The sequence below is a fragment of the Argentina silus genome (genome assembly GCF_951799395.1).
Source record: "Argentina silus genome assembly, chromosome: 13".
Classification (NCBI taxonomy): domain Eukaryota; kingdom Metazoa; phylum Chordata; class Actinopteri; order Argentiniformes; family Argentinidae; genus Argentina; species Argentina silus.
The window spans coordinates 7,363,264-7,431,015 of NC_139667.1; the positions used below are offsets into that span (position 1 = coordinate 7,363,264).

At 41.5% G+C, this 67,752-nt stretch overlaps 10 protein-coding genes across 22 annotated transcripts; 3 read left to right on the forward strand and 7 right to left on the reverse strand.

The window, feature by feature from the left end:
- Positions 1-2,842: 2,842 nt before the first annotated feature.
- Positions 2,843-7,564, reverse strand: txlnbb (taxilin beta b). The gene is made up of 10 exons (XM_083684065.1): positions 7,549-7,564; positions 5,712-5,961; positions 5,484-5,575; positions 5,053-5,223; positions 4,660-4,854; positions 4,204-4,323; positions 4,021-4,095; positions 3,811-3,903; positions 3,533-3,628; positions 2,843-3,408 (listed from the first exon to the last, which is right to left on the reverse strand). Exons 2-10 carry the CDS (start codon positions 5,944-5,946, stop codon positions 2,851-2,853), a joined length of 1,635 nt encoding a protein of 544 aa, XP_083540191.1. The 5' UTR covers positions 5,947-5,961; positions 7,549-7,564; the 3' UTR covers positions 2,843-2,850.
- A 961-nt stretch (positions 7,565-8,525) lies between these two features.
- On the reverse strand, positions 8,526-19,676 carry LOC310814026 (transcription factor HIVEP2-like). Its single transcript, XM_083683248.1, has 7 exons — positions 19,558-19,676; positions 13,319-17,367; positions 13,009-13,166; positions 12,561-12,736; positions 12,354-12,452; positions 11,338-12,173; positions 8,526-11,131 (listed from the first exon to the last, which is right to left on the reverse strand). The coding sequence occupies exons 2-7, from the start codon at positions 17,261-17,263 to the stop codon at positions 10,694-10,696; spliced, it is 5,652 nt and encodes a 1,883-aa protein (XP_083539374.1). The 5' UTR covers positions 17,264-17,367; positions 19,558-19,676; the 3' UTR covers positions 8,526-10,693.
- Positions 19,677-23,228: 3,552 nt separating this feature from the next.
- On the reverse strand, positions 23,229-26,619 carry fuca2 (alpha-L-fucosidase 2). Its single transcript, XM_083683898.1, has 7 exons — positions 26,291-26,619; positions 26,017-26,201; positions 25,465-25,804; positions 25,117-25,327; positions 24,446-24,636; positions 24,166-24,274; positions 23,229-23,844 (listed from the first exon to the last, which is right to left on the reverse strand). The coding sequence occupies exons 1-7, from the start codon at positions 26,488-26,490 to the stop codon at positions 23,707-23,709; spliced, it is 1,374 nt and encodes a 457-aa protein (XP_083540024.1). The 5' UTR covers positions 26,491-26,619; the 3' UTR covers positions 23,229-23,706.
- A 24-nt stretch (positions 26,620-26,643) lies between these two features.
- On the forward strand, positions 26,644-29,174 carry LOC310814473 (putative deoxyribonuclease TATDN3). Of its 7 annotated transcripts, none has more exons than XM_083683901.1 (10): positions 26,644-26,837; positions 26,933-26,965; positions 27,049-27,122; positions 27,209-27,290; positions 27,372-27,434; positions 27,534-27,643; positions 27,746-27,801; positions 27,902-28,014; positions 28,225-28,305; positions 28,599-29,174. In XM_083683901.1, exons 1-10 carry the CDS (start codon positions 26,784-26,786, stop codon positions 28,740-28,742), a joined length of 810 nt encoding a protein of 269 aa, XP_083540027.1. In that variant the 5' UTR covers positions 26,644-26,783; the 3' UTR covers positions 28,743-29,174. The 7 variants fall into 7 exon arrangements, with proteins under 7 accessions (XP_083540027.1, XP_083540028.1, XP_083540025.1 ...); XM_083683902.1 differs by having other exon boundaries at positions 28,228-28,305; XM_083683899.1 differs by having other exon boundaries at positions 27,209-27,434.
- A 531-nt stretch (positions 29,175-29,705) lies between these two features.
- coq8ab (coenzyme Q8A-b) lies at positions 29,706-35,950 on the forward strand (the record flags this gene model as incomplete). 2 transcript variants are annotated; one of them, XM_083683366.1, is made up of 15 exons in its annotated part: positions 29,706-29,842; positions 30,281-30,392; positions 30,753-31,037; positions 31,162-31,228; positions 32,555-32,629; positions 32,712-32,837; positions 33,426-33,511; positions 33,607-33,747; positions 33,862-33,943; positions 34,081-34,174; positions 34,626-34,767; positions 35,051-35,158; positions 35,263-35,328; positions 35,425-35,511; positions 35,657-35,950. In XM_083683366.1, exons 2-15 carry the CDS (start codon positions 30,309-30,311, stop codon positions 35,948-35,950), a joined length of 1,737 nt encoding a protein of 578 aa, XP_083539492.1. In that variant the 5' UTR covers positions 29,706-29,842; positions 30,281-30,308. The 2 variants fall into 2 exon arrangements, with proteins under 2 accessions (XP_083539492.1, XP_083539491.1); XM_083683365.1 differs by having other exon boundaries at positions 35,263-35,511.
- Positions 35,951-37,307: 1,357 nt separating this feature from the next.
- LOC310814103 (proton-coupled zinc antiporter SLC30A2-like) lies at positions 37,308-39,766 on the reverse strand. The gene is made up of 8 exons (XM_083683370.1): positions 39,585-39,766; positions 39,134-39,339; positions 38,790-38,936; positions 38,535-38,688; positions 38,188-38,410; positions 37,967-38,072; positions 37,707-37,841; positions 37,308-37,463 (listed from the first exon to the last, which is right to left on the reverse strand). Exons 1-8 carry the CDS (start codon positions 39,665-39,667, stop codon positions 37,318-37,320), a joined length of 1,200 nt encoding a protein of 399 aa, XP_083539496.1. The 5' UTR covers positions 39,668-39,766; the 3' UTR covers positions 37,308-37,317.
- A 182-nt stretch (positions 39,767-39,948) lies between these two features.
- Positions 39,949-45,133, reverse strand: dnajc5gb (DnaJ (Hsp40) homolog, subfamily C, member 5 gamma b). 4 transcript variants are annotated; one of them, XM_083683926.1, is made up of 6 exons: positions 45,056-45,133; positions 44,317-44,438; positions 43,979-44,192; positions 43,586-43,742; positions 43,292-43,345; positions 39,949-42,812 (listed from the first exon to the last, which is right to left on the reverse strand). In XM_083683926.1, the coding sequence occupies exons 2-6, from the start codon at positions 44,427-44,429 to the stop codon at positions 42,706-42,708; spliced, it is 645 nt and encodes a 214-aa protein (XP_083540052.1). In that variant the 5' UTR covers positions 44,430-44,438; positions 45,056-45,133; the 3' UTR covers positions 39,949-42,705. The 4 variants fall into 4 exon arrangements, with proteins under 4 accessions (XP_083540052.1, XP_083540053.1, XP_083540051.1 ...); XM_083683927.1 differs by lacking the exon at positions 45,056-45,133 and adding an exon at positions 44,895-45,025; XM_083683925.1 differs by lacking the exon at positions 45,056-45,133 and adding an exon at positions 44,878-45,025.
- A 395-nt stretch (positions 45,134-45,528) lies between these two features.
- tp53i3 (tumor protein p53 inducible protein 3) lies at positions 45,529-47,243 on the reverse strand (the record flags this gene model as incomplete). The annotated part of the gene is made up of 5 exons (XM_083683022.1): positions 45,529-45,854; positions 45,930-46,126; positions 46,334-46,546; positions 46,636-46,903; positions 47,106-47,243. 5 exons carry the CDS (start codon positions 47,241-47,243, stop codon positions 45,657-45,659), a joined length of 1,014 nt encoding a protein of 337 aa, XP_083539148.1. The 3' UTR covers positions 45,529-45,656.
- Positions 47,244-48,648: 1,405 nt separating this feature from the next.
- On the reverse strand, positions 48,649-52,503 carry cenpo (centromere protein O). Of its 3 annotated transcripts, none has more exons than XM_083682916.1 (6): positions 52,231-52,503; positions 51,027-51,169; positions 50,660-50,816; positions 50,096-50,367; positions 49,618-49,780; positions 48,649-49,418 (listed from the first exon to the last, which is right to left on the reverse strand). In XM_083682916.1, the coding sequence occupies exons 2-6, from the start codon at positions 51,147-51,149 to the stop codon at positions 49,309-49,311; spliced, it is 825 nt and encodes a 274-aa protein (XP_083539042.1). In that variant the 5' UTR covers positions 51,150-51,169; positions 52,231-52,503; the 3' UTR covers positions 48,649-49,308. The 3 variants fall into 3 exon arrangements, with proteins under 3 accessions (XP_083539042.1, XP_083539041.1, XP_083539040.1); XM_083682915.1 differs by having other exon boundaries at positions 52,226-52,503; XM_083682914.1 differs by lacking the exon at positions 52,231-52,503 and adding an exon at positions 51,323-51,489.
- slc5a6b (solute carrier family 5 member 6) lies at positions 51,710-58,792 on the forward strand. Its single transcript, XM_083682918.1, has 17 exons — positions 51,710-51,960; positions 52,728-52,816; positions 52,996-53,479; positions 53,646-53,711; positions 54,261-54,312; positions 54,530-54,597; positions 55,085-55,239; positions 55,409-55,549; positions 55,800-55,929; positions 56,044-56,132; positions 56,400-56,512; positions 56,642-56,712; positions 56,861-56,947; positions 57,035-57,219; positions 57,357-57,463; positions 57,557-57,678; positions 57,885-58,792. The coding sequence occupies exons 3-17, from the start codon at positions 53,132-53,134 to the stop codon at positions 58,020-58,022; spliced, it is 1,872 nt and encodes a 623-aa protein (XP_083539044.1). The 5' UTR covers positions 51,710-51,960; positions 52,728-52,816; positions 52,996-53,131; the 3' UTR covers positions 58,023-58,792.
- The last annotated feature ends 8,960 nt before the right edge of the window (positions 58,793-67,752 follow it).

Genomic DNA, 67,752 nt, shown 5'->3' on the forward strand with positions numbered 1-67,752 from the left:
GTTTTCCAGTCCTAGGTCAAGAGCTGCCAAGATTAAGCCGTGCTGCTTCAAATATGCGGGCTTATAGCTCCTCCTGAGAGCCCCACGTTGGGCGCCAAAAATGTCTCCCGGCAAAAGTTGAGTTTCAGTTTAAAAATATAAAATTCACAAACAGAACTCAAAGCCCTTTACAGGGCTCCGGTACCAACCCTCTAGTAACAGGTTTGGACCTCGGGTCCGGTGTAGGTTGGTGGTGGTTAGATTCACTCCGCTGTTAACAGCCTAAAAATCCCATAGTTCCCCCATATAAGCTTTTTCTCTTTCTCGCAGTGTCGTGGTGATTCACCAAGGTTGCTCTCAAACCTCGGGCCAATCCTGCTGTGCTTAACTGGGTAACGTTGGGAATGATGTTTAGGCCGGAGAAAGGCCATACTAGACTCGCGCTCAGCGACACACAAACAGAACCTTTTCACCTTTCCTGTTACAACGTTCCTGCCACGCAGGGCAGTCTGCAACAAGAGGAACTGTGGAACAGTGCTCTGCATACCTATTAAGCTCATATATACACAGTACATATTGGATCATGTCTGTCCCTGTTATTTGAAAACTGTTAACATATGGCCTACCTGTTTGGCCTCCAAATCTTTCAGGTGGAGTCGGCAGAGGAGGCAGGCAAATTGACGAATTAACACAAACAGAACCTTTTCACCTTTCCCAAGGTATTTCCCCAGTTTCAGAGTTCTGAACAACACACACAAAGGCCAACATGTACTGTAGACACAGAAACAAGTTAAACTTGGTCTGGGGTACTTACTGTATTATAATGATTCCAACACATAACTGAATATAAATCACAATAAATCATTGTTCTGATTGTTAATCATTTACTGTATCAACAAAGCAGGGGAGGCTGGTGGAGATAGAAATCAGAGGACAGGGTCAGTGCATTCCTCATTTCGTTCCATTCATTACAATGAGCCTGTCCTCTGATTTCTACCTCAACCAGCCTCCCCTGCAACAAAGATGTTACATGACCATGCAGACCGTATCAAACTCACACTCCAGTCTTGGCATCAATGAGGGGTGTATCAGCAGACAGACATTTAGCTTGTTGCACTTGACCAACAATCCTGTCACTCAGGTGTAGTTCATTGTCCAGGTACTCCAGAAAGGCATCCCATTGCATCTGTTACGAAGCACATCCAGCAACTGTTCAAGTTCAAGTTCAGTAGTCTATATCTTAGTACTAAAGAGTTTTTTTTTTTAGCTGTTTAGTAAAATCTTAGAATCAATATCCATGTGTAGTAACAGTCATGTCAGCTTACTCCCAGCTGCAGAAAGTCCTCCACAGCTTCCCGCAATTCAGCACATCTAGATAATAGACAACATGTAATTGGTGCTCTGTTCAAAGGTCAGTCTTATGAGAAGAGTGAGGTAAAGAATCTGTAATTACTTATGTTTACATTCAAGTAGTTTTTAGTAGTTATGGTAAAATTACTTACTGGTAGCTTCTACTCCATAGATCCTCAGCATCCTTTTTCGTCTTCACACACAGGCTGGTGAATAATACACGTTTTTCATTAGTTGCAAAACTACTTGGCAACCAAATTCAGTGCATGGTTATTTGTGAGGGCATGGATCTACAATAAGAATACATTTGAATTTGTTGATGCTAAAATAACAATGGAATTGAGTGTAAAATGCCAGTTTGATTTAAAATTTCCAGATTGATTGCAGATATTTCTCAAAGCCAAATAGACTTGGTCAGTTTTATAGGGAAAAGCACATGATTATAAATGGATTATAAGGGGTTAATAACTACAGTAGCTAATAGAAAATGTAACCTTGTGTACAACTTTGCCCCCTCTGGTATAAGTCCCAGTAGTGATTGCTTTTGTTCAATACGTATTTTCCTCCTGACATAATCTTGCAGAGATCCTGTCAAATAAATGCAGGTATTACTGTGATTCAGAACCAGTGTTGTTAATAATTGTCGTAACCTCTAAACATGTCAGACTCAACAATCAACTAAGGTAAACATAGAGTATCTATTTTCATGAGACACATTTTATTGTTTAGCCCTTATTGCACAGGCAACAACTTACCCTCTTTACTCTCCCTTTCAGCAAGTTCCAATAGTGCTTTTCCATTTTCAATAAAAGTTGTCAAAGCTTTCACTTGAGAGAGCGCAGTTGAAATCACCTTTTCCTCAGTCATTTCTTGGCACGAATAGCCAGTATGGCAAAGATAAGAAATTCAAGATACGCAGCTCCTAATCAGTCCAATGTCAAACTCATAAGGATTAGAGACTAAATGCCATGTTGCCTTATTTTCTTTGCCAAGTTGTCATTAAAATCAGACAAGTTGTGAACAACCAAAAGAAAAATAGAAATATGTGAATTGTTGCGACCTTTATAAAGGTGGCATAGTAATAACTTTCCCACAACTCTGGTCATCTGTTATCAAATGGGTAGTTGTAAATAATGCATGTAATGAAATTTAATTTTGTACTCATGAGACGTTCTCAAATCAGTTTTTTATCGATATATATTTCAGCAAACTCCCATTCTACTATACAAGTTTACTATTCTTCCCTTTTCATGAAACCTTGTATTGACCTAACTGACAAGCTTCTTTCTGATTATAATGGAAGAATACAACATGGTTAAATTTTGTTTGCCTATTACAGTGTGGAGACTTGTGATCATTCTTTTCCAGAACTTTCCTATACAACCAGTGTGTAATTATCACACCAACTCCTCCCCTTCTCTAACACAGAGACAGTGAATTATGACAAAGACAAGTTATATTCTTTATTCTTAAAAATTCCATTAATAAGTTATGATGACTTAATTTTCCCCATTTCCTGGCCTAGTCAACTGACTCCAATTCCCTATCTCTCTGCTCTTGAGATTCCTCTCCCTCAGGTTCTTGTTCGGTGTCGTTTGATGGAGTGGAGCTTTCCACAGTTTGGACTCCATTACATCCCTCTGAGTGGTGCTCCTGTGGGGCCTCACTGGCCTCTGTATGTCCATGTGACTCTTTGTCCTCCTGACTGAGATCGATATCTTCAGCAGACTGCTCCATGACGTGAGAAATTGTGAATGAGGTTGCAATCTCCTGCAGACGGGCATGTTCAGCCTTCAGGTTGACCAGTTCCTTAGTCAGAGGAGTGGGAGCTGCAGAGGGAGCCACAGAAGGGGTCTCAGAGGGGCCTGCAGAGGAGGTCTCTTTGGGCTTCTCAGCTGGAGTCTCCACCACTTCAGCGGTTTCCTTCTCTTTGGTCTCAACCGCATCAGTACCTGGTTGATGGGTTTCCTGTAACTTTTGATAAAGACCCTTCCTCTCGTCTTGCAACGCCCTGCATAGCTTCTCCAGCTTCTGGTTCTTAAGGGTGAACAGTTCGAACTCTTTCTCCTTCAGTGTTTTCTGGATGGGATTAGAATATTGTACAAATCAGTTCATCCTCTCATATTATTCATCAACACTGATAATCTCCATATATACTCATATTTTGAAGTTTTGGGGTTTGGGGATGACATTTTTTTCTTACATCAGCAACCATATCCACAAGAGACTTGTTGCAGTCGTCAAAGCGGGATTTCCATGCTATGGACTCCTTCTCCAGCTTCTTCATCTTCTTAGACATCTAGAAGACACAATAGCATTCATAGCATTCATAGCAATTTCTCAAAATGTCAGTCTTTTTCAAGTGAAAAAAAAGTAATTATAAAAAAATCTCTATTGGTTCCATGTCCACAAAATTGTACATACAGATAGATGAAGTAATGACACTGGATGGTAATATGTACAGTAGACAGCGATACTGACCTTTTCCATGTCCTGTTTGAAGCTAGCATAGACACCATTACTCTTTGACACAGTGCCCTGAAATTCGTCAAACTTCTCAGAATACATAGAGAGCTGGAGAGAGAGATAGGAGAGAGTCAGGTCTATACAGGAGAAGCCTATGTAGGCTACAGTAAAAGAAATAAACACTTGAAAGGAAACCTTCAAAATGTGTGCATGATCTCCACTTACCTGGGCCTTCATTCCATTTTCTTGCTCTCTCATAAGCTTTACCTGCAGTTTCCACTCTGCAGCCTTCTTCAGCAACTTTAGGAAAATTAAAGAAATGCGTTGATATGTGCCATTTCTTACTGCATTACTGGCGAGAATCTCTCCAGTTTATGACATGTATGTAAGTGAACAGCTGGAACTTACATGCTCTTTCTCTAACTTGTGCTTTTCCTCTCCTTCTTTAACGAACAGGTTTGCTTGTGCAAGTTTGGTTTCTGACAACTTCTGCTGAAGGTCTCTATGCTTGAATACCTTTTCCAGGTTCTGCAAAGCAAAAGGGGAATATCCGGAGTCAATCATATGATATGACACGACCAGGGGCAAAGGCTTATATCATTGATATTATATTTTTGTTATTGTAAGGTACAGTACTATAGATCAAGTTAACTTTTTTTTGCCATAGAAAGCTAACATTGAACAAACACAAGAACTTTCTCATCCAAGAAATGCATGAATAACAAATTCAAGCTTATGAGACACCAACTTCACAGAGAGTCCACAGGACTTGCACTGAAAAGCTACAGTAAAAAGGTTTAAAGGAACATGCTCTTATAGATTATACAGTCACACTGCCACTCTGGTGTTGCATTGACCCCATACCGCCTCTCTCTGGTCATACTGGGAAATAAGGCCCTTGAGTTTCTCTGCCAGGTCACTGTTCTCTTGACACAGCTTGGTGTTGCGGCTGCTGTGCTCCTCGATCTGGGCCTGAATGTCAGAGAGGGTGCTCTGGAAATGGGTGGTGATATCCTTCCTCTTCAGGTCATCCTCCCTGCACCTTTGGAGGGTCTCCTCCTGCATTCACAGGACAGGATGCACTGTTACACTCACAAACTAAATATGTCAAAGAAATATGAACTGTCCAAACAAGCAGACGCAGGACAGTACACGGCTAACTCTTACAGTACAACACTATATTATACACAATGATGAACCGTAAACATGATAATAAACACAATTATTTGACACTTGCTTGTGAGACGAGAGCCTCACCTTGAGGGTCTTGTTGTGCCTCTGCAGCTCTCGGCACAGCCCCTCCAGTTTACTGCGTGCTAGTACAGCCCGGCTGTGTTCACTCTGGAGCTGGTCCTTCTCCTTCAACACCTGGAGTAGCTTCTTCTGCAGCATCTTCAGCTGCTTTTGGTCACCCCGGTGCTCCTCCAGCTACACACACAGACACACACACACACACACACACATGCAGACACACACACATGCAGACACACACACATGCAGACACACACAGACACACACACACACACACACACAGACACACGCACACACACACGTGAATACTGCTGAATATACTGTGAATACTACAGTACACTGTAATGTAGTGTACTGTATACTTGACAGGTACTGTTACATGTCCAGTTCCCTGCAGATCACTGAACTCTACCTCAAAGACATTAATGTACACTCACCAGTTCAGCATGCTTCTTGATAATGGCTTCCAGTTTTTGCTCTGGAGAGCCAAGTTTGTTCAAACTTTGCATCAACAGCATAGCCTCTTTCCCTGTGAATAATCAATAGAGACAATTACTAACACTAGCAACTATAGATGCATTACACTCTTATGGAGCGGAAAATAACCCACCAAGGCACACTGATACATACTGATACATACTGTATGTGCTATAGCTAAAACCCACCAAGGCTTTTGAGCATCTTCTTCTCCAGTTTCTGGTCCTTGGCGGTGCTGGCCTCCTTCATGGTTGTGGCCTCCTCCACGTCCTCTGACTCAGCAGACTCCTCTGCTGCCTGGTAGGTATTGATGATGTCCTCCAGCTGTTGGCTGAGGTCCTCTGTCAGGTCTACCTGCAGACCCTTGGCTGGGTCCCCCTGGCCACTCATCTGAATGGGGTTACCTTCCGGACAGGTCTCCATTCTTGTGGGATATCACTGAGGGAATGACAAAGGTTGTCAGGGACAACAGCTGCTGGTTACCCAATACAACACTCACAAAGCTGATACCCCAAGATTGGCTCCTCATGTGATGCTAAATCCACTCACCGAGCACGTTATTAGGAACACTATACTAATACTGGGTAGGGCCTCCCTTTGCTCTCAAAACAGCCTCAATTCTTCATGGCATTGATTCCACAAAATGTTGGAAACATTCTTTTGAGATTCTAGTCCATGATGACATGATTGCATCACGCAATTCCTGGAGATTTTTCAGGTGCACTTTCTAGCTGTGAATCTCCCGTTCTACCACATCCCAAAGGTGTTCTATTGTATTCAGATCCGGTGACTGGGAAGGCCACTGAAGAACACTGAACTCAATGTTCATGAAACCAGTTTGAGACAACTTTTGCTTTGTGACATGGTGCATTACTCAATACTCAAATAGGCTGTGGCATTCAAGCGATGACTGATTGGTATTAACAGGCTCAAAGTGTGTCAAGAAAACATTCCCCACACCATTACACCACCTCCACCATGAGAAGGTGTACAGGTGTTCCTAATGAAGTGCTCAGTCAGTGTATATTCAAGCTATTCTATTAGGCGGAGGAAATAAATATTCAAACCCATCTTTTAACCAAACAAGACCCATCTGTTTCAACATTATAGTACTGCTACCTTGATTGTGTTTTATTAAGTAGTGATAGACAAGATGTAAATAAGATTTGAAATTTAATCTACCAACATCCACTGTCTGTTTGCCTCTTGAGTTCTGTTAGCGCATGACCAGCCTGTTTATGTGCATAAAATTAGCCTGCCTTCACAGGCACCACACTCCCCCTGCCTTCACAGGCACCACACTCCCCCAGTTTTCACAGGCATAGCACATGGCACCTGTTCTGGGCCCACATGCTATTTTAGGAACTTCTTAATATGGTCAGGTTATTTATTTATTTAAAATCCATTCTAGTTGATATCAATGTTAGTATTTACATCCACAATATTTGCTGAATTACTCAATATAGAAAGAGTTTTCACTAGTTACCACTTCAAACCCTTGACTTGATACATTCAAGTACATTCAAGTAACACTGACTAGAACCACAATTCAGCGTTAAATCTTCAATGTGTAATTGCACTATACATCAAACTGATTCTTTTGTTCAATTTTTTGTTTTTTACATTTTTGTTATATGTGGCTAGAGCATTTTCCTAGGACATCAACCTGTTTTCTAAGGAGACATCTTATCTATTCCAAGAAACACTAATGAAACGGAATGCTATTTTCATACTACTACATGTGAAAACACAGTTTACTGTGACTATCTTGTTACCAAACTGGCAAACAAGTAATCTATCATGATGAACATGTTACACTTCACAAAAGTATGACAAAAGCCAGCAAATATCACCCCTTATAACAAAAGTAAGCTAACCAAAATACATACAAACTACCTCTTCAATACACAGGTGGTAGGGAAACATTGTAACCATTCATATAATTAATTTGTGATAAATATCCTACAACCATTCCAATGCAAATGTCTGCAGACAAGGCACAGAAAATATTGAAGTGTCTCTTACCAGGACCAGGAGCGAGAAGGGGAAAGGAGAAGTGAGGAGGGGGTAGGAGAGGCTCCTGCCACAGATACAACAGCTGTGATAAGCAGACCTCAAAATAAACCAGTGGGACACGACTCACACCAACACAGAGAAAGAGAGAGAGGGACAGGAGGACATAGATATGGCTTCCCTGCCCAGGTCGCCCCACAATAAAACCCCACAAACTTGGCTGAGCTTGCTCAAGGAAAGACCCGAGCTGTGTGAATATTTAGATAGAGAAAAAGGTCTGAACTGAGTACTGAAAATGTGTCTTTAGGGATTTTGACAGTCAAACATTTTAGGCAACCATTTGTACTCCCTCTGCAGGAGCAAACTAAATAATTGAGTATTTGACGTAAAACATTGTAGATGGGATGCTGTTAACTCATACAGTATGTTTACCATGGCTGAAATGGGCCTGAGAGAGCATACTAGGAGAATTACTCAATCTCTCACTGTCTGTTTTCTGATTGGCCAGAATTGGAACAAACCTCCGCCCCACCCACTTGGACAGTTCTAGAAACCTAATATGCTACATGACTACATTCTTGTCCTGCCTTACAGGGCTCCTCTCTATGTATGTGTTGTTTTAACACCATTGCACAGTAGGATTGATCAAAGTGTGCTGAATAACAGTGGTTGGAAAAACTGATGAAAGGTTTTAATATTCTACAGGCAGATGGCTATTATGAGTGTAGTGTTATGAATTTTCTCTCTTAATAATTTACAACCAGAGGATTTTAGTATTTAGATTTTAGCTCTCTCGCACTCATTTCCTGAGAGTTCTCCTTGAACAATAATTGACAGACTTCATCTGAGAGTCCCTTTTGAGCTTGTTCTTGTTCATATTCTAATAACCTAGCTTACAATAATATTATGCATATTATGCTGTATGTGGCAAAGATAGGCAGGGACAATAATTGTTATAATAAGCTGCAACACACATTCATGGGTGGGAAATATGTTCTTTTAAAACAATTTTTGAATTTAATGTTTAAAAAGAAGAGCACCAGACAATATATTCCCTATATAGCATAAAAGAGGCACTCTATCCTGACTATCCAGATGCAAATAACTAAACAAGGGAATTAGCTACTGAGCTTCAAAATCTGATCTGAGAGGTAAATGATCTGTCTCTGTGTGGAAACAGGGCATTTCATGAACATGAGAGGCACAATGCAGTTCAGCAAGTATGAAACAGAATAAAACACAGCAGTCACAAACACAATCTGAATTAAAAATGTAACAGCAAATAAAGGCTGACATTTTCTTTCACACTTTATGAGCTCCAAACACCACCATTGCCTGTCATAGCAAATAAATTGAGTCTATGAACTATCGCAACATCCAAGACATCCTGAACGCAAATAAAAGCACTGCACCTGTAATTGATAATGTAAACATGAGTGAATTAAGTGTTTGTGTATCTTAAATCAATTCACAAACTGATGTCTCAACTGTTTGAAAAATGTAAATATCATTTTTCTATAACAAGTCACACTTTTTACTGATCATTGTCTTATTCTCCATTATGTAAGCTTCACTACTTTAAATGCAGCCATTTCTCCTCCGAAAAGACATAACAATCCACATAAAAAATGATCTGAATTCAACAATGCAAAAATAGTTGAAATCATACAATTGTATCCATATACAGAGGGGAACAATGCATTTCAGTGAACAACTCATGACATTTTGAGCTGAAGCAAACTGGTCAATCCACCCATTCTCTTGATAATTATACTTCAGGGTAAAATAAGTGATCATGTTTTGTACCGTTTCTCTTAAAATGAAAGAAAAGACAACATACTCAGATAATCATCACCTGCCTGCAGTCTCACGTGCACAGTTAATGATCGCTTAAAATAACTGGAATGTTTCAACTCATAATAGAACAATGTTTTTTTTTTTATTATTCCTCCTTATCAACCATGTTAGTTAGTTATCAAAGATAGGATGAAAGTGCTTATTTAGATTCATTAAACTTCTATGGTCTTTATAAGGAACAACAATCGGTTAAGCCATTAGTCAAAGCAATGACATGAGTTCATAAGCATCTCAATGTAGCTGTCAGTGTGCAACACTGATGCATGTTAGATATACAGTATAAATAGTAGTCAAATATTTACCAGTATCAATAAGAGCTTACTTGCTAATATATAAAGACATCTTACAGTATACATATTCACTTCTCTATTTGTGCAATAGCAAAACTCATGCATTTTGTCAAGATAAACCACAACATTGAGAAAATGCAACATAAGAAACCATTTACAATAGAATATAGATGATTGTACATAAATGAAGCTGCACATAACAGCGATTTAATTTCACAAATTAAAAGCTATGTTTTAGTGCAATCTTGTTGACAATAACACTTCACGCCAGACAACTCTGAATAAAGTTCCCAAACATCATAAATCACTTTTTCCTTGCTTATGCTTTTAAAAACATTATGATAAAGCAAAGAAAAGGCACAGACCTTTGCTGCTCAATCAAAAGCACCAAACTGGACAAGAAGCAAGTCTACTCAAAATTTGGTCAGACTCGGTTTTAAAATACACACACCTTTTCCCTGTTATATACTCTTCACTTTCCAAAGAATTAAATCCTTACTTACTTGTAACTACTCGATATGAGTACATTTAAACAACAGTCTATTTTCAAAGTACATGTATACATTTGTATGTACGTTAGAGTGGGTATAGGTTATGGAGTATCTATATCAATAAATGTCATTGTGTGCAAGTGTACGCAAGCTATTATGTCAAAGGCATATTAGCATAATATCTTTCCATATTGCACCCATACCCACAACTCCACCTGCCTCCTTGCTTTCCCTCTGCTCCATGGACTGACCAAACAATTAAAAACAGTCTCTAGTCTACAGAGAGTAATGTCAGGGTTGTTCTTCACTGTAAAGGTTTGTTCTTCCCCTCAGATTTAGAGTCTGGGGCACGTGACCTCTGAGCGTGACTTCTCAGCTACCAATGTAAGGAAACCTGAATAGAGAGCACCCAATGGGATTTGGATGAAGTAATGTGCCTGGAGGAATGAGGATGATGAGGAGGAGGTTGCAGGAGACTGTAGAGGGACTGGAGGTTCAGCTGCTCCTGAAGGTCTGGCTCTATAGAGGGTCTTCTGAAGTGATCCTGAGGGATTCAATAGCTTTCATGCAGGTCTGAACACTCTCTTCTTGCTTGCTGTCCCTGCCAGTGAGGTGAAGGGTTTTCTCCTGAGAGTCCTGTGTGGTCTGATAGGAGGACAGCATGTCCTGCTGCTGCAGGACCTGCCCTGTTGAATCCTCCACCCCTTGGACATGGACAGATCCCTCCTTTCTGCTGGACTGCTGGGACTTGCTCCTCTGAGGGCTCAGCTTTGCAGAGTGGATCACATCAGTGCTGGAGGAGGGCGGAGAGTGCAGCATATGGATCCCACCAATAGGGACCATTGGGAGAAGAGTGTGTGCCTGCTGCTGGGAGTGGAGGGGGAGGTGGCTAAAGAGGCTGTGGTGAGGAGAACTGGAGGGACCAGGAGGGTTTGGGGGCACGTTCTTCCTCTGATCCTACAACAGAATGTTAGAGACCATCAGAAGACTTACTTTATTGCAGTACCATGCTATTTACAACCTATTTACACATTTGACAGTCAACTCAAATAATGATTTTCCAAAAGTAAGTGAGAACAACATTTTGATTAATAAAGGTTTCATATCAAGACTATTAATTGAGCATAGTCATTGTAAAAACATAAATGTCCACGTTTACATACCATATAAATTTCAATGGCTCCTCCCAGTGGGACCAGTTCGGCCTTTGCTTGATGCCTGGTTCTATCCCCAGAGGTTCTCTGTTGGTGAGAGCCTCTGCGTGGAGACACAGCCCTGAGCACCACCCTCTGTCTGCCCCTGGCAACGGTGTCTCTCCTCCCTGTCAGGTCTGCCCCTGGGGACAGGGGCCTCTCAATACTCCCGGGGGAGAGGTGCTGGATGGGGGTGAGGCTAGGGGAGCTAGGCCTCAATGGGGAGGTGTCCCATCTAGGTGATGAACGGCCCCGAGGGGAGAGGTCCCTCCTGGGGGACGGATAGCGCAGACGAGAGGGAGATGGCTCTCTGAGAGGGGATTCCCAACCAGGAGACAGCAGGCAGGAGGGATAGGGGTCAAATAACAAGCAGCCCTGTTCTGGAGACAGTATGGTCAGGCTGTCCTCATCCACAGGCCTCTCTCTCTGCTTGGTGTCTACTGTGGCTAGGACAGTCCTCCGGTCTGGGCCCAGCTTCTTGCTCTGGGATGGGTGATGAAGCTCAGTGCCAGGCAGGGTAGTGAGGCAGCTGGAGAAAGGTCTGAGGGAGCAGCCATGGATGTCTTGTGACACACCATGGATGACAGCTGTAGCAGTGACTGACAAAGAGGCAATGGCGCAGGGCTGAGGACTTGTGCTTCTGGAGCAGATCTTCAGAGTGGAGTCACCCTCATACTCATCATCCTCATCATCATCCTCATCGTTTTCATCAATCTCTTCATCCATGCCATCAGAGTCATCTGCGTCTGAGAACTGGTGTTTGGTTGCGTTCGACAGCCCCGTCTTTGACTCTTGCTGGATGTCATCTACATTATTTGAAAGAACAAAAAAAACAAAAGCAAAATATGAGTTGAATTCATTTTTAAAATCCATTCTATGGTACATTTGCTTTATTGAATAACTACCATGGATAAGTTGATGCAAAATTCAAAATAAATAGCTTAAAGGAACATCTACATTTAATAATCATTGAAGTAAAATCATACCAAATTCCTGTGTTTCTGCATCATCCAATGTGACTGATAACCCGAGCTCAAGACACTTCTTCATGTGAGCTTTAGATTTCATGTGTTTAGTCAGGTTTCCTGTGGTTTAAGGAAGTGAATATTGTGATCATCATCATATTATTATTACTATTTCATTTTGATCATGTATTATTTCCTTTATTTCATGTATAATGAATGAAACCCCACCTTTAGTTTTGAAAGCAAAGTTGCAGACCCTGCATACATAGGGTCTCACATCCGTGTGGGTGCGTATGTGTTTCTTCAGCATGCTCGGCTTCTTACAGCGGATGCCACACTCCTCACAGATGTACTTCCCCCTGCCGCGGCCTCTAACGTACACATACTCCTCATTGGACTTGAACCTGAGAGAGGGAGACAATTCTTATTTTGAGGCAATATAAGAAGTGTTAATAAACAAGAAACATAGCCTAGCAATAAAGTATGTACACAAAGTATACAATATATATAGTATACATATAAGTATAAAGTACACAACTCACAGTATACTATTCAAAGCATCCCTTCAAGTACATACTGTACAACTAGATAAAGCATTTACATCATATGCTAATTAAATCAGTCATATGTAATACTTATTGATAGAAAATAGACATGCAATAGTTTCATGACTGACCCTCCTTCAAAGATTTTGATACGGGTTGGAGTTGCTTGCTTCGGGGAGATCTCCCTCTCTTTCCAGTCCTCCTTTACAGATTTTCCCTTGCACCTGATGTCTTTTACTTTCCTTCCATAGGGGATGTCGACCTCTTTGAGCTCAGGTTTCCTCTGTAGCTGAATCAGATGAAAAACACTACATCAACATTCTGTGCAGGCACAGCGGTACTGACATTGCAATATGATGATTAGATGATGATGGAACATGGTGCAATGACTGTAAACATCTACTCCATGTAAACATTGTTAGGGGAGACTCATTTTCTCACCTGCTCGAGCCTCTGCCTCCATAAGAGCGTGGCAGAAACAAGTTTTCCAGTGCCAGGTTGGTACATGGCTGCCATCGTGTACATCCCGGTTTCTTTCCTCTGTTTGGATCTGAAAAGAGCCAGGGTGGCACTGGTGCTCATATTTGGTGGATTTGGGTTATGGGAACTCACGCACCAGGTGGCATACACAGAGGAGAGAGCGGTGCTGTGAGTGCTTTGGTTTGGCTTGGTGTAGTTTAGATAGCACCAGCTCACACCTGTTGTTGTGCGAAGACATGGAAACTGAGATAACAGTCTAGGGTTTTCAACATCAGTGATCAGGGTGCCTTTACTGCTACCCAACAGTGCTGATATATCCATTTGCACCTTGGTATCCATGCCAATTTCTTCTTTGATATCCCTTAGAGAGAGCATCGAATATGGGTGTGAGGTTGGTTCTGGGGCGGTATTGTCCATAGCAGATTCAGCACAACCTGTAGTTCCAGCACAACCGGTCACTTTTTGGTGAAGTGAAATGAAGCTGCTACATAGTGGGTCATCTTGGGAATAAAGTGTGGATGTACTTTGAATCTCTGACTTGAGCTTCTCCTCTGTCAGATAGCAATTCCCTAGTTCAACAGCACTCATCTCCTCCACAATCTGACCAAACATTTTTTCCTCTTTCACGCGTTTTTGCTGTTTGACCTCCATGAACAGATCTAAACTGCTGGCAGGCGACAGCATGCGCTTATTTGATCCACCACTGGAGGCATTAGTGGTTGAGATAGTCCTAGAAGTTAGGGACAGAGGGATGCCTGTTTTGAGTTTGGTTGTGGACAAATCCAGGACTTGAACTTGGAGTTGGTCGTTTGAAAGTGCTTGGGTGTGTCCTAACATATTTGACGTATCAAGGTTTGCGGAGAAATGTTTTGCATGCAAGTTCTGAGAGGTGGCTGTGATGGAACTAATATTATCATATTGATTGTCCAATATCTGTGACACGGTAGTGTATGTGATGCTACCATAGGATGGCACATGAGTATGAACTCTAACAGGAACTAGCAAGCCGGAGTGTGACTGCTGGGGACATGTGTATCCAGTGGCAAATATTGGCAGAGCCTGAGAGAACGTTGGAGTTGTTGAGAATGAAAGGGCATTGCTGAGGTACTGAGGAAACATTTGCGGGTGGACTTGTGTAAATTCTGGGTCCATATTCAATGACTCCTGTCGCACCAAGTTGCCCCGTCTTGGCTCCTTCATAGCAGCGTGACCAGTGAGCTCCCCGTGTCTAACTTTGGACGTTGGAGAGAGAGAGCCGTAGTCAAATGATATGCTCCGTACCTCTGGGAACTCTCTACGCAAGTTGCAAGGCGCCTGCTCTGAAGAGGAGCGTCTCATTTCATGTTGTTGACGCTGGTTTAGGACAGAGAGGGAGTGCCCACTCCCTGGCACAGCTAACAGCTCCAGGGGTTTGCCAAATTCATCCTGCCTAGCCGGGGAGGCTGACTTGAAGCTCTCCTCTCTGTCAAAGGAGATGCTGGAGCTATATGATAAGTTGCTGTCTTGACTGGGGCTTCGAGAGAGACTTGTGCAGGCAGACTCAAAACTAGACTCACCAGAGGAGTGCTCTATGTCAGCTAAACGCAGTCTTTTCTTCTTTGGGGGGAGCTTTTCCGGGGGGAATTGAGACAAGGTTTCACTCCTCTGAGGCCATTGAAATTCCTCAACAGGCCTCTCGGGTTCCTTCACCTTCACCTTCACCTCTGGTGCTTTCTCTGGACTGTCAGGCTCTACAGTAACCCTGATTTCTGGGACCTGTATGTTAGACTGACGGACTAGTTTGTGAGCCATTTGATATGATTGGTCTAATCTGCTGTCACTCAACTGGTGTCCAATTATTTCTGTCCTTTTTTGCATATCCAGTGTTTCACCTAGCTCCACAGTCTGCGATGAGCAAAGTTTTCCCTGTCTCTGACTATGGCAGTTGTAAGGTTCAGACTTTTCAGACTGAGACCTGCATAATGAGTTTGTGTGTTGAATGACAGAAATAACGTTCCCTAAAGGTTTCCTCCCGGTGGCTTCAGTGCTCACTGACATATCCATGTTATATCTATCTAATTGTGTATGCACACTCTGGGGATGTTCTCTTCCTGAAAGTGTGGTGTTAACAGCATGTTGACTAGATTGTTTGGAATCATAGTCCCTGGTGGAGTCAAACATTTCTTCAGAATGGTCATTGTCTATGTCATACTGAGCTGGCAAATCATCCTCTTCCCCTACACATTTCTCTTTCCGACGTTTCCTTGTTGCAAATTCCATGGCTTGCCTTTGATGAACGGTGTTAGGAGCCATTTCAGAGAAACTTTCAATTTCCACTCCTGATAGTGGAAGTGTGCTTTCTGAAATGTTTCCATAGCTGTCCGGTTCTGTGTGTCCATCATGTGGCGAGAGTTCAAATGCAGCTTGTCTCCTGAGTCTCCTCATACCCCCAGGGCTCGTCCTCTCATCAAATGAATGGCTGCCTCGTAAGCCCTGTGGCATGTTGAGACATGCTGCTGAGGACGTTGGCATTGAATTACTCCTGATCAGAGGTCCGGCATCAGAGCTTATGTCTAGTTGGCTTTCCTTAATCTCTTCCCTTGTAAATGAATGCGTGTTTATTTTGATTGATTCAACCAATTCTTTTTCTTGTGTGAATACACGGGAAACCCCTCTCTCCGGGGTCTTACCCGTATGGGACGCATAATCAGTTAAGTCTGCCACCACAGTTGTTGACTGTTTCGGGCTTGGCCTGTAACACTTCCCAAACATAATTTCTTGATAGGACTTGGCATTCGTATTGGGTGGACCGCTCTGGTGCTCCGCACTCTCAGAACGTGAGAAGTAGCCTGAGTCAGTGCTGCCTTTGCTGGACTGGCTGGGGAGGGAGAGAGATTGGTCAGTGTCACTGCTCCTTTTCTCTGAGAGCCGTAGTGCAAGTCTCTGCTTGATGGTGCAAGATTGTATTGCACGGCTGACCTGAGCAATGGCAGGAGATGCATTGATTTCTCTCAGCTGGGTTGAACCATCCTCAGCTAACATTGATGTGACTCCCTGTTTCTGGGCAATGAGATGTAGTACTTGTACAGCAGAGCTATCTGATTCGTCGACTGCAGAGTCCAAGAGCAGCGAGTCGTTGAGAGTGTCCTCGTCTGTGTCTGTGCTCTGCTCAGCATCAGAGTATAACTCTCCTTCCCCTTCAAAGGACCCCTGGTCCATGTTGGCATTGTAAGAACCAAGTTCTGAGAATGGCACTGTTCCGGCTTTGACAGAGTGAGCATGAGATTTTCTGTGTTTGTATAAATTGCTCTTTGTTTTAAATGAGAATCCACAGGGGACACAGGGGTAGGGCCGTTCCCCAGTATGTGAGCGGATGTGCTTCTTAAGCACACTGGGTTTGGCACATGCCCTTCCACAATAATCACAAACATATTTCCCAGGCTTTTGTGGTTTCTGCTCCATCTTACACATGTCCTCTGGTAGCTGATCTAACCCTAACTGGGAGGAACAGTGTTTGAGGGCTGCCGGTAAACTGGGAGATTTTCTGGTGGGCCCACAGCTGCCATGGGTTGGTGCAGAGACCAGGTGACCTAGAGTTTTCTGTCTGGCAAAGGAGAATGACTGTCCCTCCTGCTGTGGGTATGGGGATAGCACATGGTGTTGATGACTGGTGATGTGGGGATGTGAATGTTGATCTTCTAATTGTCGCAGTTTCCCTGAGTCAGACATTTCTGTTGAACCACATGTGTTTCTACTCTGATTCTCTTGGGGTGGTAGGTGCCACCCCTCCCCCTCGGAATCAGCCGAGGGGCTTCTTTTAGTGTGGGCTGTTGTTGGCTCTGATGCCCACTTTCTCTGTGCAACATTCTGCTCCAAACCTTCTTTAGTGCTTTTCCCCTCAGCAGCAGTAGTTTCAAGTGACTCCATGAATCCAATGTCACCTTCTTTGGGATCGATTTCCAATGACAATGTCTGTTATGTTACAGTTGTAATATTAGCAGACATGTAAATTGATTGCAGGAAAGGGTCATCTGAAAGAAATCACAGAAACACAGAAATCAATGTTGGTGTACATAAAGAAATATTCCTTGTATTGCCTAATGAAGTTGCTATAATTAAAAAGATTTATCAACAAAAGAAACATGTATTTTATAGACTATCATACATGACGATTTAGGGGATAGAGAGAATATGAGGAAAAAATGTGAGCACAACAATCCACAGCCACTCTTTTACGTAAGAGTGGCTTATTCAAAATTGCTCCCTAAAAGTCCACGCTTGAGTAAAATTGGTGCATAAAATTCATAACGAGCAGTGTGCACAGCAGGAATGGAAAAATCTGAGTCTCTTTACCAGCCTCTCAAATACCTGCACAGTACCTCATCTTACCCCTGGCAGATGGCCTACATTTACTAGAGGAGTGTGTGTTGATGGGTCTGTGTGTGTTGTGTGTGCTGTGTGTGCTGTGTGTGTGTGTGTGCGTGTGTGTGTGTGTGTGTGTGTGTGTGTGTGTGTGTGTGCGTGTGTGCGTGTGTGCGTGTGTGCGTGTGTGTGTGTGTGTGTGTGTGTGTGCGTGTGCTGTGTGTGCCTGTGTGTGCGTGTGTGTGCGTGTGTGTGCGTGTGTGTGAGTGTGCGAGTGGGAACAAGAGTGTGTGTACTTGGACACAAAACTCGGCATAGATCCTGATTTTCCTAGTGAAAAAAAAAAAAGCTGTCCAATATTAACCTTGCAGTGGGCAAGCATTTTAGTCAAACAATGTGTGTTGCTCTAAATACTCTCACTAAAGCAGTACGCTAACTACGTTTGAAGATAAAACATCGCAATAATGATCTCTACACCCATCACTAGTCCACAATGCTGCCCATCAACCTCAAACACCATTGAGTTGGTGTGGCATTACACTTTAGCTCGAGACCATGGGGCTGAGTCTCTGAGGGCACATCATTTCCATCTTCTCAGTATCAAAGGCTGTGTGCTCTTTAACAAGGTTATGTAAGATTATCTGGTTCAAACCCTCTGAGTTCCCCTTAATTAGGACATCCTACGGCTCTCTCCCTCTGTGTTGCAGCAGCACAGACTCCTCAGGCATAAACCAGGGGATAAAAATCCAAGGTGACTCTCAAGATGCTGAGATAAAGATGCATAAAAGCATCTGCCAGCATAGGAATCACCATCTAATCATTGTGAATGAATGGCAAGTGCCTTAAGCCTATTTGATACAGAGCTAAATACCCCAGCAATCACATGAGCTTTTGCTTTCCGTCCTTATAGAGACAGAGAAAAGACAGAAGGTATAAAGGTAGCTTCCTAGGGACAGTCTGCTGTATATACGGCGGTTTACAGAAGTAACCTAAGTGGGATGTCCGGGGTGACAACATTCTACGCCTTGGGAGGGAGCTCTCGTCAAGGTCGGTCTGACCTCATTGCTCGGTTTCCATCCTTCCCCGGCAATGAGAGGAGGGAATTATGAGCACAGAGTGACAGAGAGATAAGACCCTCGGAAACAATGCATACCTTTGACGTATGCCAGATAGAGAGAGGGAACAGAGCCTACTCTTTTAACCTCTACTAAGTCATATTGACAAGTTTACTCAGCAGAGTTCGTCCCCTTATCTATAAACTGCAGCCCTCTTTCTGGAATCTTTCTATTCCTATTTGATAAAGCGGGGTGGTAAGTGTGTTTTTGAATGATTGTGAGTGGGCGTGTGTGTGTGTGTGTGTGTGTGCTTGCATGTGCGTATGTGCACAGTATGTACACTTGTGCTTGAGTGGATAAGTAGGGTGACTTTATTAGAACAAGGTCTTATTTGGACACCACACACACATGCACATGAGATATAGCACTGCAACAACCAGACTGCTGTAGCATGCTGCAAGAGGACAATGGGGAAACAAACTGAGGGTATGGGGGGAGAACATCATTTTGCCACTGCATCGTATAATTTGAAGCTATACTGGTCATTCCAGAGGACAATCATGTAGCCTAACACTAGCATCTCATCCATTAACACCATGAGCGTATTAAACTGTTTCAGGGACGCTGAGGGCATAAGCCCGACATGATACTGTAGGATACAGTACATAACATGCAGAATAAACAACACCCATCCGATATTAGACTATGACGTACTCAGTGTGAAAGCAGTCAACCACAAGGGCTATGGTAAGCCTCTCTATACACAGCAGAAATTCAGATATCAAATATAATCCACATACAAACCTGACATTCGCATACTCCCTTGTCCCATATCTCCAGTCACATGTGACATTCCTCATAATGCATATTCCAGTTGTCCGTTCTCCACATGTCTGAGTAATAATAATAACAATAATGAAAAAATTAGCAAGGCAAAGTCTCATCAATCATAAGCTGCTGGCTGACTGAATGTACATTAGAAGATCTATTGATGTGAGCTAGTCACCAGAGAAAATACCCAACCATGACGCGGACCCAGGCACAAAAATAGCAAAGGGGCCCTGAGAGGGATTACACAACAGCCCACATTTAAGGACACTTTCTCAGTGGTTCCAAGCACAGCAGTCAGTATATATTCCCCTATTAGTGATGGGAGGAATTTAACATAGTAAAGTTCAAAATGTAACCCTGGCTGACAACCACAAATACAAACATTCCAATACTGACAATATCATTCTAATAATTCCAACTAATTCCAATAATGTTGACTTAGTGTAGCGCATAAACAGGACAATAGAAATAGGATTAGGGAAATGAGATCTACTCACTGTACCAACAATGCAATAGCCTGGTTAGTCTGCTCTCTGACCTGGTGATTAACCGTTATGAATTCATTAGTGGACCAATGACATTGGGGTGAAAATGTCCCAATGCATAGGCTAATTGTTTGCTAAAATTAGGACACCAATCTCAGGAGAGCAAACTGTCATATAGATAATAGCCTTGTGCAGAATGAGCTGATTGACTGGAAGTAGAGGTGACTATAGCCTCGATACAGCAGTCCCTTTTACATCCCACAAACTTCCTGATTATCATGCTGTTTTTACATTTGTGTGTGTACTCTACATAATTAGCATAATTCAAAACGTTCCTCTTTAAAAGTGTTATCTACTCATGGATACATTGTAAGAGAGATATTAAGGGATATTACTGTACTTGAGATGTTAATTTAAAATGTATTAGGGAGTTTCACTATAGATACCAGTGCACCTCTGTTATTTGTGTGAAACTTTGCCCTTTCAAAACAATACAATTAACACAACTAAAAATACCTGGCCTGCTTTGATTATCCTCTTCAGGTTCACTAGGTGGTACTAGGTGAGAACAACTGGATGTGTCTATGAATAGGAGACCTTGGTTGAGGGTTTGCACCAGCTATTGTTACTATAGTTGAAATGTAAGAGAGACTTATTTGTAACACAATAGAATAGAATCTGTGCATAGAACAACAAAGGTTTGCTTACTCAACTCACGTAACAACTCTGTGCAGTAAAGCAAGGAATATGTTCTTGAATCACTTCAAAATACTAATCAAATAGCAGGACAATAATTGTTCCATTAAATTGCTATTTCATGCAAAAACACAACAAAATATTTACCATTTACCTTTCAGCTGATTTAAATGCAATACAAACAACGAATGGCAATACATGTAGCTCTGATTGAATGGATGGGATTGTAACAAGTGCATTACGTTACTGCATTACTGACATGGAGATATGAACTTAAAAAACATACTGTACGACTGCATTGCAGCTAAGATCCATTATGCTGTATTCAGTATCTGGAGGAGCGGCACTAAAATGGCTGATACTCAATGTGCAGTGAAGGTCAAGTCGCCCGTCTCTATAAATATAATGGTCTGTCCCCCTGGATGTTCCACACTGCTTGGCATTTCCACTATCTGAGGCACACAGCTCTGCTGACCAGCTCAAATCTACAACAAATTTGCATGTGATTGAATGCCACACATACACCCCCTTACTAGCAAGCCACTAATGAAATTAGTGTTATAACAGATGGGGGAGAGGGAGAGGGAGAGAGAGAGAGAGAGAGAGAGAGAGAGAGAGAGAGAGAGAGTCTATTCCCCCCCCCCCACACACACACACACAGAGTGGGGGGGGGAATAGACTCTTGTTTATGAATGGAAGGATGTGGTGACAGTATCATATCAGACATTGGGGACCACATATTGAACAAGCCGAATATACCGTAATGCATACATTCTTTTAAGTATGAAACTGATTGTCAATGCTGGACATAAAACCCCTGTACTTGGATATTTCAATGTCCTTTGTGAATCCATTAAAAGATCTGCTTTCAGTTTTTTTAAACTACCGGTATGTTCACTATTGCCCACTTTCAATGCAATGCTTACAAGGACGTGGTACAAGTCTGTGAGTTCCCATGGCAACACATGCCCATTTCTAAAAAGGTTTCTCATTGTCTTCATTCTCTATCCACACACATAAATGAAGACGAACACACAGCCACAGCCAGCAGCCAGTACAATAAATCTCCAATACCTTGAACACCAATTCAGTATGCAATAATATGTAGCATCCTTAGAAAAACACCCAGTGACCCCATCAAAAGGTGGGACCTCTTGGTGTAACAGCTGTTGGTGGTATCTAAGGACTTCTAGCAGCAGGGTTCCAATCAGGCATCTTCCTAATTTCGTTGCAATAGTGTTAGAGGTAGGATAGTGCTTCTGTGAGGGGGACTAAAAGGGTCAAAATGATAGCCAAAACATAAGAAATATTTTCTTCAACAAGATGATGTAGTGAATAAGGCTATTTTTTTTTTCCATCATCAAGAAATATATTGTTAGTTATAGAAAAACACTAGAAACTGCACTTGCCCCCCACTGTCAAAACATAGTTGCCATATTTGCAATTTGAATAATTAGTCATGCTGGATTCGTTTGTGAGAGTAGATTAGATAAGATCAGTCGACATGACTATACATTTGTCTTTGTCTGGGCTATAGCCTAGGCTTACTGTAAAATGGATGAGTTTGAGAACCCCTTGCAAACCCCCTTTTCACGTCATGGAATATTAGCGGAACAATCCGGAGTACCTCCCATGTCCATCCACAAGCGCGTGCATTACAGAGGGTAGACACAACATTGACACATTGCTTCTGCTAGATACTCGATCTCAGGTCACAAATCAAGTCTTCGAACTTAGAATTCAATTATGGGACACAACAAGATCACATTGCACTCACGAAAATCCTAGAAAAATGATTTGTACCTGTTCTGTTTCCAAGGTATTTGTTCATACGCAGAACAGAATACTTTTTAGATTACACACACATGTGGATTTATTTATAATGCACGTATATCCTATAAAATGACCAGTGAGTGTAGCGTGCGGCCTCATTCTAAATCGCGGATTGATTTATGATTTATGTCACTCGTATCTAGATTATCACAAGCCACTAACCATATGCAGTTTCACAGTCCATGGAAATGATTCAGCATAATTCATCTATTGCCTACAAGCTTCACACGCCTGTAAATCGCTTATCATGTGCGTGTATTTGAAATGTTACAGTATGTAATCTCCAGGTACTATCTGCAGACAGTTGAGGGGGCTCGTGCTCCTCCCAATCGGTCTCATTTCTCTGCTCATTCAGTAGAGTGAGCAGTAGAACGTTCAGACATTATGATTCCCTTGTAGAGTAAGGAATCATGGAATCAGTGTACAACGTCATGAACTCATGATGTTTACATTACATTACATTTATGGCATTTAGCAGACGCCGTTATCCAAAGCGACTGATGTGCGCAGGACTATCTATTAGTGTTCCATATGATCAAGTTATCTTTGTTCATGATATAATACTGTTCGACAAAAATGTCAATGTTTGTGTTTAGTTAAAGGTATTAACTAAACACATGCACAATAAAGTGTATTATGATGTCATTTTATTTAGATATGTATTACAATTTTACAAACATACATTCATCCTCCAAGTGGAAAAAACTAAAAAAGTTATCCTTTAAAATTCCCATCACTCATACAACACATATCAATCAAGAATAGAAAAAGAGTGCAACAAGCTTAATAAAAAAGTTAAAAAAATCACAAGTATCATTCAAGTAACTTCATTCAAGTAACTTAATCCAATACTTGTTTTATTGAATAAAAATAGGTTTGAGAGGCAATTGTTCTTACATTCAATACCCATGTCCTAGTAGGGCCTCAAGTTTCAGAACTGCCAACCTAAAGATATGTCATGTTAAGGAGGTCCTTTTCGCACTGCATTTGAGACTGACACACATTTAACAAATTGTTGGAAAGTAAGAATTTCACAGATAACCCTAATGCCCTCCAGGTCTACAGTACTGTACTGTATCCCTCTAAATTTGTATCTTCTTTCCCTTTCTTATGTGGCACCTGTCAGCCGGAGTGTCCAGGCCCATTGGCATGGCATCTGACTGTAGGACAGCTGGGGCAGGAAAACCCTCAGTCCACTAGGCTTTACAGGCTCCCAGGTCAGTGGCTCGTGACCAAGAAGCACCACCTGTTTTGGAGAGAAGGGCAATATAAGAGCTTAGTTTCTTTCAACCACCAATAGCAGTAATAAAATCAATCTATCTAACCAGTTCTCCCATATGTTTGATATACTGATATATACTGAAATGTATGCACTCACTGCAATGTAAGTCGCTTTGGATAAAAGCGTCAGCTAAATGGCATATATTATTGTATTATCATATATAAAACAACTTTCCCACATAAACTGTTAAGCAATACTGCCTGGTTGTATACCACACATTTCAATAATAGTATGAATAAGTGAGTATGAATAGTATGAAATAAAGTGTTTCATCCAGCATCTTACCTTAGTCTTTCCTTGAGTAACAGAGGGATCATTTAGAACCACAGATCCATTATTGGGCCACTCAAATAAAACTGCAAAGATGGCCTTCTCCTGTGGTCTGGAAGTGTACCTGTTGACAAACAAGAAAAGCCAGTTATGAGCCATCAATGGAATGAAATACCTCAGGTAGTCTTAGACAGGGAGTGAGCTTTTTAAGGTTATAAAATAGGTTAACTACATTGACATACAGAAAATGCATCTATAATCAATTTCAATGGAGAACAAATGGATGGGAACTGACCAGACACCCGGGGTGACACTGTCTTTCTGAATTCTCCATGCAGTGGTATTGTAAATGGCATCCCCATTGACCGCCAGCCACGTGCCCATTTGCCTCAGACGCTCTTCAAATATTGGGGCAATCCGTCCGTCATGTGTGGGACCGACATTCATCAGCAGGTTCCCCCCGGTGGACACCGTCTCCACCAGGGTCTGAGGTACACAAGGGATACAATGTGCATCATATTACTGTACAGTTCTTAAACAATATTAACAGGCTGCCTTTGAGGCACACTAAAAACACCACTCATTTGCAGATCACTCAGTCTCCCCCATACTCACTATCACGAAAATTAGACAGCAGGTGGCGCACAAACCAAACACATTCAACAAGTTTCAAACGTGTCCTTCAATTACTCAGTCAGGAGAATAGAATGAAGCCATGTAAAGCTATAGAGGGCCACTGCATTTGTTTACTGCTACAAAAGAAACACACCAGAACACCAGAGTAGCAACATAAAAATACATTAGACTTTAACCATATTTCACAGTTAAAAATGACAGTTTATGAGTTATTATTCAGTTCAATATGACTTCATTAATCCCGGAGGGGCATAGTCTGCAAACTGAATTGGCCATCATTTCATACCTGGAACTGCACACAGGATTAAATGTCTTTCCAAACAATCTCACCTGCACAAGCTGCTCAATGGTTAAGTAATCTTTGAGCTGAGCATTTCTTCTGTAACCCCAGGAATGAGTGTCTATGGTCATGCAGTTTTCCCATTTGTGTTTCACCAGGTGGCCAGGTTGATAACGATCAGCACAGGTGTAGTAGCCACCATGTTTACAGATGCAGCCATATCCCCAACGATCGTTCGTCACCACCGTCTCTCGCACCGGGCTGTGGAAAACACAACAAACTTTTTAAACACATCATTGGATATTGGTTTTATTGCATATAATCCAACCAGATGATTCCAATGTTGGTGTGAACGCTATGACAGTAACTAACATGCATTTTTGAACAATGTCAGTTACCTGTCATTATACAGCCAGGCTAGGAAACCAGTGCTGTTCCAGTACGTATCAGGAGCATTTCCGTCACCATCGGACCACAGCACCTCCGGTTTATACTTGGTGACAATCTCGTACAGCTCAGGCAGTGTCTTGGTGGTAGTGAAGGAGTTGGTGGTAAAGTGATTGGCAGCGTCCTGTTGATAGAGTGGATTGAACCACTCAAAGAGAGAGTGGTACAACCCAAGGCGCAGGTCACTGTGTTCTCGTAGTGCACTGGCCACCTCCCCCACCAGGTCCCGCTTCGGCCCAACATCCACTGCATTCCAGTTCCAAGAGTACTTTGAGCCCCATAGTGTGAAGCCTTAAGAGGGATGATAAACAAATACAACATACATATTTATCATTATCTTTCTCTAGGACTGACTTTCAGCAATTCATAGTTTTATGTTTCCAACCAACATTACTCAAATAAAGAATAGTGTGACAGACACGGAAATAACTGAAAGCTTTTCTTCGTAATTACCGTGCCCAAAACCTGTTTGACTACTGATTGTGAAATGTTAAATAACATACCTTCGTGGTGTTTTGTAGTAAGGACAATATATTTTGCTCCTGATGAAGCGAAGATATCTGTCCATTCTTTGGGATCAAAGAACTCTGCTGTGAATTGTGGTGCAAAGTCTTGATACTTGAAATCTGGAGGATAATTCCTCTCCATAAAATCCACATAGGGCTTATTCCTCTGCTGCAAATACCACCTAGAAAATGTGTGTTTCATGTAAGGGTACTTCACAAAAAAATATAATTTGCAGTTACACATTACCAGGGCACAAAACCATAAACTTACCAAAACCACTCACTGCCAAAGCTGGGAACAGAGAACACACCCCAGTGTATGAAGATGCCGAACTTCGCTTGGTCGTACCAGGCTGGCAAAGGTCGGGAGTCAATCGACTCCCAGGTGGGCTGGTATTGACATCTGCAGGGGCTGACTATCAGCAGCAGCTGGGCGACCGACGCAAGAAGAGTCAGTCCTGTGGACGCCATGGTTCCTTCTAAATCAACAAATGCAGAAGTCTGAACAGCTCACCACCTGATTTCTTAAATATCACATGATGAGATGTTCCCCAAGAACAGGAACTGGCGTGTTGCTTGAGTAAGTGAAAGAGAGTAATGATGAATGCATAGGAGTGGACCTGTCGTTCCCTTTAGTGCGGAAGCGGAACTCCTTATTTGTATTGGATCATGACATGACATGTGCGCAGTGCTTTTGCAGAATTGTTTATTTACTCCAGATGCACTGACGATTATACGCTGAATTGTGAATTCAGTTAGCTCACATGCAGGGCTTCATTGACTGCCACTGTCACATCTCTGCCGGAGATTTTGACAAGGTTTGACTTATTGTATTGCATCTTTGATCATGTTTCAGGCTACTGCATCTATGATCATGCTAGCTACAAAATGTATCTTGTTTAATTGCTTTCAGGACATTGAAGATGTGATTGAAAATGCTAAAAAGGTAACTCACGAGCGACCGCAACATTTGTTTTTGACTGCTGTGGTGAGTCACGCGAGGTCCTAATTTACTTATTTTTCGTCCAGGCTGGGCTGTTAGCACTTCTCGCTGTTGCAGAACATGCTGGAGATTTTGAGACCATCATACAACTGTCACAGAGGTAACTAGCTACTTTACACTGGAACTACTTTACACTGGTGCTGCATATGCATTCACACACACTTTATGTATTATAATGTATACTAGGTTTCCTGGCTTCATCTTCCCTTGCTTGGGAGTCCATCCTGTGCAGGGAACATCAGAGCAACAGAGGGGAGCCTCGCTCCAGGTATGTGGCCCTAAAAAATATCATAATAATGTTTACATCACTGGAAACATTGTTAACAGTATTTTTGTTCTGTCTACACAGGATTTAGATGCTGCTTTACCCCTGATAGAGAAATATAAAGATCACCTTGTAGCTATTGGAGAGGTAATGTGATATTGATTGGCTGTGCAGATTGGTACATATTCACACCATTATGAGCAGAGGTTGTTGAGGATCTTTCATAATCTGTCTTCAAATTGACAGGTAGGCTTGGATTTCACCCCCAGATTTGTCACTAATGACACAGATAAGGACAGTCAAAGACAGGTGCTCATTTGCCAGGCTGAGATAGCAAAACAGCTGGACCTTCCTCTGTGAGTCATACAGATTTAATCCACATCAGGATAATTTATCAGTAAGTGTTTTTGCATGATGCATTTTCCTCATGAATTTTGTTACATTATTCCATTGGTTAGGAATGTCCATTCAAGATCTGCTGGAAGACCAACTATTCACCTCTTAAAGGAACAAGGTAATTGTTTATATTGCACAGTTTCTTTGTCCGAATATATCTATATCTATGTAAAATAAAATAATATAAAAACATAACATTTCTGGGGTATTTTCACCAGGTGTTGAGAAAGCTCTTCTCCATGCTTTTGATGGAAAACCCTCGGTTGCCATGGAGGGTGTGAGGGCTGGTTATTTCTTCTCTATTCCTCCATCTATCGTGAGAAGTGAGCAGGTAAAAACAATGGCTTGTGGTATGTCCAACTTCAAGAAAATTATATTTCCCTTACGTAAGCACTGACAAAATAAGATGGGAACACTTCCATATGTTACAAAGTATTCCTCACTCATTGTTTTCATTGGTAAATATTGTCTGAACAGTGTGAAGTGTATATTTTAGTAAAACTTGGCTGTCTTTTGATTTCCTATATTGTTTTTCCATAAGAAGCAAAAGCTTGTGAAACAGCTGCCGTTGGAGAACATGTGTCTAGAAACTGATTCACCAGCCTTGGGTCCGGAGAAGCAGGTATACTATTAACTCCATATACACATATTAAACGACCCCAAAAGAAAATATTTTAGCCACAGAAAAAATAATACTAAATGTGTAATAATAAAAAATGTGTATGTAAAGATTTGTTTCATGATATTTGTATTGATGTTACAGGCACTCTGTTTGTTAATAATTTGTGTTGCATACATATAGTCTGGTTCTTAGAAGTAGTCATGACTATTTCCAACACTATTTCCAACAACAATACAATTTTAGAGATGGTGTTTGCACTCTTCTCACTACTGAATTGTGTGTCTGGGTCATAGGTCAGAAATGAGCCGAAGAACATCACCGTCTGTGCTGAGTACATCAGCAAGATCAAAGGTGTCCCCTTGGAGAGGGTGATGGAGGTGACAACCCTAAACGCCCTCCGCCTGTTCCCAAGGTTGAAGACAGTCATCAAAATCTGACCAGCCGAGTCGGTTAAAATCATCACCGCCTCATCTCAAGTGGTTGGGAGATGAGATTAACTCTCCTCAAGTTTTTTAATGACTTTGACCAGATGCACATGGGCTGTGTTTGTATTGTTCAGAAAATGCAGCCTTTTTACTTGACCTCCCTCTGCTAGCATGGTCAAGGAAAATGTACAAGGAAAGGAAGGATTCTAGACAATGTGAATGCAGCCATGGTCTTTCTGCAACAAAGAGTTCTCTGAACTGCAGATGGCAGCAGCCAATGATCTAGTATGGCTTCGGAAAATATTCAAAAACTCAGATGAATAAATCATAAATATCATGTTGCTGATGCTGACGAGGGAAATGGATGCACATTTGTAAAATTCAATGTCACTGACATTTCGCCAAGTGTGTGGAAATTAATTAAATGTGTTCTTGATCAACTTGAAATTATATACAATGTTTCATGTTTCATTTTTTTCTCATCAGACATCACAATCTCTTTAACACCCTGGATAGATCACATTTTAACTGTGTCCATTTCTCAAATTGTGTTTGTTTGTTGTTGGCTGTTGTTTTAACTTTTTCCACAAAGAATTACCAATACAGTTGAGGCATTTTAGATTAATCCAGGACTGCCTTGGTATTTATTTATTTATTTATTTATTTATTGCGAAGACGATCCTTTCATCGATTACTTCTCCCAAATATATGAAACTAAATAACCGTCCAAACATGGACTTCTCCCCGAGCGCTAGCTGATTCAGTGTGATTCTCTGGTGTAGAGTGGTCCAGCACACCTCAACCACGGACGTCAAGCTAGACTGGAGCAAGTACATAACTGACAGTAAAATGAACCATTAGGACGATTGCTAGGTGCAAACAGCACTTTTCATTGGTCCACTTTTACGACACTAATTTCACTCCCTCTATGTGAAGTTGTACGTCTGGACAAGTCTTTCTGCGCTCCCCCTCGAAGAAGTTGTTTGTAAGGGATGATAGTACAGCAGCCAGGTCTTTGTAGATGGTGCATATCAAGCTGGTGTGCTTGATATGCAAAAGTTGGCGTAAAGCTAGGAGGATTGTTTTTTCATCACTTTTTCAAATCCTGGGTGGTAAGTATCACTGAATTAAAGTTGAAAGCTTATCACGCGTATTAATTTGACAATACTCTGAGTGACAATAACCGAATGTAGATGTATTAAATCAGTATGTATGAAGTAGTAGGCGTTCTGCACCCTTAACCGACAGTTAATGTCATCTTTCTATATAGTTATTGGGTTAGTTTACTGGAAGTCAATGTGTATATGATAAAGCTCAGGTTTTTCTCTACCCAAAGAGTACCCTCTTGTGAAACACTTGACATCGTGTCTGGAAGATGAGGAATGTCTGGCAGTAGGCAACCACTGGATCACTAATGCTAACTGAAGTCATATCTGCTTGGCTGTACCAAGGCTGTTCTGTAGTATTATGCTACTGTAGCATACCCAGGAACGTTTCGGCACACTACCATGTCAATAACATGTACACCCCTTATGTTTTGGGCTGTGCAGGTTTGAACAGGTGTCAGGTGAAACAATAATGATGAGGGGGCTGACATGGATGAAGCAGATGGCCATTCAAACTCAAGTCAGCGGTCTGCACTGTCCCAGAGCCCAACGGGTGGTAAACAACCAACACTTTCCCACAATGAGTGGCATTAGGCCATTAATGCTGCTGCTATGCTCTTGCTTTTACTTTCATTGGGGAGGGGAAGTGCAGACACGCAACCCAGATAACTTTCTCACTGGTGTGACCTCATCAACGTCAGTTGTATATTGTTATGTTTGACATGCAACCTAACAATAACAAGAACACTATCTTTAAACACGTCTGTACTCAAATGCATGCCAAATTGAAGCTGTTCTTGAAGCTGTCTGTGGGGTCCAGATTCCAGTGTAACTGTCGCAGCAATATTATCAAACTGTACTGTGGTGCACACATATTGACAATAGTCTACATTGGTTCACTATGTTTTTATTTCAGGAGTCTGTCAATCAACATCAAAACATTTCCAAGCACAGAGCAGCAACCATTGCTCCACATAAATATTCTACTGAAGGGCAAAGATTCATAGTCTCTGAACATGCTGGACAGGGGACTTGTTTTTGGAGGTCAGGTAACAAAGTCTTCAAAGTCTCCAGGAATTTGTCAGCCCAGCAGTTTTCTGAATATCATCAGGATAATTCCTCTGTTGGAGGGCTGACAACAGGGGACATTGACAAAGCCAGGGACACCAAAAAGAGTGACTCCAAGCAACACAAACAAGTGGTACACTCCTTTTAGTGCTTTCTCTTCCTCTAGTGGTCATACTAGCCTGTAGGGTTACTACTCTCATACTTTCCTCTCTATTTTGGCATTTTTTAGCAACTGATGCAACTTTTTTACACTCTAGCTCAGTGAAAGTGCGCGACAGCAGAAGGTGCCTGTCACACGATTAGAGAGACTGGTCAATTTTGGAGGTAATGTATACTCATGTACAGTAGTCATTTAGGTGTGAGCAAGAGTGGGAGTACTCAAAGTAATACTTTACTTTAAGGGGTAGTTTCCTGGACACAGATTAAGGCTAATCCTAGACTAAATTGCGCGATTAAACTGGACTAACTGAAATTGCATTTCTCAGACATGGTTTAAATTAGTTTTAGATGTAAAAAAAATAATATTTCCATAAGGAAGATCAGAGCAAATCTGGATCTAATTGAAGGCTTAAATTAGACACCAGAGGGCAAACATTCACATGCAATCTAGTCCAGGATTAAGAGGCTCCTTCGTTTAGCCTAATTTAAAGTTATGGTCCACCCAAAAAACATTCTGTGCTAAACAACTACAGACAAGGTCAGGTGGCCAAACCAGGCCAAACCAGGTGGAGCAAATAAACTCTAAGCTTGTGAGACTGCCCCAACAGGTTGTTCCAGTGCTCTTTGCAATTTGTGGTGCATTTTCTTAAGCAACCTCACACAGGACATCTGATTAATCATCACCTATTTTAGTCAGGGACTCCATAGTCCAGAACTAAGTACTCAGAGGTTAAGCACTGTTTAAAAAATGCATTTTATTACACTGGATTCATTTAAGTACAATTAGGCCTCTGTCCGGGAAACCGCCCTTAAATCTATTTCCTTGATTAACTTAGTAATTAATACATACATTTTCTGTAATTTATGTAGCACTGAATGTTCTATTGCAATTACATATGGAAAATGCAAAGTCAATCTTTCTGTCACCACCTTTCTGCACCTGTGCGGACAGGATGTGAGAAGTGCTTACGTGTGCTTTTCCATTGGAATGGAATAACCAAGTATCCATAGCTGAGAAAAAATCTCTTCCTGCCAGCCTGACTAAATTGCAGTAACCATCTAGCCCTTTCAACTGGTCTGTTGCTATTAGAAGCCTAGGGACGTTCAAGTTGTAACCAAGGTACATTCATTAGTAGCAAATGGCCTAATTTCTTGTCTTTACATGCAACACACCCACAATTATTCCTCCTCAATATCTTATAAACAGTACATGAATATTCAAGAGCTTTGAATGTTATCCTCTGAAGTAAGAAATACTTCAGGTTTAGTCACTGATTCCTCTTGTCATACCCTTTTGAAAAGCAATGAGGTCTATGCTTCTCATGTGCTTCTGTCACTGTTCCAGATCTAGCAGCCTGATAACTTGATGACATTGCCTTTAGAGGTTGTTGAAATCATTTGAGTTACCAAGTTATTATTGCATGCTATTCAGAGTACCAAAATAGATAGTGACAATGTTTATAGATATGTGATCCTAATTTCATCCTGCAGGTTTGGCAATTGGGCTGGGCATTGGGGCAGTTGCAGAGGTGGCCAAGAAGACTTTGAGGCCAGAACAACAAGCTGGTTAGTTTGGAGATGTAATTGTTGGGAATATTTGAATGATGGATGATATGATATTAACATAACTTACATTGTTTTTGTTTAGGAGATAAAAAAGCTATTCTGGATTCAAGCGCTTTTCTCTCAGAAGCAAATGCTGAAAGAATTGTTCGAACGCTGTGCAAAGTACGCGGTGCTGCCCTCAAACTGGGGCAGATGCTCAGCATTCAAGGTAAGAGATTACCCACAAATTAAGATAGAGCCTCCCCACACACACCCAAACAAACACACACTATACTTATGTCTCTGTCTCTGTCTCTGTCTTTCTCGCTCGTTCTCTCTCTCTCGCTCTTTCTCTCTCTCTCTCTCTCTCTCTCTCTCTCTCTCTCTCTCTCTCTCACTCTCTCTCTTTTTACAAACACGGTCTCTGAATCAACAGGAAAATGTCATCACCTAAAATAATTCCTTAACCAGCTGTTCACAATAAGTGCAATACCACACATACTGTTAGTAGGCAGTCAGTCCTAAATATGCTCCTAGCAAATAGTTCAGGCTGACAAAAGGTCTGTTGCCTGTTGTTGACCTCTTCATACTCTACAATATTTTCACAGCACTCAAAGTTATTTGATATCTTGTCCAAATCGTTCTTTTAACATTGCACGCACCCTTGTAGATTTGCAATATCACATTAGATCTTATCAGCCTATTTATAGAATGCTTCTGCTCTTTGTTTAACAGCCTTACATACAACAGTTTAGTATCAATATCACTTGGTTTTGTGACTTGTATCAACATCACTCTCCCCTCTTTTCCTTTTCAGATGACGTCTTTATCAATCCTCAGCTGGCCAAAATCTTTGAACGTGTCCGACAAAGCGCAGACTTCATGCCTACCAAGCAGATGATGGTACAGTATAGTTTATAAACCAACGTGTTAAAATAACCCAAACTCGAAGAGAACCACCCCAAAGAATGACCGTTATGTTTTGTCACTGTGTACAGAAAGCTCTGAGCAACGACCTTGGGTCCAACTGGAGGGACCAGCTGGAGTTCTTTGAGGAGAGGCCGTTTGCTGCTGCGTCCATTGGTCAGGTGCACCTGGCCAGAATGAAGGATGGGAGGGAGGTGGCCATGAAGATCCAGGTGAGCAGGAGTGTGAAGGTCAGATTTTGGTTGAGAAACCAACATGTAATATACAGTCTAATTCTTGATGTTGAATTGCCTTTCAGTGTCATTATCGTTGTGTCTTGTTTTTAGTACCCTGGAGTCGCTAAGAGTATCGACAGTGATGTTAATAACTTGATGACGGTTCTAAGGTTGAGCAATGCACTACCTGAAGGTAAGATGGTGAAGAAACACAGATGAAAGCTGCAATGACCTTGGATTGACCTAGGATTATTTGAGACACTGCCCTTCTTTTCTGGCCAGTGTCATTGTTGCGAGTGTTTTTTTTTTCATGATTGTTCCTCTTGGCAGGTCTGTTTCCTGAGCACTTGGTTGAGGTTATGAGCCGTGAGCTGGCACTGGAGTGTGATTACATAAGAGAAGCTAAATGTGCCAAAAAATTCAAGTGAGTTTGACAAACATGTACTATATGTATGTCCTTGGTGGGAGGTCATGGGAGGTTTATTTGTTTCATTCATAACCAGGAAGGACTTTTTTAGGACTTGTTTTAAGAGGACTTCACAGCTTGCTTTGCTGATTTCAACAGCTTGCTTTGCTGATTTCAACAGCTTTGCTTTGCTGATTTCAACAGCAAGCGCAACTTTGTTTTGGCTCAAATTTGGCATTAGGTTTTGGCCGCATGGAGTGAGGGTGTAATATTTTGAGTGCCTTGTAAATATAGTTCACACAATGATAATTTGGGCAGGGGTGGGAGTTGTTTTCATTTGTGCTTTACTTGCTCTAATTTGAATGACATTGAAAGTTCAAGAGCAACTGTTTCTATTTCAGTTGGAATTTTGACTGGCAGTTTTGGGGTTTGTATATAGCTTTTAAATGAATTTATGTCTGTGTCACAGAGAGCTGTTGAAGGATCACCCTGTCTTCTATGTGCCTCCTGTGATTGATGAGCTGTGCAGCCAGCATGTCCTCACCACTGAGCTGGTCCCGGGTTTCCCCCTGGACCAGGCCAGTAACCTCTCCCAGGAGCTCAGGAATGAGGTACGCCCTCCAGAGCTCACTGGCAACTAGCAGCCAGCACATATCTAACATCGCAGGACCTGTGTTCATACAGGTGTTCATACAGCTTTGCCAAGAAATGTTTTGGAAGGTCTTTTTCACAAATGTGCCAAATGCTTAGGCATACAATATACCTGCTCAGCACATCATTTTGTACATAGTTGTATTAATGTAGTGTCATGTGATTCATTCTGACTCAGTGCAACATCTAAGCACTCAGTTACTATTGTCTGCCTTTCACTATGCTCTCATCTGCCTCCTCTAGATCTGTGAGCAGATTCTGAAACTGTGCTTGAGGGAGCTCTTTGAGTTCAGGTACATGCAAACTGATCCGAACTGGTCCAACTTCTTCTTTGATCCACAAACACACAGGGTAGGTGTGCAATAGCCAGATACAGTAGATAATATCTGTTATACTACCATACAATTGCTCCTTTACGTAGTATGTTACTGTAATTATTAATCCCTCAACTTTAGGTGGCACTGTTAGACTTTGGTGCTACGCGAGGTTTCGACCAGAGTTTCACTGACATCTACATTGAGGTGAGCCAGATATGTAAAGAAAGACATCTTATCAGAGTGCAAATGCAAATTTTAAGTGTTACTGTAACCATGAAGGAGTTGGGCCTTCACTACCAGGTTATCAGGGCTGCAGCAGACCAAAACAGAGAAGGTGTTCTACAGCGATCCAGAGACATGAAGTTCCTCACAGGCTATGAGTCGAAAGTAAACACCAGAGCATAATGACCATCATTTCTATTGATAGCAATGACGTTTTTACTATAATAATAATAATAATAATAATAATAATAATAATGATGATTAGACACAAGTGATTAATTACATTTTCATTTTTATATGATGACATAAGGCCATGGAAAATGCCCACGTGGATGCGGTGATGATCCTGGGCGAAGCCTTCTCATCTACGGAACCCTTTAACTTTGGTGCCCAGAGCACCACGGAGCGCATCCACAGCCTCATCCCTGTGATGCTAAGAGAAAGGCTGACCCCACCCCCTGAGGAGACCTACTCTCTCCACCGCAAGATGGGTGGCTCCTTCCTCATCTGCTCCCGGCTTAATGCCAAGATTGCCTGCAACAACATGTTCCAGGAGGTATATGCCAACTACTGGAAGGATCGCCACAGGGAACCGGGACAATGAGCCTATGGGTGTGGGAGCTGGGAGCATACCAGAGATCAATCCCTGGGAAATCTCGTCCTGAAGGGTGGATTTGAGTCTCACCCAGTGCTCTCTGGTACAGGCCTACTGAACTACAGTATGAATGTATCATGCCACTTTATCTTTTTATTTAATTATAGCTTATTTGGTAACTGTAAAAGACAGATGTTTCACACAATGCAGTATTTTTTGTTTGGAAGTAAATGGGCTCAGACTGTTGTTACCAGTATAGTATAAGAATCATCTCAGTATCTGTGTGGCCATAATTTCCATAACTACTCAGAAGATGGCTAACAAGACACAGACAATTCAGCATTGGTGGTTTATTTTCTAGTGCAAATATCCAGCATAGAAACACAAACATATACTGTACACACAGCAGTGTAGGGACATTACATTGAAAAGATTATGTGTGGAAACCTTGCAATTATTGTACTGTATGGATTTGAACTTATGTCAGTGTCTTCAAATAGACTGTTTTGTCTTAAAAGAGACTGTTTCTTTTTAGAATGTTTCTGTTCCTCATATTCAAATGTTTAGTTGTGTTCTGTCAACTATACTGTTTTACGTTATGCTGTATCTACTCATCTGTTTATCTTATTATGTGTTGCATCATTGTTGTCTATTTTACAGTGGCCATTTGATAACCAATGAAACTATTATTATCAATGTTTATTTTTGCTGCTATTTATGGCACAATTTGAAATCATCATTTGTTACTTTTCTGTTAAATACTGGATGGGATAGAAGCGTTAAATATGGTATATTGCCTTTTCAGTTGCTGAAAAATGCAGTTAACACGTTCATTCCAATATCAGAAAAATAATAAACATAATAATAATAGTAATCCCATGCTATCAGACATTAAAATTAAAATGGTCATACCTTACTACTTTTTAACACTCAGTTGGGGTTGACCTTGTGTATCTGTTATCTTACCAGTAAAACCAATATTGATTGAAACAGGAGCGTTCCCACAGAAGTACACAAAGGCTACACAATATTAAGTCATTGCACACGTCCTTGAGGGAAAAAAACATAAAGGCAGAGTAGTGGGTTGCTGGGGTTTTTTCCACCACACCAAACTGACCATTACTTGTGCCATCTTTTTAACTGAAAGAAATATCTCAGATGTTGGATTATATGTTTCCCCCAGTTGGGAATGATAAATGTAAAAACGTGACTATATTCACTATGACTGTAATTGTTCTTTTCCAATCTCTGACATTTTTTTTAAACAAATTGTAAACTGATATATATAAACACAGAAACAAACAAACAGGTATACACAAACTACTTGTTGTCTGTGGAGGATTCATCGCTCTCAGGATCAAGAATTCTCTCAAGTTTTAGTCAGTGGGGTCCTGGCACTGTGTGCAGTAGGCCATATCCTCTGAATACTGCTCTACTTGGATGGTGATGCTGGAGAAGCCAAACTCAGACTGGAGCAGTTTTCTGGCCTCCATGACAATCATCTGGGGATCAGCATCTTCTTCTGAGAACAGACAGAATTTCCATTTTGTTTTTAATATGCTTTATCAATCAAGCTACATTATCAAGACATCCAGCCATCCACTTCTAAAGCCATTGAGAGTTACTATTAGTTATTTCAAACCAGCCGGAAAAAAACTCAGGTATATCAGTTGGGTCCTGAGAAACCACTAATGTAGAGCAATCAGTCGTCTGAGGATCACAACAGAGATGGATATGAGAGGCAGTGTTTCAGGCTTGTGCTCACCTATGACCACATGGACGGAGAGCAGGGACTGGCTCATGGTGAGGGCCCACATGTGTAGATTGTGTGTGGCTTTGACTCCTCGCAGTGATAGCAGCAACTCCCTCACAGTGTTGAAGTCGATGCCTTTAGGAACCCCTGCAAGTATGAAATAGAGGAAAGTGACAGGGTGGAGAGTATGTGTGTGGGGTTAAAAATCTATAACCACCTCTTAATAAATGCATAGGTTTTACTTTTGGTTGGCAAACAAACCAGGCACTTACCTTCCATTAGTATTCTGAAGACGTCTTTCAGGATGGTGAGAGTGGTTCCCAGGACAAAAACAGAGAACATGAAGGTGCAAATGGGGTCGGCTATTTTGAACTGAGGCTGTGGAAGGTGCAGGTTTTGATAATAAAGCAACGGTTAGTAAAAAAAAAAAAAAAAAAAGATTACATTATTTATGTTCTCAGAATGCTGTATGTCTGTTGAGGGCATCACTGACCCAGAAGTAGATGACGGTGGCAGCCAGCAGGACCCCAACACTCTGCAACAGGTCCCCCACCACGTGGATAAAAGCCGCTCTCACGCTAGTGTTGCCATGATGACCACCCTGGTGTCCATGACCGTGACCATGCCCTGGGTTTACACCATCCTGGTGACGGTGGTAGGAGAGGCCATGGCTGTGGCCGTGGGAGGAGCCTGACTGATGGAGGATTAGGGCCATTCTTCACAGAGATAACAATGCCTATTGTTAGAAAATAGCCAATTCCAGTCTCTCTCACACCCTCACAACCTACTTTTTGGAGACCAAAGATAAATAACATGACCAACAGGCCCATGTTTACTCACAAGATGTTGACGCCCAATGCACAACCTGAGGTGATGAGCATGATGTGGCTGTGGATCTCATAGTCGTCGTTGATGATCCTTTGTATGGCAATGAATACCAGCACTCCTGTCACTGCCCATATGGACAGTACTGACAGAAAAGCTCCCAGAATCTCTGCATAACACCGGGAAAGATCATATTCATGTGCTCAACAAAAGGCCTCACACTGGAATTTTGCAGAACCATGAGCCTGTATGAAGCCACCAAAGTCTAACCTGAGCGATGCCACCCAAAGTTCAGAGTTTTGGTGGGAGGTCTGGATGAAATCCACAAGGAGAAAAGGCTGATCATAATGCTACAAAAGTCTGTGAGAAGGTGTGCTGCATCTGTCATTATAGCCAGACTATGTGCAGCATAACCACCTGTGGGACAGAGAGAAATCACTCTCACACACAGAAATACCTATATAAATATAGAGTACCATTTGAATTAATATTGAACATACTCCATTCTATAGATTGCATATTTTACAACATGGGAAAATGGTTTGTATGATTGATTTGGCTGTTTATGGCTGTCTAAGGTTGTTCAATGTCAACAAAACTATTGATAATCTTACCAATAACTTCCCCAACCATGAACGTAAGACTAACAGCGGAGGCAATAATAAGCTTCCTTTTGGCCAACTGCTTTTCCCGACTTTCTGTCCATGATATCCTGTCATTTTCATGGCAATGAATAGGTTGCAATAAACCATCAGCACTCGATGCATCTCCAATCTCCTGTGTGAAATTTGGATATTTTTCCTCGGAGCCCTGGAATGGACTGTTGGAAAAATAATATACACTCACATAAATATAAATATTAGGCTACACTTTATACATGAACGCACACACGCTTTCCTGTTCAAACGGTATCGTAATAGCATAGACTACTTTCCGACGATCAATTACAGTAGTTGATCATGACTAGAACAATAATAGCAGATGTCAACTGATAATACAATTACGGACATTTGCTTTAGTGTCTATTATCTAATATATTAGCTTGTCTAAAGATAAAATACCTACCCCAGTAATGTCAATGAATGTGTTTTACAGTCATCATCGATGAGATGGTGTTTCTCAGAATCGATAATTGGAACAAGGGTCATCTTGACCAAAACGGCGTCCACTGAAGAAACGAATAACTTTGCTTGAAGTGCCTCCAAAATTCAAATGAAGTTATATATGTGCTATGGCATCGGTCTCCAAATGTATGACGTTCAACTACTTCTCTCTCCTGGAATGCCACCTATCCATGTTTGCGGAATGTCACCAACGATAACAGGTCAAGTCACTCAGTTATCTATTGTCAGTTGTCCATAGTGAACTATATACTTCCCTAACATTCATAAAGTATTAATATTAAATTACGCAGAGAGACAGAGGCTGATCATTTATAATCCCCAATTTTATTCAATCATACACATACAGTATAAATAAATGTTCATCATCAACAGTATCAAAAATAAAAGTGTGGAAAAACAAATAACAGAGTTGCATACGATATAATAAGATATAAGGTAGAATGTTAGTAATACTTTCAGAAAAAAAACTAAAAACAGGTTTGATCCATAGTTGGGCTTGGAATGAGCAAAAGGACATAGTGGTCTGGACTAAATTTCTCATCAACAGCATATGACAGCACATCGTTGAAGCTATGGAGTGAGGTTAAAAGTGAATGGGCACAGTCACAGAGAACCTTGCATACAGTACATAGCGTGTGTGGGTCAGGCTTTGTCATTTATTTGGTATCCATCAGTTAAAATAATGCAGTTAAAAGTCTTAATTGGTTGCTTAGAAAGATCTGTATAAAAATATACTGTACATAAACTACATTTCTGAATGAATCAGGACCACACACTCATATCTTAAGATAAAAGCAAGATCAGAATCACATGAATACAGTCTTAAATGACAAAAACGAAACAACCTATACGCAGAGGAAGAGGAATGTATAACAATAAAGATTAAAAAGACAACCTAGGTCAGGGTTTATTTTACAGGATATCAGTGGATTGATATAACTGAACTTTATAATAAAGCCAACATATAAAACAAGCAATCACAATATTGCTCCAAGTATACATACAAACACATAATGTTCATACATTTGGCATATTTTCACATTCCTATAAGTAAAGGCTGTGGTTACAGACTACCACACAGCAGAGGGTGGCAGTTCAAGGCAGCCCTTTTTACTACAGTGGGAAGTAGCAGATATTAATTGTTTAAAGTGCACATTGATTTACACGTTCTGTTCAATCACCCTAAACTCCATAGCTATTCAACAGGCTTATTACTCTTATGTCAGTCTCAGGCCTGCCCAGGGATGGTCATCATCAGAATCTAAGTTTGTCAGACATTTTCAGACCTGAGACAAAATGGTTGTGCAAATCCAGTTATATGCCTTCACCCACAAAAATTGGGAAAGATAAGCGTAGAAGAAATTCAGGAAATCAGACAGTATTGTTTCTGTTCATTTGGGATCAAGGCCAACTGTTACGTCCCCACATTTGTGTGCGTGTGGTGTCGTTTGTCTGTTTGTTTTTCCCTCTGTCTCTCTCCCAGGTATTGGTTCATCCCCCTGTCAATCATCGTTTCGTCCGTCACTCCCCCTGTTGCCCTGCTTTGGGGTTATTTTTGTGTTGTCTTGTTGTCTGTTGTATGTATTTCTAATAAATCTGTCTTATTTTCATTTTTACTCAGTCTAGTTAGTTTGTTGCACTACCACCGCACCAGTGGGTCTCAGCCGCATATACAGATACAGTATGTTACGTTTCTCCCCCCTTTTATATCCCTAGACGTAGTATCTGGGGGGGGGGGGTTCGTAACACCAACTATACCTACACAGCAGATGGCTTGGGACAAGGTTTCACTTCTACATTAGACCACTTTTGAGGTCTAAAAACATCAGACAAATATTGATCTTTGAGTGAAGTACAGTGACTATAGAAAGTCATCATTCCCTGTGAAATCTTTACCTTTTGTCACATTACACCCTGGAAATTAAAATAAATCAAATCTAACTTTTTTGAGCTGTATGTACACATTATAACCCTCATCATCAAAGTGAAAATAAAAATTGTAAAACTTCTGGACAATTATTACAAATTAATTAGTGAAATAACTGGTTTGGTTAAGTGATCAGCCCCTTAGAGTATACCATTATAAACTTGCTCAGGTGCAACCAATCAACTTCCAGGTCAAACACCAGGCTAATTGCCCCCCACCTGACATCAATTGTAGTGGTTTTGATTACTTCAGAATAAAACCAGCTGTTTCTTGAGGATTCCACTACTAGAAGTGCATGGTTCTGCAAAGAATTCACCATGGTTGGAAAAGTACTTTCAAAAGGCCGCCGGGATAAAGTTGTAGGAAGGTTAGGTGAAGGCTACAAAAAGATTTTGAAGGCTTTAGCTATCCCTCTGAGTACCGTTCAGAGCATCATTACGAAGTGGAAGGCGTATGGCACCACCAACACCTTGCCTAGATCAGGCCGTCCGTCCAAACTGGATGACCGAGCCAGGAGGACATTGATCAGAGAAGCTCCCAAGAGGCCAAAGGCAACCTTGAAGGACTTACAAGTCTTTATGGCTGGGACTGGTCTGTCTGTGCATGTGACAACAATCTCACAAGCTTTACACAAAGCTGGCCTGTATGGCAGGGTAGCAAGAAAGAAGCCTTTTCTGAAAAAGTGCCACACTCAGTCTCGTTTGTGCTATGCTTGTACATAAAGCTGGAAAAAGTTTTTTTTTTTTTAATGGGTTTTGATTTCAGGCTATACGACAAATATAGTAACTATTTCAAAGGGGTACGATGACTTTCTATAGGCACTGTATCACTTTTATGTTTTAACTATTAAAAATGCTCATTTTGGATCAACATAAAGAAAAATCCCCTTAGTACAAAGATAAACTTGGCACAATCAAAATGAATGGCACAATCGGAAGAATGTTTGACTCTTGTAAACAAAGACACCTCTGCAACATTAGGCAAATTGTTGCACATTCAAAATTAAACTGCGCCTGTGGGGCAGACTGCAGCAATACAGCACCTGATGATGACCACATGAACTGATCTTGATGCCATCAGTGCAACATCTTTGTTGTGAGCACCCAGACTGGGACGACTCTTCCACAACAGGTTTTCACTCCTCAGTTGCGTGCGCAGACAAGCTGATCCCAGGCTGGTCTTGGTCAGGCTCTGTGGCATTACTAGCAGTGTTGGGTTGCATCACAATTGGTGCCTTTTCACCTATAGGGGGGACACATGTAAGTGGACTGAACTCTCTTCTTCATGTCCCAGCTTAGAAGCCCCTAAATTCCAATTAGTAATGATGACAATCATTCTTAAAGTGAAAAAATTATATAATTATATTATATATAATAATTTATGATTGTAACAGATTGTGACTGCAATCAATAAGAAGGAAGCAGGCTTAAATGTAATGGGAGAAAGCATTGGTGTTAGTTTTGGTGGTGTAGGGAGATACTGTAAACACAGTAATGCCACTGTAACAGCACCAGCTTTTTGCACATACAGTAGGTTAGGCAGGACTAATTACAGCTGACAAGACAGAAATTAGCAAAGAGATATTAGAGCTTAACTGGACATTGTAAGCAAATGATAGAAATAGACTATAACAATGATTATGAGTTAATAAAATGCTGCATAACGAACAGTGGCATGAAAGTGACTTGAGGTAATGTGTCAAAGCTGACAGTGAGTTTCACCTGAGTTGTCAGAGGCTGCACTAGGGCTCGGCTGAATAATTATTACAGTGTCACCTATGTGGAATGAAACAAAATGTTGTGACCACCAGACCATGGTTCTAGCACTCCACCCTTTCATTAATCAACAAGCACTCCAAATATCACAAACGAAAGAGCAAACATCATGGGTTTGCATGTGCTAGTTGCTCTAAAGTAAGAGGGGCTTCACTAATTATACCCCAGCAGTCTAATCTATCCACCACCTGCTGGAGGCTCTTGGTGTCCCGCCATCCCCCTTGTGCCTAGCTCACTCACCCATGTCCTGCTCCGCTCTGATCTGGGCCTCCAAGTCCTCTGGATCCAGGTATTGGCAATCCTCCTCCTCATCAGGCGGCTTGCACCTCCCACAGCAGAAGCAGCAGAAGCAACAGCAGCAGCAGCAGGTGAATATCCCGCAGCAGACCATGAGTGTCTGTGAAGTAACATGGGAATTAATGCACGTTACCTTTTTTAAAGGCACACACTGTAAAATGTGCATACCATCAAGGAATGGGACCCTCACAAAAACCTAAACAATGAAGTAGATGCATCCCATGACAACAGAAACAAACAATCCTTAGTGTGTCCGTTATGAAGTAAGTTTTAAAACAGTCATACATGTCTAATTCTTTCAGCAAAAAATCACTCACAGATTGAAAAGCTCCTCACCTTGAACCAGCATTTAGACATGAGGAAGTAATATTTAACGCTTTCCTCTCCAAACTGATCAGCCACATAAAGTCCCATGGAACCATACTCGTCATAGATCTTCCGTTTGGTCTCGTCATTGAGGATGGCGTTGGCATTGTTGATCTCCTTAAACATCTCAGCAGCCTCTGGATTGTCTGGGTTCTTATCAGGATGATGTCTGAGTGCAAGTTTCCTGAAAGTGAAAGTGAGTTGTGATAATGTTTGAGTTGAAAACACTGTAGAGGCGCACCATTTCACCTTATTTTGAATAACCACACAGAAATAAAATGATTAAAAAAACTCTCATAGTCTAATACCTGTATGCCTTCTTCAATTCTTCTGCTGATGCTCCCTTCTCCAAACCTAATATCTTGTATAAACTGTCTCCTGCTGTGGACATCTTCCGTTGAGGCCTGTTTGTTTCTGCCATGTTTTATTTCTGCAAGAATTAGATAAACATCATTAAAATTGTTTATAACCAGGCCAGTAGCCCACATCTCAATGATCAATGTTAAGGACTACAGCAATACTTTGGCAAGACAATGAGGTCATCATGATCAATACATTTCAGGCTGAATTCAAAAGCAACATTTTAACCAGTCCAGAATACTGGACGGGTTAAATATTAGGATATTTCACAAAAAAATATGTTTAATTTAGTCATCATTAGAAGCAATCAGAACCTCCCATTCAAATCCTGTTCGTTGCATGAACCCCAAACTTGCCCCTACCACGTTGGTGAATCGCCAAAAAAAACGTATCCAAGTTAGGTAGCAGAATACTGAGGATGATTATACAACCACATTTTGAGAACAACTTAATGTTTAATCAGGTCCTATAGGTTTCTATAGAACCCTTTCACGAGGAAGTTAGCTTACAGTCGCTCGAGTCCTACCCGCTACGCAACGAGGTCGTCTCTTTTAACTCCTAAGAGAATCACACGATCAACTCTCCATTCTGGTATTCATGGTATAAATTAACAAAAGTTGACGCTGCCAAAACAAGATGTAGGTAAGTGTGAAAATATATAAAATCTTCCTCCAAAACAAAACTTACCGGTGACTTCAGGAAGTAGAAAAAACTATATTTTTGGGCAGCCAATTCCGGTTTCTCGTCACGGGTTCACATAAGGCGTGCGTACAAAATCACACCCAAATTCTATGGAAGTTCAGGGCGCGCTCTAGGTGCAGTGGCAAAGCATTTCAATTAATTTAACACGTTTATTGTGATTATGTGCGGTACAGAAGTCTTCAATATGAAATAGAGGGCTTGTTTCCCTAACACAGATTAAACCTCATTTTCGATTAAAAAGCATCAACGGAGATCTTAATCCGTGTCCGGGATGTGTCTAAATATAGGCCCTTAAATAATAATAAATAATAAAACGAATTCACTTAAAGCCCTTTGATGCCAGTGTACTAAGTTATGACATATACTAAATCAACACCATATCCCCACATTGAAACAATAACAAAATGGTGGCCAACAAAGAAATAAATTATGACAAACAATGAAGCGGGATTGTGTACATCTGTTATTTGTATTGATTTTTTCAAAGAAAGGAGAAAGTATGGCAATATGAGGAATGAGGTTATAGGTTAAATCTCCTAAAATACAGTTTAGTAGTACAGGAAAGCTTCTGAAGAGATGAGAGCAGTCACTGAGGCTCCTGGCATTGTGGAATGACTTGGATGACAATCTTCCCCATGTTCCTATTTGCTGCCATGTGTCTGTGAGCATCAGCAATGTTCTCCAAGTTGAACCTGCTGTCAATCACTGGTCTCGGGGAAGTGGGTTGGTCTGAGAAGTGGGGTAAAGCCCTTTCTGAGAAGGCTCTCACCAGGTCTGCTTTATACTTGGAAGAAATACACATTAATAAATGTCACATTTATTGGCCTAAACAAACACTCCTTTCTAACAGTTCTCTCACCTGCAGACTGCGTGACCTAAGGAGACTGCTGAGAAGCTGGCCTCGTTTAGATAGAAGCTTGCTTAGCAGATCCCCCTGCACCGTCTTGCCTCCCATGGTACCGTAGAGCACCCATCTGCCATCTGTGGCTAGACTGCTCACATTCCTCTCCCAACAGGACCCACCAATGCAGTCCAGAATGACGTTGGCTCCCCTACCTACAAAAGCTTGTCTGTTAACTCCAGTCTAGTTCAAAGGTCTTTCTGTACAGTACGTCTAAAGAATAAATATGATGTATATTTCTATGTTGACACAATGATCTGACTAAATGCTTCATCAATGTTATAAAAATAAATATTTGATTTATAATTGCGTGTAATCATATTTTTTCCCTCATTATAGTGAAACCTATAGTCAAAACTTACCTTCTGTAAATACACAAACTTTCTCTGCAAAATCCTCCTCTTTGTAGTTAAAACCAGCTGCTGCCCCCAGTTTCTCTGCCATCTTTAATTTCTCAGGGCTTCCTGCCGTAACTATGGGGATGGCACCAGCCAATCGAACCAGTTGGATAGCGGCAGTTCCAACTCCACTTGCCCCAGCATGCACCAACACTACCTCTCCCTCCTTTACTTGAGCTATGACAGAAAAGACAGCATACTAACACCTCTGGGTCTGAGTTTCCTGATGCAATGAATGTTTGACTTAAAACAATAAGTACTTATACCTATAAAGTGTAGGAGCTGAAATGCAGTGAGCCATGCTTCTGGGATGGCAGCAGCCTGGCAGATAGTGAGGTGAGGGGGGACAGGCATGAGAAGCACCTCTGGAACAGCAACATACTCTGCATATCCTCCTCCACAGAGCAAGGCCATGACACGGTTGCCTGGTGTCCAACATCCATTAACCCCTGGGCCGATGGTGTCCACTGTGCCAGCTACCTCCAGACCCAGGATGTCAGTTTCACCTGGAGGAGGAGGGTAGAATCCACTCCTCTGTTGAAAATAAAAACAAATTGTCACTATTTCAGAGAGTAATCATCCATCACAGTGCTAAGCTTGAAATTCACCACATAATCAGCTGCACTAATTGGTCATTAGAATTACAGTCCAATACAAAGGTAACAACAACAAAATACAACAAATACTTTGGTGTGGATTGTAAATCTTATAGTAGATTATTGTCATGGCATTGTACCTGCAACAGGTCAGCCCTATTCAGAGCAGTCGCATGGACTCTGATGAGAACTTCTCCATCTTTGAGTTGAGGCCTTGGGACATTCCTTAAAAGCATACACTCTGGGCCTCCTGGCGCATCAACACATACTGACAGCATCAACTAAAATAATGAGAGCTCAGTTAATTATCACATACGCCAAAATAATGTTGTAAAGTTGCTCGAGCAGACACACTATATTTCTCACACACTTGAAAGATCATGAAATATTCTTTGACAACAAAATTAGTATACGCTTTAGCAATGTGAGTGTACTTGCATTGTGCGCGGGTTCGTTTCCTTGATGAAGTGACATATCTTGGAAAACGTGAGGGACTGGAAAACAAAGATTTATGAGTTTGCTGTTATACAGGTGCTTCACGAATTCCTTGGAACTATTTGCGTAAAGTTTACGCAGTTTCGCTTGTGCTGTAGGCTACAATACAAATATTAAGTTACATTGTTGCATATTTTGCAATTACACTGTTTTGTCGGCTTTTGAAGGTCGGCTACTCTAATCAGTTGCCAATGCACGCAAGCTGCTGATACACACAAGCTGTTTCTATACTAGAAAGTTAATTCTCGAGCAGGTTTGTATTCCGCTACAACACGAGACTATAAAGAAACAGTCACTTGAAAGTAGAGCTACAGTCCGACTCCTTACACCACATACACAAAAACAGATTCATGGCTTAAAAGCATTCCGTACCAGGTGTGATTCCGTTTATCAATAGCAGACCGAATTGTTTTTAATATACGAATTTACTACAAGCTAAGTCGCGGCCCCGGTTCAGGAGTTGTCTGGTAATAATTACATTTTTTTTTTTAGGGAAAAAGCGACCAGGGAAGGGCTACATATTGTATTACATATTAAACCATCTCAAAACCGACTTATACGTGACAGCCTTTAGATCTGTGTGTGAAATAATATTAATAAAAACACACACACACACACACACACACTAGGCTATTCAAAATAATCATGAAAGTATTGAGGGGCTGCAAGACAAAAGTTATATTCCCATCTCAACATGATACTATGACAAACCGGTATTGGCCTACAAAATTACCAGACCAATGCAGTGCTGAGAGAATGTCCTGAAATACAAGACCATACAATGTTAAGAATGGCATAGCAGCAAATGTAATCCGACACGTTCTCACCTACTAAACAAACAGTTGCCCACATGCAATAACTCCAGAAAACGTATTCAAGGTAAGACAATTTAAAGCAATATTTGCGTTATATAGTAAGTAGGACGAACTGAATATAGAATAATGTTATATTAATACGAAAACATAAAAATGTGTTATACAAATTCCAGGCTGCTTCTGGACATGGAGCCGAACTACAAAATACCGAAGTCAGTAGGACGAATGTATATGGATGTGAGGCTGATGAATCGCAAAGAGGACACCGTCCTTCAGCACAAGCTGAACCTCATAGACATCAGGTATAGACACATTCTGAAAGTACTGGGTCAGGAGAAAGACTCCCTAATGATGGACCACAGAAAGTTACTTCACTTGAAAGTCTGTGAACCTCAAGCTACTGTCAACAAAACAATGAGAGACATTTCTGAAACCAATAAGGCAAGGATCAATTTACAGGATATCTCTGAGTGTGATGGCAGAAGAATATATTCCAGTAAATCCCTTACCTATAACAGAAAATCACCACTGCTAAATATGAGGCGATCTCTGTCAGTACAACCAAAATCAGACAGAACCATGCCCTCTGCAAAGCACAGAGAGACAGAGACAAGGACGCTTTCTATCATGCAGCTGAGACAAATGGCCACAATTGACTGTATATCACAAAAGGAGCTGGACAACCAACAACAACATGCTAAAGGAGAAAAAGACAGACTGAAACAATTTCAGAGAGACACACTACATCAGAAGATAAACACGTTTCTGAAAATACTTAACACTGGTGAGCAAATGGAAAACAAAACAACTGGTTAAAACAATCTATCGTAATATTACATTGGAAACAGGGTTGTCAAACAAGAGTAAATCAGATATACTCTCTTTTTTATTAACAAATATGTATACATTTTCTGATGTCTGATTTAATTTATGAACTGTGTTGAGTTACTTCATGACATTCAAAACAGAAATTTAAAATAAACATTGATAACAACTGTTCAGTTTTGCATTAATTAAAATGTGCATGTTTAGACTAAGCAATGCTTCCTTTCTTCCTCATGGTTAACAAGGCCGTGTGCACGGGGGTCTCTAAAAGCAGGGTACAGATTTCCTTCCATTGTGGAGACCTGGGCAGCCCTCTGTCTACACACAAACACACAAATCAAATTAGTTAAGGCATGACCATGTTTTAAAAAAGCAAGAAGGTAATCCTCCTCAGGAATGTATCCAGCTACCAACTATCTATGACAGACTTCAAAATGTTGCAAAGTTACTGAAGCATCATTTTATGGTATGCTTCTTGACAACCTAAAGCATTGTTTAGCTAGCTGATGTATTCTACCTTCAGCGTCAATGTTGACCCGGGTGGGCAGGCATCGCATGTGGTCAGCGTACTCCAATGAACAGAGTACAGCTATGGCCTTCTCTCCAGGCACTGTGACCATCAGCACTAAGATAGAGCATAGTGCATTGCTCTCCATCACCTGGACAGACTTATGGAGCTCCTGTAAGCACACATGGGGACAGGGGGAGAAAACAACAACTGAATTACAACATAATGAGCAATTAGTTATTAAGCTTTTCAACTAAATCATTAAGTGTAGCTATCTGACCTGCACAGCTATCACAATTAATGTATCAAAATCAATGTCTGATGGCATACAGTACACCCAAAAATCTGCATTACAACTCCTCCCACTTGAGCAAGTCTCCTCTGAATGTAAACATAACATATTGCAATTTACAATAAAGTTAATGACAGGTATATTCAACTGCAACCCCATACGACTTTGCATAATTTGATTGTGGGTGTCTGGTACCTTGACGAGGCATAACTGCTGCTTACGGCCAGAGTAGGCATTGAGATACTGGCTGAGGGTGTCCATGAAACCCCTTATATCCGTCTGTATGTTGCTCTGCTGGACCAATTTCTCCAGGGGAATGAAAGGAGGAATGTTATGGCGGCAGATTCGCAACGTTGCCGTCAGGTCTATCTCCAGGTTGTATGTCTCTAGGTAGACTCCATCATAGGCAGTGGCCAATGACACACATACTCCTTTACCTTTACGAGTCTGTATGACATCATACCCACCTAAGAAAGACAGCCAAGGGGAAAGAGGTGTGAATAGTGATATTGCCTAGATTCTACATTTTTGACATTTAGCAGACGGTTTTATTCAAAGCGACTTACAACAAGTACATTTGTCTAAAGTAAGTGAATCATCTATACATCAATCATCATAAGAAACAATTATCTATGCTAGGACCAGGGGCCATTGGCAGCCACAATGCTAAAAGAAGGAAGGATTACACATTAGATGTTTTTACAACAACGTGAGACACTGAAATAAATCCAAGGGGGATTATGGGTGGGCTGTAGGTACCAATGAGGTGATGAGCATTCAGCAGGTCCTTCAGTTGCGTATGTTTGGCCATTAACAACAAAAGTTGTGAGTTCTCTGAGCCATCCTCCAGGTCATCAGCATCCTCCCCTTCACATGGAGCATCCTTGTCCATTAGATTTCTCAGTTTCTGGAGCGACTGGAATACATACAGTTGAACTCAACTGTCAACAATCCAACATTGACTTAACTTCTTCTTTTGCCCTCTCTGAAACCATGTAACCATAAATATGTCACCATGATAGAATGCGCTGTGAGCATGTGCATTTGACATTGCAGTGTAACAACATGGATAGCATCCATGGATTCAGAAGATTTTATGGTAGCCTGCCAGAATTGATCAGCTCACCGTGTTTGCTGTTACTTTGGCTTTCAACTGGTCTCTTTGAATGAGAAGTGCCTCGAGTGTTGCCTTCAGATCTTCCTCACTACGTTGCTTCACTGCAAGGTTGTTCGCCTGCGTTTCCAACATGCTCAAGTGACTCAAAACACCTGTGGATCAACAAAAGTAGGCCACAGACACATCATGACCAACACGAGCTATTCTCGGATTGGCCGCAATCGCCTATACAGACTTTTGTACAGGCGACTCGGTTAGTCTCGGGTATATTGATATATTGTCAATGATATACTATAAACAGCTACCTTTTCTCGACTCTTCCATTATGTCCACCGTGGCAGGTAATTTTGTTAGTCAGTTGATTAAATCGCAGTTCAATTTCGCGGGTACATCTACATCCCGGAAGCAAAATCAAAATAATGCTTATGACGTAGCAAGAGTCACCTTCGCAGGCAATACGTTGCAGAATAACTACCAAAAAGCTTGATAGTGTGCATTAAAGATCTAAGCATGTACTGGGTCATGTCAGATATAATGCAAATTAACTAAATTGAGAGTAAATGTGTTCCACTAGTCGTAATTAGCTACACAAAATCTCCATTATTTTATAAGACTGGTTAGTGAACGAAGACGTAGTTCTTGAATGTTACTCAACGTACACCCTCGTGTGTAGTTTTTTGTTGGTATAATCGTCTTCAACTCTTTTATCATAGGCTTGAGAGCCAGATTTCAGGCAAAGCTTATGTCGCCTCGGTGCTGGGGGGTATTCTCGTAATCGTAATGATCGTGGGAGAATTCTCATAAGAGAGAATTAATTATATGCCTGGTCCTAACATTTTTAATGGATGTATTTAAAACGTACAGGATACCACTAACTTGCAGCAATAACGGAGGAGAATATTGCCTGTTGGAGAGGAAGTGTGACGGCACCTCCTCTATCCAGGTACATGACGTGGTGGATGTTTTAGGCTTGAAATCAAGCCTATCGCGCTGTTTAGCGCACGTCCGATTTTGTGCATAATTGTGTTTTGCGACTAAATAATTTGTCACATAACCTGTATGTAGGGTAAAGTTGACTGTTATTTACCCTAACTTTTTTTTTAGTCTGACTCCCTATCTGTCTTAACTTAATTTATCTGTCATTAATCATTTATGAGGCATAAAGTCATATAGCATATCTTTCTAAGGAATTCAATCTTGTAACTCACCTCACCGAGACTGTGTTATTTATATTGTAGGGTAGATTTCTCCACATGATTTAACCTTAGAGGTCATATGATTTTTCTCATGAACTTTTAATTCACTTCATTGACCAAATCAAATCATCATTTACACCTTTTCCACAGACACTTTGGAAACAGAACAGCGTAAGCGTAGATTAAACACTAGAAAAGGGTTTAATGTTTCTAAATGTTTGTGCGAGATCAAAGACGGCGTGCGGGAACCTAAAATAATCGTGAACCAATCTCTGTCTCACATCCTGCTCAAAAAAGGAACGTCCTCCTTTTACAGTGACGTATTAATGCAATAGCAAAACAACTGTAAAGGGATGTAGAAAGAAGCATTACCACAGTAAATTGTCAGAGGATTACATTTACATGATCCACATTGTTACCCAACTGTGACAACAGGCAGCAATATAACATTGCAAGGTAAATCAGCCTACATCATCTGTCCCAAGGCAGTAATGCAAACCTCTCTTTCTCCCAGAGATGGGAATCTGGAAGCTTGTGGAGGTGACTTTTCCTGCTCATCAAGTTTAGTGTGCCCTCATTGGGGGATGTATGTCTGAAGAGCAGGTATGTGCATCGTTTTGCATGTGTGTGCTGGCATATTTGGAGTACTGATGTGTTTTCAGTGAGTACAGCGTGACATCTGGTGGTGCATCCTTGTTTAATGGAGAACATATTTATTTTATTGTACCTGTAACCGAGGTTAGTTCCAATACTTAAGACTTGTTTTCCCCATCTTTCTGCAGTGCATCTGAGCGTTATTGAAGACTGGTTTGGATATCCTTGCGGATGGTTGTGGACAAAGATTTTCCTTATTCATTGAAGCTGTTTTACAAGGAGCACTCTCCATTCAATCCTAACCATAACTAAGGCACTAGCAGAATGGATCCTTCTGTCCAGAAACACTTTGCCACCATTGACTATGTAATATTTGCCAGTGTTCTGGCTGCTTCTATGGGAATAGGACTGTACTATGCCCTCTCTGGGGGGCGTCAGCGCACTACACAGGAGTTCCTGCTGGCTGACCGAAGCATGAGCTGCCTCCCTATATCGCTCTCATTACTCGCCTCTTTTCAGTCAGCTGTGGCAATCATAGGTGTGCCTGCAGAGATCTATAACCATGGCACACAATACTGGTTCATCGGCTGTGCCTACATCCTGGGCCTCCTCATTCCTGCACATGTTTTCATTCCTGTCTTCTACAGGTTGCACCTAACCAGTGTTTACCAGGTATGCTCTCTTCAAGCTCAAAAGGATGAACAAAGCAAAACGTCCGAAAGTAGAACTTTACATTTGAGATTTGAGTATTGCTGTTAGAACCTGTCAGTCAAGATTTCAGTGTTTCCAGTAAAATAGGGAAATTACTGAGATCACTTTTTTTTTTTTTTTTTTTTAGTATCTGGAACTGCGTTTCAGCAAAGCAGTGCGCATTTGTGGAACTGTCACCTTCATGTTTCAGATGGTAAGTTCCCCACCAGATGCAATATGAGGACAATGAAATATAATGAGGTTGCACATGTTGTGGATTATTGATCACTTGGATTACATCTTTGTCTTTATTCTCGGCCTTTATTCTAATATACTACATTCTAATGTACGTTTGGTCTTATATCATATCTGTACATATCTGTTTATACTGTTCATACGGCATTCCATATTTATTCTGCTATTTACTCTAATGTTACTGTTAATACATATATACTGCTAGACTGCATTGCCTATACAGCTCATATGCTGCTTACACTGTTCATACTGCATCCTATTTATTCTGCTTATAATGCTACTGCTAATTCATATACTGCTTACACTGCACTACTTATACTATACTGCACTACTATACTGCTCATATACTGCACTACTTGTATATACTGTTCACACTGCACTTTTCTGCGTTTTTGCACTTCTGGTTAGACGCTAACTGCATTTCGTTGTCTCTGTACTTTGCACAATGACAATAAAGTTGAATCTAATCTAATCTAATCTAATATTACGACTACTATCCCTTTTGTAGGTCATCTACATGGGTGTTTGTGTGTATACTCCTGCCTTTGCACTTAATGCCGGTAAGTCGCTCAGACTGTTATGCTTTAGGACTTTTACAGAACCTATGTTGTAAACGTCCATACACATTATTGGTTTGACACTTGTACAACTGTAGAGTATTGTGCCTGGAACAGTTTGTATTAGTCTTGTATCTTTGTGTCTGTTATGATCAGAAAGTAACTCTTTAGTCTGCATTCTCCAGAACTGGTTGCTTAAATGTTCATTTTCTATCCTTAGTTACTGGGTTTAGATTATGGGGAGCAGTATTGGCAACTGGACTGGTATGCACGGTGTATACAACATTGGTAAGATGTTCATAGTTATTTTCAGAATTTGTAATACAAGAGTGATTAATAGTGATGGCAACCTCAGTGGTCAGTGATGGCAACCTCATAGGTTATAGGTTATAACAGGGAGTTTTCCCTGACCACTGTGCTCTGTTGCCAATGTTTGTTGCTTGGCTTGCTTTTTGGGGGTCTGTGGTTTGGTGTTAGTTCATATTGTTTGTATTGTATTTATTGTTTATAATGTTTAGTATTGTTGTTGTTGTGAAGCACTTTGAGACATTTATCTCTGTAAAAAGCGCTATACAATTACATTTGATTGATTGATATCAATGATGGCAGCTAAACTGCAAATATTACTTAAATGAAATGTCTCACTTTGAATAACACTTAAATGTGGACAGTCCTTTGATATACAGTACATGCGGTGTATAGTTTATTTTTTTAATCAATTGCAGGCTTTACAAAATATGACAACATTTCTATTTGTTTTGCCATTTCCTGACAGGGTGGACTCAAGGCAGTCATCTGGACAGACGTCTTTCAGACAGTAGTGATGTTTGCAGGACAGCTGGCTGTCATAGTGGCGGGCGTACAGAAGACAGGGGGTGTATCTGAGGTCTGGAGGAAAGCCTCAGAGGGAAACCGCATCTCTGGCCTCGAGTGAGTTGACTAACTGACTGTTCACCACATGTACAGTATTATAATATAGCAATGTTGTCTTAAGGCATCTTCCTTTTATTTTGAGCAGATCTTGATTTTTATGATTTTACAATGTTATTTAGATTACAGTACAATCTACGTTCTTCCTCATATTTTTCTAAATCTTCAGCCTGAATCCTGACCCTACGGAGAGACACACATTCTGGACCCTGGGAGTGGGTGGGGTGTTCCTGATGCTGTCCTTGTATGGGGTGAACCAGGCCCAGGTCCAGAGATACCTCAGCTCTCGCACTGAGAGGGAAGCAGTAATGTAAGACTCTATCTCTATCTCCATATCATAACGTAGCAAATTCTCTTTGAACGTCACACAATGTTATATGGAGTGCACAGTGTCTGTGTCAATTGAGTCTGTGTCTCAATCAGAAATTCAGGACAGTGCAGTAGTTACATATGAACAAGAAGGTTGTTTGAGGTATATCTCTGTTCAATCAAATGAGGAATGTGAGTTTAGTTGCACATTTTTCATTGAATGAATTGAGATTTCTTTGTTCTTTTTGCAGGTCTTGCTACATGGTGTTTCCCTCCTTGCAGGTGGCCCTGGCACTAAGCTGTGCGATGGGGCTGGTCATGTTTGCGCGGTACAGTGGGGAAGACCATTCAGACAAGATAGGCGCCAAGTCAAAAGATGCGGTCAGTAGGAGTGTGTCACTTTGGATCATCTTTAATACATCATCAGAGTATTTATGCGCTTTATGAGGTCAAGTGTTCATGCATCGCATACCAACCAGTGCCTGCTCTCCACAGATGGTGCTGTACTTTGTAATGGACATGCTACATGACCTGCCTGGCTTGTCTGGACTTTTTGTTGCTTGCTTATTCAGTGCAGCACTCAGGTATGTTTTATGTTACCTCTGCATCATATGTTCAGGTATGACACAAACAGATGCATGGAATGAATGGCGACATGTCTTTTGACCCCAGTACTACAGTATGTGGGTAGAAACACAAACACTGTGTTTGTCAGGCTACTCGCTCTCTTAGTAGAAGTAGTAAGGATTTAATTCCCTTTACAACATTTAACATTTACAGTTATGATTTACAGTATTTAGTATTTTAAGAACTTTTACTTGATGATAGGGTTTAATTTGTCCCATCTGCAGCACAATCTCCTCTGCCTTTAACTCCCTGGCCACAGTGACAATGGAGGACTTGATCAAACCCTACTTCCCCTCCATGACTGAAGCCAGGGCCACAATGTTCTCCAAGGCCCTAGGTGAGTTCTAGGTGTCTTTTGACTTTGACTATTTTCAAATATATTACAAATATTCGAAAGGTAGGGGGCAACATAATAATTGATATGAATAAACCTTTAATCAGCAGTTGTTCACTTTTTCTCACCTAGCATCGTTGTATGGGCTGGTGTGTCTGGCCATGGCCTTTTTGACCCATTTGATGGGTGATTCAGTTTTGCAGGTTAGCACAGTTTGATATACTTTCAATTAGATTATAATTGATTCAGTTGAAAGCTTTATTATTCATTTTATTTAAAAAAATGTGTTAAATACTCCACATGAATACTAAAATGCATGCATTTGACTGTATACGTTTATTTAAACCCAAGGTAGCTTTGAAAATCTTTGGAATGGTTGGTGGCCCTCTTCTTGGCCTCTTCTGTCTGGGGATGTTCTTCCCTTGGGCCAATTCCACTGTAAGTGTTAGTCTTTACCTGATGCTTTTGTTGGCTGAACCATAGTGGACAGGATGTACAGTAAACTGCTGTGTTGTCTTTCTCCAGGGTGCTCTGACAGGACTGGGGGCAGGCCTGGTCATGGCCTTCTGGGTTGTCATCGGGAGCATTGTGACTCGTAGCTCCAGTTCTACAGTTCCATCTCAATTCAACTGCACAGCATCGCCACTGTCAGAGAATATAACCACAGTTCTTGGGACTGCACTCATCAGTGCTGTACCTTGCAACTACAGGTTAGAGTCTAGAGACAATTAACAACATCAGCTAAATAGCTAAAGTATTGCACTTTGTGGTGGAATCATTGACAGCAGTGCAATGTCATGCAATTGTGATTTGATCATATTTGTGTCTCTTTCTGCCTATTCTTTAGCCGACCAATGGGGCTGCAGAGATTCTATTCATTGTCCTACATGTGGTACAGCGCCCTCAACTCCTTTACTGTTGTGTTGACAGGATTGGTTGTTAGCATTCTTACAGGTATGGGAGAACGATTTACACTAGAATTGCACAAGAGATTGATTAAACAAGAGAGTGGATTTTTTATTGTTTGGTATTTATTTTCTCTGTAAGGTCCTATGAAGGAGGAGGATGTGACTCCAGGCACCATCTACCCTCTGTTGGGCAACATGCTGTTCTTCCTGCCAGAACACCTCAAACTGAAGTTGTGTTGTGTCACTCCACTGGGACACAGAGTAAGTAAAACAGAGAGTTGACATTCAGTATTCAGACTTGAAGATTGTATTATTATGCTGTTTTATCATATTATGGCTAGAAATACACAAGTCCCATCAATGTCAAGGGCATATTAACAAAGCTATGTGCTATCGAGTGTACTCTAAATATACAATACATAAGGTTATGGCATGAACTCTAAACTAGTTTGTTTTTCTATCTGAAGCCACCCATCCAGCAACATCAACCAGCAAACAAAGAAATGAATGGAATGGCCACAGTGGAGGGGGCATCAGAAGAGGAGGGTGAGACTCTTCTTACCACTTTTCATACAGATGTTGTGGAGCACGAGACGGTTGTGTGAGGAAAACAGTCTTTCACAGTTTCATGCTGTCTCAGGGCTCTGGAATGGTCCAGACCACTTCAGGTTGAAGGACATTTACCAGAGGCCTTGTTTTGAGGAGATTGAGGTTTTTAGAATCAAAACTTTGCACCCGCCTTGGCTAAAATCCAAGTTGCTATGAGTTGAAGTTGCACTTCTACACCACACCTGACAAGACCAAATATAAACACTGTGTTTTGAAATAAAACAAATAAGTAAGGTAATATTATTCAGTTGTCTTGTTCCAAGGGCAATGATATTATGAACAATGAACAAAATGGCACTTTGTCTGTATAAAATATACTGTACACATTAACATGCTTTCATCATTTGGAAGCCAGCTCTTTTAAGTTTGTGTATGCTCTTTGCACTGTTTTTACCAAACAATTGATATATGGTGTATGCTGGGTTGTGTCTTTTGTGTCTTTATAACTTTGTGTATGAGAGCCTGTCTATTGTTAAAAAAAAGTTCTGTATGGTGTAATTGAAATGTGTAAGTACAATACAAACCTTCTTTCAACAACATGTTCCTCACTCTGTAAACAACTTTAAGGTCAAGTTGGCCTGGAGTCATGCCTCACTTTTAAGGATATCCGAACAGCATGTAAGTTGGTTTGTAGATATGAAATATTGCACTGATTGCACTGACATCAGAAAATACACAGATTTCATAGTCTTTCACATTGCATTGTCATAACTGCTTTTGATACAATCTGAACAATATTGCCTTTGTAAATGTTTATTCGTAAGGAGTAGTGTATATCTCGATAGATGTGTCGCAGCATAGTTATCTACAGTCTGTGTGGAGAGTAAATAAAGTTCACTCGTTGAGCTGGCAGAGTAGGGCCGTGCCCCTGAAGATCCAATGGGTGGGCAGCTCTCTGGTTGGGAGTGAGATGGCTGTGATGAAGTTGGTAGAGATCCCTGAGGAAGACAGGGAGCCAGCTCGCTTTGAGGTGCGGTACAGGGGACAGTCGTAGAACTGAAGATCTCCGTGAGACTCAGTAGATGCAGGTGCAGCATCATCAGATATCTGAGCACAGAAAACATAACCAAGAGAAATAAACACTGTATTAGGACAAACTTCACTGAAATAAACACCACACAATATCACCCTCTGTGCTATTGATTGAAAGACTGTGGCCGATGAGCTATCAATAAGGTGAGGTAATTGTACCTCTGGGCGAATGAGAAGGTGAGCTCTTTACCTGGCAGGGTAGGAAATGGATCTCAGGGACTGGGTAGTGTTGTATGTTGGGCAGGAGCTCCTGCAGTGTATGGGAGACAGGGTCCCAGCTTGCTCCGTCCAGGTACAGCCCATACACAAGCACTCCCTCGTCTGGGGGAGCTGGGCCCTAGAGGGCAGCAGCGGAACAGCATCCAACACAAGTGAGTCAGAAACTCAATGGATACTGCTAGTTACTGTTTCCGGCTTGGTAACTGATATACTGTATTAAAGAGTGAACTAATTCCCTAGTTACCTCAAAAAGGAGTTTTGTTTTGTCCGCCATTTTGCTCCAGTCGCTGGATCCGTCCTCCAAGGGTTGAACATGATAGGTAAAAGACAGAGAGTCTACAGGCACGTTCTTCTGTCGAGCACTGTTCTGGAGAACAGCTGTGAGAAAACCTACAGAACGTATGGATTCAAGTCAAAAGAAGTATAAGAATTTCATAAAATCTAGCATAAATAAAGTATAACCTAATTTTCCTTACAATATCTAATTTGTGTGAGAAATACCTTGGGGAAAGAAGAACCCAGACAGCCAATAGCTGCGAAGCCTCCCCTTTTGAACAGTGAGGTCCGTCTTTGCTAGACGGTTCAAAGAGCAGATTCCACCACTAATGCTGGGTAAAGCCATCCAAGATAAACAGAGAAATGCAGGTGAAATTAGCCTTCTTTACCATATTCAAATGGAAATTAAGACATCTACTCTCCATTAGTAATACTGAATGAATCAGAATGACCATAAAGGTTTACATTATAGGTAACTGGAGTTTACACAGTATAGGCCTTTACACAAATCTAAATGTAATGTGGGAATGGTTATACTTTTCCATGAGGTTTATTTTGATGTTGTCTGCCCAGGCTCTGAAGAAACACACTCTTTGCTCTAGGTCCAAGATCCATGAGCCCAGGGCCTTGCAAGACTCATAGGAACAGAGCTACCAAAACAATGCACAACAACACAACATTATTCCCTATTGAGGTTTATTAGGAAATAAGCAGTACAGTAGGTCAGTTCAATAGAGTGTAGTGAGAACTAGTTTAGAGAGGGTTTCATACCTTCCAGGCAGAGGGCACACTCATGTTGAGCAGGGCAGTATAGACCTCCTCCAGACTCTCAGTCATCAGCACCTCTCCTTTGATGGCCGAGCAGAAAGAGAGGAGGCTGGAGTGCATCACCCGCAGGAGATGGTTGAAGCGGTCGATCTCCTGGCGAAGGATGACCTGCAGAGCTGAGGAGACTGAGCGCTCCTCACCTTCAGAGTTCACACAAACACAAACAGGCCTTCGGTCATACAGTCATAATGGGTTGAAATAAACTATACAAGATAAATAGTCTATCGGTCTATCTGTTTTTTTTGTCTTTCAATGCTGTGTGTTACATTTGATAATGAAGGGAACTAACATGTCTCATGTCTTAAATTAAACATACAGTAGATGAAGTCCATAAGTTACCCTGATCAGAGGAGGATGCTGCAGCCAAATTGACTTTTGCGATGATGTCTCGAAGGAAGTGTGTTTTCTCTGTGACGCGGTCGACTTCTACTGTCTCAGGGAGTTTTTTCAGAATGTACGTGGCCATCCTCAGGACAACAGCATCCTGACACTGCTTGTCACTGCTCTCACCCACCAGAGAAAAACACCTTTCAGCATCTCAGTAACAAAATATAGATACTCTTTAAAGTAAATGTCAGTTATTTCTGCATGGGTCACCAAAACATTACAGACAGTGCCTTTAACACCAGACCAACTCTGTTCACGTGTAACTACATGGAGGTTTTCCCCTGGAGGTTGACCCACCTGGCGAGCAGACTGCTGTCACTGAGCCTAGGCTGCAGGCTAACTATAGTATGGAGCAGCTGCTGAGTCTGGTTGTGCAAGATCACCATCTCCGCACTGCTGTCGATGCCAAACACCTCTGCCAGGTCTTTGTCCGGCATGTTCTCTATGTAGGCTCTACACTGAGACCAGCTGGCATCTTTGGGGAAGGGTGGGTAGCCCTGTCAAGTGAAATACAAAACAATGCTCTCAATACGTCAATACAGAAACTATTGTTACCACAAACACTCAATGTTTTGCTGGATCATTGCTGTCACGATGAGCCTTTATCTATTGTATTTCACATTGACGAAAGCAACATGTCTAAATGTAATCTTTTTATTATTGAGATGAATGTCCTGTGAGCACTACTGTCAGTGAGCTGTTTAGTGTCGTGGTACAGTAGTGTGTTAGGGTTAGGGTTAGGGTTAGGGTTAGGGTTAGGGCTACCTGTGCCTGACAGAAGCTGTGTCCTTCCTGGAGAACACTGGGTGTGTAGCAGCGCTGGAGGATGGTGAGCAGGCAGCGACGGTCCCAGTGGTCTGTGACACGGCCTCCATAGATCACCTCACCAGTGAGGTAGCACAGCGCCGCCCAGGGCAGCTCCGAGCCCCCGGAGTCCTGCAGGAGCCTCTCCTGATGCAGCATGGACACCTGAAACATCCAAGGGCAGGGCGCACAGAGACAAGACAAAACACACCACGAGGGGGTTTCCTTTTATCTCAATCTAGAATAATCTATTCTAGTTCATTGTTTTCTGAGATGTGAAGCTCTATGGGGTTGAATCATGACTGAAAGAAACTTTTTACCTCCAGGTCAGAGGATGTAAATGTGTAAGGAATGTTCCAGCCCAGAGGGCCATACTTCTTCCTCTCCTGAACGATCGCGTTGAAGAAGCACAGGCTGAAGAGCAGTGTCTTCCATGCAGGACTGCAGTCTATTTTACAGAAGGTCCTCTCTGTGACCTCGCCGCTGGGGCTGAAGGTGTGAAGCAGCTTTTCCTTCAGACCGCGCGGTGGCTCCACTGCAATCTGCAGGACATGGAATTAATAGAAACATCCTGAACAAGAGCCGTCTTTTAAGTACAATACCTCAGACTACAGCATGGGGGCTGTGTAACAACACAAACAACTGCCATTTACAGTCAGTGAGAGATAATAACAGTGTAATAATAACAGACAGTGATCTGAGAGTGGGAGCAGAGCCCCCTCTAGTGGTGTGTTGAGGGAATACATATATATATATATGTGCCATTTAGCTGATGCTTTTATCCGAAGCGACTTACATTGCAGTGAGTGCATACATTTCGGTATATATGGTCCCAGCAGGAATCAAACCCACAACCTTAGCGTTGTTAGCGCCATGCTCTACCAACTGAGCCACAGAGGACCACCTCACCTTAACAGCTCTCTGCAGAATGGAGGCTGGGAAAACTGGGTCTGGTTTAGATGACAGCCAGAGACGAAAGTGAGGGTCCAGATCTGAGCCTTTCCATTTCAATCTGAGGAGAGGGAAAACATTCAACATCCTCAAAACTGTTGTGGTTATGGGTTAATGCAAGAAACCAGGGCACTTCATAATGCAGTTACAGTGGTTGAATTCTACATTACATTACGGTCATATGACCGTATCTGACATTTAATACACTAAAAGATGACATAAAACATATTTTACACAGAATAAAAGAAAAAAATAATTAAGTCAGCTCACGAGTTGACCACAGTCTGCAGCCTTGGCATGAAGGAGGCAGCGAGGTGGCAGTTCTGCAGGAAGACCCAGCGGCCCTTGAGGACCTGGGCCTTGTAGATGAGCTCCTCGGCCCGCGGGCCCTGACCCTGCCCCAGAGACACCATATCCAGGTGGAGACTGCTCCCCCGCAGCTCCTGGGCCAACCGCACCAAATGGGAGGCTGGATCCATGCCTGTAGAGGTAGATGGTAGCAGAGTCCTATATCGAGATTACATGTTTACACTTTACAGTATATGGTTCTGGATTGTAGTAGCAAGTCAGAGTGGGAGAGAATAATAATAAATAATAATAATAAATGTATTTATAGAGCACATTGTCGTACAGAGACTGCAGCTCACAAGTGCTGAACATAAAAATCAAAGAAACAATAGTACAATAGAAGAACATTTAAATAGGAAAACAATAAATAAACAGCAGTGACCTGCATGATACAATGATTCAAGCAATGGTAATAGATAATTTAAGCACTATTCAAGTAAGACCCAAGCAATACAGACCAATAGTGAAATAGAAAGTCTTCTCTCTCTCTTTTTTTTACATTGAAACACGCACGCACGCACGCACGCACGCACGCACGCACGCACGCACGCACGCACACACAGGTCACAGTGGACAATAAAAGAAAAGATGAATGTGTATCATAGTCAAATAACAGGTCTGGTTTGTGGTGGGAGTTTGCCATAAACAATAGTACATGCTAGGATAGTACAAATAATGGTAATAGATAATATAATTAAATTCTGTTCTAAGAGCAGCCTTACCAGGAGACAGGAGGAACACGATGGGTATGTTAGCAGTGCAGCGCTCATACACCTCCCTCAGGGAAATCTTTCCATCCTCCAGATATTTGGAGCCCATCATCTCTGTGACAAAAGCTTTCACTGCCGTGGTCAGACACTCAGGCCTCAGAATCTTGATCTGTACAATAAAGACAACAAAATCAACGTACACCTTATGTTGTTGTATCAATATACACCTTGCCTCCCATAGAGGTATTTATGTTTGTCATGGTTGTCATGCAGTAGAAGCAGATCATTCTTGAGTGTTGTCAAACATACCAGGATGATTTTCTGGAACCCTGACAAGCTCTCCCAGGGGAAGATCCTGAAACACTTGGTGAGATGTCTGTCCTTCTCTTCACTCCACCGCCGCTTGGATGAGGCTGTTGCTGTAGACTGGGAGGATTCTTCTACTAAGCAAAACACATCCAGTAATGTGATATAATGTACAAAACAGCAGTATAGGGGATAAGATGCTATTGTGATACTCAACCATAACAAAGAGTCTAGGGGAACTTGTTAGGCTTGCTAATACAATAAGGAAACTGAATTTTACAAAATGTCCACCAGGGCAGCTTACATTATAGCAACCCACAACAAACCTTGTGAATCTGCATCTGTGTCCCCAATGTAGGGGTCACTCAGGAACTCATAGAGGTTTCTAGCCAGGTGGAATAGTTCCCACTGCTGTGGGTTGGTCTGGATAGATTTGTGCAGGACAGCGAAGCAGGGCAGGTGGCTGCTTAGGTACTGGCATTGGGCCCATATGCTGTCTGTCAGCCACAGGTAGTCAGGACGCTCTCCTAATACATCACCTAGACCAGAAAGACATCAACACTCAACAGCAGACTGTTTTCTAATAGGCTATTTTGACTAATGTATCTTATAAAAAACATATTGACAACTTGAGGAAGATAACAAATATTGAGGAAGATAAATGTATTGAATGCAAATTAGGTCAACTTTTCCTATTTCCAGTAATCCAGTAGGGATCTTTTCATGATCATAATCATCATCATCTCTGACTGGTTCATTCTGTCCACATGTTACAGATGTGTACCTTCTTCTTGCTCTGTTCTCTTTGAGTACATCATGCTGGCCAACACAGCTGAGTGTAAGAATATCTGCCACTCCTCTGCTGGTAGAAACTCTGGGTACCCCACCAGCATGTTGTTGTGATTGGTTCGCATAATGTTACAACACATCAGAAATGAGAAGCACACCTGGTGATCTGCAAACAGGGCTAGAGACACCTCCTGGGGAGGGAAAGACACATAGCAGGAAAATACCATATGACAGCATTTCACTACAGCAGATATTTTTGGCATATAAAGTGGATCCAATTTACTTTTCTAACAGATGTGTGTCCAATTATACTGCATGGCTTCTTAATTTCACTTAGCAAAAGACTAAATCAAAAGCTCACTCAAGTTATGCATACTGTGCCAAATGCAAGACATTGGAGAGATAACCAGGAAAGTTGACCTCCCCATTTCTGTGTTACCTTGTATATACTCTCAGTGATGACATCCATCATCTTTATGAGGTGAAGGTTGAAACCCCCTATGTTGGCAACACAAGCCATAGCACCCTCTGCAGCTCTCTTCAGGGTTCTAGCGCTGGATGGACACAGTGTGCCCCTCACTGGCATAGAGATATCCAGAGTGGGACCGTCTTGGTCCTCTGTGGCCACCTGGACTGCTTTCACATACATGTCATTGAACCAGTCCAAGGAGAACTGGTACATGTAGTTGATCTGGGTAAGATCAGCCAACACAAAGTACAGGTCCGCCCCTCGGTTGGCAATAGGGAGGTACTTCTTCCGAACCTCATCAATCTCCTTCTCCTTGTCACTAGCCCTCTGGATTCGCATGGAAATCTCGTATGATGTGACCTTTGACTTCTTCAGATTATCTATGAGGTCCTGGTCATCTAATATGTGTCCTAAAGATACATGATATTTGTATGGTACTGTAGGTCACAATTGCCACTTATCACTACAATCCATCCATCCATCCATCCATCCACCCACCCACCCACCCACCCACCCACCCACCCACCCACCCACCCACCCACCCACCCACCCACCCATCCATCCATCCATCCATCCATCCATCCATCCATCCATCCATCCATCCATCCATCCATCCATTACCTTGGGTGCCTTGCAGTAGCAGCAGGGACTTGTTCTCCAGCTCGTTGAGGCTGAACAGATCTGCTGTGATGGTGTGGAGGAGCTGACTGTGCTGTTCCTCCAGCTGGGGCTGCTGCAGGGACACCACACTGGACAGCAGCTGTTCCTGCAGACCCTCGTACTCCACCGAGAAGTTTATCAGCTTCACCAGGATGCTCACCGCAGGCAGGAAGTGTGGGTTGGGCAGAGGCGTGGCCAGGTAAAGCCTTGGGGAAGGAAAGCAGAGGGCAGCAGTGAAAAAATGACAACTTAAACTAAGATCTATGCTTCAGACGAGACACTACTGTATGTAAATCTATCAACTGAAAATTGGAGGACAGTTAAGAGTAAATGTACCTAAAATTGGGATTATACTCAATTTCAGTGTCTCCAATTTTGATGAGTGATTGGCCCTCACGGATTGTAATGTTCTTAATCAAGATTGGTTGAAGACAGGGATCTATACTCTCAAGTACATCCTGAAAAAACAATAGCAAAGGGGAAGGGGCATTAGTATTCAGGACATAAAAGTTATCCATAAACTGCATAATAATCAATATTGTTACACTATGCCATAAACTAACAATCTTTGAGTAGGGTACAACATGTTAGGACTGTATGCGTGGGGTATACCTGAATAAGAACAGGATCACCCATTCTAATGGCTCTTTCAACTGTTTTCATATAGTTGGGATCAGAGGCCAACACCTTCCTAACTTTGACCCCCTCCATGCAGCCGATCCATTTGGTGGCCTGTCCTTGGGGATCGATCAGAAGGGGCCAGTGAGGGCCATTCTTTACAATGATAGCGTTCTCTGTGGAGTTCTGATCTGGTGGCAGACCTGTGTTCTGCCAATGCCTGACCTAAGGCATATATCGGGGAACATCGAAAGATTGAATAATTGTTAATAATAATTGAAATTAGGAATAGGCCTACATGCTGAATAACTGTAGTTCACCTGGTTCTTTTCAGTCATGACAGAGATGAATGTGTATTGAGGTGAGACTGGGATCTCCACGCTGTGGCAGAAGTCCAACCACTTTTTCACAGCAGACTTGCGATAATCTGCTGTCAAGGGTCCACAGTAGGTGATGAATGCTGCTGAAACCATGACATCCCCCACAATGTGCTGCAGCTTACTCTTCAAATCACACACAACTTTCTCCCATCGATCCTGCACAGACAAAGAGTGATGCTCTTGTACGCACATACAGTATTAATCCGAAACCACCATTTTGACATTGAAATTCTTTTTTAGAACCTTTTCATTGGACAATGCTGAAACAAGTGAAGCCGCTCTTTGCACTCGCTTTGTTGTCAACTCTTTGCGTCTCCCCAGTTCCTGCCTTTCAGCCACACTCGCATTGTAGCGGTTCTCCAAGGCTGTCTGGTGCTCCTCTATCTAAATAGAGACAGAAAGTGAAAAAAATAAATGATATTAGGGAATTGTTGTCATTTGAAGGAATCTGAATCACAGGAATTGATCCTGTGACTGGATGTCTGTCTTGACCTCTTATTGAAGTTCCATTCGTACTATTTCTTACACTTTGTTGTGGACCAACTATGTCTTAAAATGTATGTAACATGTTTTAGAAGGTATTTTCAGTGTATAACTAATTAATGTTCAAGTTTTGGTCAGAGAGTCGTTGGGAGCTGTGGCTTCCAGTAAACAAGTATTCTATTTCACCTGGGGTATGTTATTGCTCTCTTTCTGTAATTTACTTAAACATTGATTGAGTATTGAATGAACAACAATGAATGTTTCATTTGATTTATCCCAATTAATGTGACACTGGTGTCTGTATCACATTCTTTATTTCAAGTGAAAAAGTATATTCCTTCACATTGGTGTAAAAAGACTAGTTTCAACACAATGCTGAACAGTCTTACCTTTAACAGCCTTTTCTCCTTTTCTTTCAAATGCCATTGCGCTTTTACCAGAGCCTCTTGGGCAACTTCAACCTTTC

What these genes read in the sequence shown, in the direction of transcription:
- LOC310814103 (XM_083683370.1), bottom strand. Translation starts at nt 39,667, where the DNA reads ATGACCCTTGTTCCAATTATCGATTCTGAGAAACACCATCTCATCGAT. An exon ending in CTTTGGGTGGCATCGCTCAG is followed by an intron (nt 38,689 to 38,789) that starts GTTAGACTTTGG and finishes GGTGTTATGCAG; the next exon opens with AGATTCTGGGAGCTTTTCTG. An exon ending in CTTCAGAATACTAATGGAAG is followed by an intron (nt 37,842 to 37,966) that starts GTAAGTGCCTGG and finishes TCATACTTGCAG; the next exon opens with GGGTTCCTAAAGGCATCGAC.
- cenpo (XM_083682914.1), bottom strand. An exon ending in AGCAGTTATGCCTCGTCAAG is followed by an intron (nt 49,781 to 50,095) that starts GTACCAGACACC and finishes GTGTGCTTACAG; the next exon opens with GAGCTCCATAAGTCTGTCCA. An exon ending in GGTCAACATTGACGCTGAAG is followed by an intron (nt 49,419 to 49,617) that starts GTAGAATACATC and finishes GTTTGTGTGTAG; the next exon opens with ACAGAGGGCTGCCCAGGTCT.
- LOC310814026 (XM_083683248.1), bottom strand. Translation starts at nt 17,263, where the DNA reads ATGGAGTCACTTGAAACTACTGCTGCTGAGGGGAAAAGCACTAAAGAA. An exon ending in ATCAAAATCTTTGAAGGAGG is followed by an intron (nt 12,737 to 13,008) that starts GTCAGTCATGAA and finishes TCCCTCTCTCAG; the next exon opens with GTTCAAGTCCAATGAGGAGT. An exon ending in GAGCCATTGAAATTTATATG is followed by an intron (nt 11,132 to 11,337) that starts GTATGTAAACGT and finishes ATTCTGTTGTAG; the next exon opens with GATCAGAGGAAGAACGTGCC.
- txlnbb (XM_083684065.1), bottom strand. Translation starts at nt 5,946, where the DNA reads ATGGAGACCTGTCCGGAAGGTAACCCCATTCAGATGAGTGGCCAGGGG. An exon ending in GGCACAACAAGACCCTCAAG is followed by an intron (nt 4,855 to 5,052) that starts GTGAGGCTCTCG and finishes CTGTGAATGCAG; the next exon opens with GAGGAGACCCTCCAAAGGTG. An exon ending in TCAAACAGGACATGGAAAAG is followed by an intron (nt 3,629 to 3,810) that starts GTCAGTATCGCT and finishes TGTGTCTTCTAG; the next exon opens with ATGTCTAAGAAGATGAAGAA.
- fuca2 (XM_083683898.1), bottom strand. Translation starts at nt 26,490, where the DNA reads ATGGCGTCCACAGGACTGACTCTTCTTGCGTCGGTCGCCCAGCTGCTG. An exon ending in CCATTGAGCAGCTTGTGCAG is followed by an intron (nt 24,637 to 25,116) that starts GTGAGATTGTTT and finishes TGTGTACCTCAG; the next exon opens with ACCCTGGTGGAGACGGTGTC. An exon ending in AGTGTCACCCCGGGTGTCTG is followed by an intron (nt 24,275 to 24,445) that starts GTCAGTTCCCAT and finishes GTTTGTCAACAG; the next exon opens with GTACACTTCCAGACCACAGG.
- LOC310814473 (XM_083683899.1), top strand. Translation starts at nt 26,784, where the DNA reads ATGCAGGGCTTCATTGACTGCCACTGTCACATCTCTGCCGGAGATTTT. An exon ending in TGATTGAAAATGCTAAAAAG is followed by an intron (nt 26,966 to 27,048) that starts GTAACTCACGAG and finishes TTTTTCGTCCAG; the next exon opens with GCTGGGCTGTTAGCACTTCT. An exon ending in CTATCGTGAGAAGTGAGCAG is followed by an intron (nt 28,015 to 28,224) that starts GTAAAAACAATG and finishes TTTTTCCATAAG; the next exon opens with AAGCAAAAGCTTGTGAAACA.
- dnajc5gb (XM_083683926.1), bottom strand. Translation starts at nt 44,429, where the DNA reads ATGGCAGAAACAAACAGGCCTCAACGGAAGATGTCCACAGCAGGAGAC. An exon ending in GAATTGAAGAAGGCATACAG is followed by an intron (nt 44,193 to 44,316) that starts GTATTAGACTAT and finishes TTTCACTTTCAG; the next exon opens with GAAACTTGCACTCAGACATC. An exon ending in TGCAGCCTCTGACAACTCAG is followed by an intron (nt 42,813 to 43,291) that starts GTGAAACTCACT and finishes TCCCCCCTATAG; the next exon opens with GTGAAAAGGCACCAATTGTG.
- slc5a6b (XM_083682918.1), top strand. Translation starts at nt 53,132, where the DNA reads ATGGATCCTTCTGTCCAGAAACACTTTGCCACCATTGACTATGTAATA. An exon ending in TGGGTGATTCAGTTTTGCAG is followed by an intron (nt 56,713 to 56,860) that starts GTTAGCACAGTT and finishes TTTAAACCCAAG; the next exon opens with GTAGCTTTGAAAATCTTTGG. An exon ending in TCCCTTGGGCCAATTCCACT is followed by an intron (nt 56,948 to 57,034) that starts GTAAGTGTTAGT and finishes GTCTTTCTCCAG; the next exon opens with GGTGCTCTGACAGGACTGGG.